This window comes from Bombina bombina, chromosome 9, assembly GCF_027579735.1.
Source record: "Bombina bombina isolate aBomBom1 chromosome 9, aBomBom1.pri, whole genome shotgun sequence".
In the NCBI taxonomy this organism is placed as follows: domain Eukaryota; kingdom Metazoa; phylum Chordata; class Amphibia; order Anura; family Bombinatoridae; genus Bombina; species Bombina bombina.
Window position 1 is genome coordinate 95,520,944 of NC_069507.1, and position 72,089 is coordinate 95,593,032.

General features: G+C 36.0%; 1 protein-coding gene across 1 annotated transcript; it reads left to right on the forward strand.

Moving 5' to 3' along the window:
- Positions 1 to 34,645: 34,645 nt before the first annotated feature.
- On the forward strand, positions 34,646 to 37,789 carry ADO (2-aminoethanethiol dioxygenase). The gene is given in 3 exon segments (XM_053692262.1): positions 34,646 to 35,060; positions 35,063 to 35,302; positions 35,305 to 37,789. Coding segments are annotated over 3 exon segments (801 nt in total). The 5' UTR covers positions 34,646 to 34,903; the 3' UTR covers positions 35,709 to 37,789.
- The last annotated feature ends 34,300 nt before the right edge of the window (positions 37,790 to 72,089 follow it).

A 72,089-nucleotide genomic window follows, 5' to 3' on the forward strand; every position in this document is an offset into this window, starting at 1 on the left:
AATTATTAAGCTTTGGCCTTTGTCTAATATTTGAACCACGTTACTGAAAGAGACTGGTAGTATTATTACTGTGATTTTAGGTTATTTTTTGCTAAATTGTATTCTGAGATTTAACTTGTTAGCTTGGCTTTTTCTTAAGATTTCTTAAGATTTCCCAAATATTATAATCTTAAGTGGTGGCAGCTTATTTAGTTTGGCTTAGTTTGGTTTAGGTGGCAGTAAAGGGGAGTTTTGGGCATTGTTCTAAGACTAGGACAGACTAGAGAGTGCTGTTAACCCTTGCACCCACTGAACTAAGTCACAGGCTTGCCTGGAGTGGCTGGACTGTGACAGATTAGTGAAAGTGGAAAGGGTTTGTTAACCCTTTATGTGCCAAACAAGTGACTGGCGCAGGGTTGGTTAACCCTGATCGTCACAGGGAACAGAAGTGAAAAGGCTAAGATATGCTAAAGCTCACAAAAATTATAATGAAGATTAGTGGAAAAGAGTATCAAATCCAAGTTTGAAATTTTTGGGTCCAATTGTCGACAATATGTGAGAAGAAGAGTTGGAGAGAGATGGAAGAATGAGTGCTTGCAGCCTTCAGTCAAACATTGTGGAGGGTCTGTCCTGGTTTGGGGCTGCATGTCTGCCAGTGGTGTTGGTGATGAAGTATAGACAGGTTTTAATTAATTATGCCATTCCTTTTGGAAAGCGCCTGATTGGGATTTGGTTTTATTTTTCAGCATGATAATGATCCCAAGCACACTGCTAATGAAGTTAAATCATATCAAAACAGCTGATAAAACACTGAGAGTCATGGACTGACATCTGACCTCCACAAAGTCCAGACCTGAATATTATAGAGGCAGTATGGGATCACCTAGACAGAGAAAGAAATAAAAGACAACCTACATCTAAAGAAGAACTCTGGGAAGTGTTTTAAGAAGCCTGGTATAATATACCAAAAGATTACTTCAGAAAACATTAGGACCGACTCCCCAAAAGAGTTCAAGATGTGTTTAGTGCCAAGGGAGGTCACACTAAATACTTATTTTTGCTTGAAGAAGCCATTTTGTTCAGAAAATTGTGTGGGTGTTATATTTTGTGTACATATTTCCTTTATTTTCTGTTTGTATCTTAATAAAGAAACCAAAAAATAAACATGGATGGTCATTAAAACTTTACTAAAACAACAAAATCTAATGGTGGCCTATGACTTTTCTCTCTAGACAGAGAGAGAGAGAGAGAGAGAGAGAGATATGGAAATATATATTTAAAAATACTAAGATCATTTTCTACTATGTGAAGAACATTAGAATATAAAATATTTACAGTACATACACAGTAAAACACATTTTAAAATATTAAGATTGAATAAAAATGATTCTTCATGTTTTAAGGTATTTGAGTGGAGAGGGCTCCAAAGTGTGTATATATATGTGTTTATATGTTATGTATATACATATACACACATATAAATAAAAACAAAATGTATATATATAGATATATATATATACATATACACATACACACAAATATATTCACACACCCAAACACATATTTAGTAGACATATATGTATAAAATATAGCCCTTTCCATTTAAATGCCATGTCATATACCATATACCTTTTCATCCTTAAAATAATTTATTATTATTATTATAATTTTATATTTGTGTTTGGTGCACTTTTGTTTTCACTTAGCCTTTATGCGAGGTCTTTAGTTGCGTTAACTTGACAAGCGCACATTTTTTTTCCCTTTGAGCAATTGCATTTACTTTCAACTTGTAATATGTGCGCCACTCGTAATCTAGCCCAGTATCTACTCATACCTATGATGCTAGGGGAGTATTGAGTGCTGCATATTATATGTTTGTTGCATCCCTTATCTACTTGCACACAACTAAGGGCCAGATTACAAGTGAAGCGTTATTTAACGCTCCTGCTCGAGCATTAGCTGTGCTAGAAGTAAGCTGTTTGAGCATGTTGTGTTGCGCTCCTATTACAAGTTGAAAGTAAAAAGTCCAAATTAGAATATCGTGTGGGCGTTCACGTATTCCGCCATAGAAGTCAATGGATCAAAAAAAGTTGATAAACAAAAACCTCCTACTTGCAATCAAACAAGATTGCATATTCTCAAATGCGCTAATTTCCCATTCCAATCTTCTTCACATAGCAGAATATATTCTATTTATTTCTGCATAAATCAAATTTTCTTTGGTACAATATATATCTACACCTATATATATATATATATATATATATATATATATATATATATATATATAATTATATATAGGTATAGATATATACAGATATATAGGAATATCTATTTATAAATACATAGAACATATTCTGCTATATGCAGAACATTGGAATGTGAAATATTTACAGTAAATACACAGTATAACACTTTATTAAATATAAATATTGCATAAATATGATTTTACATGTTTTAATCTACTTAATCAAAGGGCTTCAATGCACTTATATATATGTCTATATGTGTGTACATATATATTAATGTTTTTATATGTGTATATGTCTGTAAATACATATATACACATATAAATTCATAAAAATATGTGCACACACACACACACACACACACACACACACATATATATATATATATATATATATATATATATATATATATATATACAAACATACATATTTAGACATGCATGTGTATCTATGTTAAAGACCTTTGCCTGCTTTTTTTTTTCTAACACCTGAGAACTCATATCTTTGAGCCCTTATAACTTTTTTTTCTGCAAATATTTTTTTTATACATTTTATTAGATTTTGTTATTGTGAGTGCAACTATACTTTGTAATGTATTTTTTATGTGTTTTGTGCAACTTTTTTGTTTCGGGAAACAGTTAACCAGAGCTCAAAGGACACGGTAATCATTATAGCGTAAATAGCGATTGCGCTTAAATTATCACGTTCACTTTCACCTTGTAATGCAAGCGAAAAAACAGATGCGCGCAAACATCCGCAATAAACCCTATTATCGATTGGGCGTAACTATTAGCTCCACTCGTATCTGCCCAAAAATGTTTTTACAGTGGCATGTCAGCTTCTATTACCATTATTTACTGATATTATTTCTTATATTCCAAACTGTTCATTCACCTCTGTCTGTGGGGATGTGGAGCATTCAGTTTGTATATGTTTCAAAGTTAATTCTATTATTGATAATTTATTGGTATCTACCTCTGAAATATTGCTATAGTCTCCTCTTTCTTAAGTTATATCTTCATTGAAGTCTGATGCAGCCTCAATTGTTAGCCAGATCATAGGACTTTTGGCAATATGAAAAGCAGCGGTTTATTTTTCTAATTTATGCTATGACTATTTGTTTTCAGATACCACTTCATTCCATTTGTAGTTTATATCTTCAGATTTCATATGGCTGTTCTCCCATCAATTCCTTGCAAATGTTTAAATTATGAGCCAGTAGCTATATTTTCTAATCTACCTGATGTTAATATGTTTATAATTATAAATTGTTCTCATATATTTTATGGTTTGTTCTTTGATTCTGCTGGGTAATAATTTCCTATTTTGTGCAGATATGTAACAGCCTGGAAAGTTTTGTTTTTCTTTGTCTGAGTATGTACTTTTAAACCTCAATAAAAAAAACTGTAATATTGTTTAAAATTATGCAATATAGATAAAACTTGAATGTCCATTTAAAGGGATACTAAACCCAAATGTTTTATTTCATAATTCAGATGCATTCAAATTCAAGCAACTTTCTAATTTACTCCTACTATAAATTTTTCTTTGTTCTCTTGCTATCCTTATTTGAAATGCAGGAATCTAAGCTTAGGAGCCGGTGTTCTGTAATGTTCTCCGACCGCATTTTCCTACCAATGGCCATGCCTAAAAATTTTTTGCAAAGACAGTTGTGCACGTATGCGCTCACTGCCGCAGTCCGAAAATATTACAGAACACGCCTACAATAAACTTGCAAATTACACTTAAGAGCACGCATTCGCTCACCACCGCAGTCGGCAAATATTACAGAACCGGTACGTCCACAATTTTGGCACTAGCTGGGGACATCTAAATACCAGTGCCAAAAAAAAGCTTAATATTCAATATTATTGTACGGATTTGTTTGATTAAAAGATTGAACGTTTTTCATTAAATCAGACAATAATATAAATAGTTACAAACATTCCCTTTCATGATAGGGAATGTTTGTAACAATTTATATTATGTCTGTTTTAATGCAATACGTTCACTCATTTAATCATCAAACAAATCTGTACAATAATATTGAGTATTGAGTCTTTTCTTTGGCACTGGTATTTAGATGTCCCCAGCTAATGCCAAAATTGTGGACGTACTGGTTCTGTGATATTTACCGACTATGGCAGTGAGCGTATACGTGCTCTTTAGTGTAATTTGCAAGTTTATTGTAGGCGTGTTCAGTAATATTTTCCGACTGCGGCAGTGAGCACATGCTTGCAGAACTGTTTTAACAAGTTAATTGTAGGCATGGTCGTAAGCATTATGTAGGTAGGAAAACGTAACAAGGTCGTAAAAGATTACAGAAGACCGGCCCATTTTTGGTTCAGCACCTGGGTAGTGCTTGCTGATTGGTGGCTAAATGTAGCCACCAATCAGGAAGTGCTACCCAGCGTGCTGAACAAAAATGGGCTGACTCCTAATCTTAGATTCCTGCTTTTTCAATTAAAGATAGCAAGAGAACAAATAAAAATTAATAATAGGAGTAAATTATAAAGTGGCTTAAAATTGCATGCTCTATCTGAATCATGAAAGAAAAAAGTTGGGTTTAGTATCCCTTTAATATTGTTTTACCTGTTAATTTGACATAAGGTAGATTATGAAAGCTCAGAATGTACTTATCACAGTAGAATATTTTCTAGGTTAAAGGGATTTTAAAACAGTCTATTTAATTGTAATTTAAAAAAAAAAAAAAACACTAAGCAGTCGCTTATACTAAATAGTAAAAATTGCAATATGTATTATTAAAGGGACACTGAACCCAAATTTTTTCTTTTGTGATTCAGATAGAGCATGACATTTTAAGAAACTTTCTAATTTAATCCTATTATCAAATTTTCTTAATTCTCTTGCTTTCTTTATTTGAAATGCAAGAATGTAAGTTTAGATGCCGGCCCATTTTTGGTGAACAACCTGGGTTGTTCTTGCTGATTGGTGGAAAAATGTATCCAGCAATAAAAAAGTGCTGTCCAGAGTCCTGAACGACAAATAAGCTTAGATGCCTTCTTTTTCAAATAAAGATAGCAAGAGAACAAAGAAATATTGATAATAGGAGTCAATTAGAAATTTGTTTAAAATTGCGTGCTCTATCTGAATCACAAAAGAAAAAATTTGGGTTCAGTGTCCCTTTAACCTATTTAAATGGATTTGACTTTTTATTTATTTTTTACACTGTATTTGTCCTTCCTTTCAAAGCCCTACAAAGAGGATGAGGAGGCTTTTGCAGGAAGTTTTATCTTAGTCTGATGTCATAAATCTTCTAGGCTAGTGAATAAACTAGATAACAGGGAGTCAGATTTGCTCATGCCCAGAACTGACAGAAAAAAAACTTAAAATCCTGTGCTCTTAAAACACTGGGGCGGGGCTACACTGAGAAGTGATAAGTGCACATTTTGTATGAAAACAAATAAGTTATTTTCTTTTTATTACACAATCTTTTTCTTTTTATATTTGCTTTTATTTAACATATTTGTTTTTACCAAAGTTTAAGTACTGTTTAATATCCCTTTAAGGATCATATTTGCACAATTGTGGAGTTTTTGGCAGACTTGATTAGGAATAAATTACTTTAGCAAACACAAAAAAAAGTTTACATAGAAATATAAAATATTTGTGTGTTTGACATGAGATTACCTTAATGGAGACATACTCCCTTTTTTCAGATATAAGCTGCAGAGAATGGGTGTCTGGAAACCACTCACTCTGACCTAGTTAGATATTGGCTGTTTACATGTATTTGCTTTTTTCAATCTCCTTATACTCGTTTATGTTTCCTGTATGTACTTTTATTGTGGTACTGACTCACTCTGGAATGTTTTCATACCTCTTATCTTGAACATAAAAATAATAAAGTATTACAATCTCAATGTTCTTAATTGTCCCGGATATCTGAAAACTACAATAGCTTAATTGATATTGTTGGGTGTGATCTGCCTCCAGGTCATTAATTAAATGCACGCACAATGAATGACATAATTAGTAATTATCATAGAGTACACTTGTCTTTTGTAGTATTAAACTATAAGCTATGTCTATTGTTGCTCCAGTGAGTATTTATTTGTGTAATTAAATAGACATAATAGTGCAATTAAAATGCTCTAATGCACTACATAGCAATATTACTACGTATTTACTAATTATGCTATACTGTGTTTAGTGGTCCTTTAACTTAAATCCACACTTAGGGCTCGATTTATCAAGCCCTTCTCTCTCCTTCGACTGCAGGTGCGCGCAAACGAACCTGCAGTCAGGATTTATTATGCAGCGTTCATCAGAAAGCTGCTACGCTGCCCTGTTCTCCACCACTTATGGTGGAAAATTTCAATCATCCCTGTCTCTATCGACCGGGGAGATTGACAGTTCTTGCCTGTGTGTGATTGGCTGTGCAGGGGGCGGGGTTGCACAGGAGCACTCATGTGCAATGGTAAATGCGGGCAACGGATTGCTTCCTACCAGAGGAGAAGCCGGTTGGACAGGGGCGAATATATATGCCCCTGTCCGCCCATGGATGATAAATCGAGCCCTAGAACAGGAGTAAATACATTATAAAATGAAGGCAACAGAGCAAACCCAGCTGTACAATAGACCCAGGTGGGACCACAGGACCCAGGCAGCCTTTGGCAATGGTGATACATAGGGGAAGCATATTCTGGCTAATGGTGTTTTTTAAGAGAAGTTCTTCTCATATATTATCCATCAGCTGATTATCAGCATTCACTCATGTGAATATTTCAATCTCTTAAACTTGAGACAGTTGACTATGGTTGACTTTAGACTGCAGTGTATGAGGAGATGGGGCACTTTACTTAATTCTTGGACATAAGCAACACAATATTATGAGTTGACCCTTCAGTAAAAGATACATGTTTGCCCATATTTCCAACAACCACAAGGATAAGGACAGAAGCTACTTTTTGTATAATTTCAACATATTCGGCTAGATTACAAGTTTTGCGTTAAGGTAAAAAAGCAGCGTTAACAGGTCCTAACGCTGCTTTTTCACTACCGCTGCTATTATGAGTCTTGCAGGTTTAGGGGCCCGCACACTTTTTTGGCCTTACCGCAAACCGACTTACGTAAACTTCGTAAACCCTTTTTTTCTATGGGACTTCCATAGCGCCGGTATTACAAGTCTGTCCTGGGAGGCCAAAAAGTGAGCGGTACACCCTATACCAACAAGATCCATAACGCATTCTAAAGTCAGTAGTTATGAGTTTTACACTACAACACTGTAGCATAAAACTCATAACTAAAGTGCTACAAAGTACACTAACACCCATAAACTACCTATTAACCCCTAAACCGAGGCCCTCCCGCATCGCAAACACTATAATACAATTTTTAACCCCTAATCTGCCGCTCCGGACATCGATGCCACTATAATAAACATATTAACCTCTAAACCGCCACACTCCCGCCTCGCAAACACTAGTTAAATATTATTAACCCCTAATCTGCCACCCCTAACATCGCCGCCACCTACATTATACTTATTAACCCCTAATCTTCTGCTCCGGACATCGCCGCCACCTACATTATATTTATTAACCCCTAATCTGCCATCCCCCAACGTCGCCGCCACTATATTAAATTTATTAACCCCTAAACCTAAGTCTAACCCTAACCCTAACACCCCGTAATTGAAATATAATTTAAATTAATGTAAATAAAATTACTATCATTAACTACATTATTCCTATTTAAAACTAAATACTTACCTATAAAATAAACCCTAAGCTTGCTACAATATGACTAATAGTTACATTGTAGCTAGCTTAGGGTTTATTTTTATTTTACAGGCCAGTTTGTTTTTATTTTAACTAGGTAGAATAGTTACTAAATAGTTATTAACTATTTAATAACTACCTAGCTAAAATAAATACAAATTTACCTGTAAAATAAAACCTAACCTAAGTTACACTAACACCTAACAATACACTACAATTAAATAAATTACATAAATTAAATACAATTAAATAAATTAAATTAGCTAAATCACAAAAAAAACACTAAATTACAGAGAATAAAAAACAAATTACAGATCTTTAAACTAATTACACCTAATCTAAAAGCCCTATCAAAATAAAAAAGCCCCCCCAAAATAAAAAAAAACCCTAGCCTAAACTAAACTACCAATAGCACTTAAAAGGGCCTTTTGCGGGGCATTGCCTCAAAGAAATCAGCACTTTTTCCTGTAAAAAAAAAATACAAACACCCCCCAACAGTAAAACCCACCACCCACAAAACCAACCCCCCAAATAAAATACTAACTAAAAAAACCTAAGCTCCCCATTGCCCTGAAAAGGGCATTTGGATGGGCATTGCTCTTAAAAGGGCATTTAGCTCTATTGCAGGCCCCAAAGCCCTAACCTAAAAAATAAACCCACCCAATACACCCTTAAAAAAATCCTAACACTAACCCACGAAGATTCACTTACCGGGAGAAGTCTTCATCCAAGCAGCAAGATGTCCTCAACGAAGCCAGCAGAAGTGGTCCTCCAGACAGCATCTTCTATCTTCATCCTTCCGGCGCAGAGCGGGTCCATCTTCAAGACATCCGACGCGGAGCATCCTCTTCCAACGAAGTCTTCTTGCTGAATGAATATCTCTTTAAGTGACGTCATCCAAGATGGCGTCCCTTAGATTCCGATTGGCTAATAGAATTCTATCAGCCAATCGGAATTAAGGTAGAAAAAATCCTATTGGCTGATTGGATCAGCCAATAGGATTGAGCTTATATTCTATTGGCTGTTCCAATCAGCCAATGGAATGCGAGCTCAATCCTATTGGCTGATCCAATCAGCCAATAGGATTTTTTCTACCTTAATTCCGATTGGCTGATAGAATTCTATCAGCCAATCGGAATCTAAGGGACGTCATTTTGGATGACGTCACTTAAAGAGATATTCATTCAGCAAGAAGACTTTGTTGGAAGAGGATGCTCCGTGTCGGATGTCTTGAAGATGGACCCGCTCCATGCCGGAAGGATGAAGATAGAAGATGCCGTCTGGATGAAGACTTCTGCCCATCTGGAGGACCACTTCTGCCCGTCTGGAGGACCACTTCTGCTGGCTTCGTTGAGGACATCTTGCCGCTTGGATGAAGACTTCTCCTAGCAAGTGAATCTTCGTGGGTTAGTGTTAAGATTTTTTTAAGGGTGTATTGGGTGGGTTTATTTTTTAGGTTAGGGCTTTGGACCTGCAATAGAGCTAAATGCCCTTTTAAAGGGACATTAAACACTTTGAGATGGTAATATAAAATGATAAATTATATATAATAAAACAACTCTGCAATATACTTTCATTATTTATTTTGTCCTCTTTGCCTGCAATTCCATTCTGAAATTGTGAGCTTTTCAGTTCCTGTTACAAATGGAAGTGCAGAACACTGTTAAATCCAGCACAACCATTGGCTGCACACTCTAGTGCCCTATTTATAACTGACCCTAATTGGCCACAGCAGAGAAGGTAACACAAGTTACAACATGGCAGCTCCCAGTGTTTTATAGACACTAAAACTTTACACTTATTTTGTCACTTTTTAAACAACTAATGAAACTTTAAAAAATACATCTACATGTTAGTCATGGACTAATCTTTTCTTTGAATGCATCATTCTATCTAGCATGTATTTAGTGTTTAATGTCCCTTTAAGGGCAATGCCCATCCAAATGCCCTTTCAGGGCAATGGGGAGCTTAGGTTTTTTTAGTTAGTATTTTATTTGGGGGGTTGGTTGTGTGGGTAGTGGGTTTTACTGTTGGGGGGTGTTTGTATTTTCTTTTACAGGAAAAAGAGCTGATTTGTTTGGGGCAATGCCTCATAAAAGGCACTTTTAAGGGCTATTGGTAGTTTAGTTTAGGCTAGGGTTTTTTTATTTGGGGGGGGGGGGGGCTTTTTTATTTGGATAGGGCCATTAGATTAGGTGTAATTAGTTTAAAGATCTGTAATTTGTTTTTTATTTTCTGTAATTTAGTGTGTTTTTTTGTGATTTAGCTAATTTAATTTATTTAGTTGTAGTGTAGTGTTAGGTGTTAGTGTAACATAGGTTAGGTTTTATTTTACAGGTAAATTTGTATTTATTTTAGCTAGGTAGTTATTAAATAGCTAATAACTATTTAGTAACTATTCTACCTAGTTAAAATAAATACAAACTTGTCTGTAAAATAAAAATAAACCCTAAGCTAGCTACAATGTAACTATTACTTATATTATAGCTAGCTTAGGGTTTATTTTATAGGTATTTAGTTTTAAATATGAATAATGTAGTAAATGATAGTAATTTTATTTAGATTTATTTAAATTATATTTCAATTAGGGGGTGTTAGGGTTAGACTTAGGTTCAGGGGTTAATAAATTTAATATAGTGGCAGTGACGTTGGGGGCGGCAGATTAGGGGTTAATAAGTGTAGGGAGGTTGCAGCAACATTGGGGGCGGCAGATTAGGGGTTAATAAGTGTAAGATTAGGGGTGTTTAGACTCTGGGTTCATTTTAGGGTGTTAGGTGTAAACATAAAATGTGTTTCCCCATAGGAATCAATAGGGCTGTGTTACTGAGTTTTACGCTGCTTTTTTGCAGGTGTTAGACTTTTTCTCAGCCGGCTCTCCCCATTGATGTCTATTGGGAAATCGTGCACGAGTACGTACGACCAGCTCACCGCTGACTTAAGCAGCGCTGGTATTGGAGTGCGGTATGGAACTCAATTTTGCTCTACGCTCACTTCTTGCCTTTTAACGCCGGGTTTGTAAAAACTATAATACCAGCACTGTAGGTAATTGAGCGGTGAGAAAAAACTGCTTGTTAGCACCGCACAGCACCTAATGTAAAACTCGTAATCTCGCCGATTGGCTTCAGAAATGTATGTGCATATATCACCATGATATTTGTGCACATATTTTTAATCTCTGTCAAAAAGATTAAAGCTGAATTATGTGGCACAAAACTAAATATAGACATTATTCCAATTCATTCAAGCTTGCTGTGTGAAATTGTCATATGTAGCTTGGGAGTTTTTTGACCTCCCATTTATTCCATTATGATTCATTTAAAAAGCATCAATACGCAGGCAAAATTGCATATGCAATATAACATTGAATATCAACATAAACACGTGAAAAACTAAAACATGTGGTACTTCTCTGAATTTTCAATATTTTTGCAGGGTTTTTGCTTGGCTTTATTCTATGCAGCCAAATCATTGCGTTCACCTCTGTCTCTGCCCCATACCCCCTTTCCTAGACACACAGATATCCCCACCCACCATTTTTCCTCCTCCCTTCTTTTGTCCTTCTTACTTTCCTCTTCTTTTACTCCATCATTAACACTTCCTTTCCTGGCAATAATAGCCTGGCTGCGCAACGCTTCATCAATCAGACAATGATTACCTCTTGTTAATATAACTTTATTAAAGTGTTTAAGTTTTACAGTTAATGCTTTTACAACATTTTCAAAAACTAATGCAAATACAATATGACATAACTTCTGAAACTGCCTCCTAGGATGCACTTTTCTACCTTTTCCTTTCTTATTAGGAGATCTTGATGATGAATTTATTTGTATCTCATTGGAGACAGGCTTCCAATTTGCCATCTATATCTTCTTTATTGTTTATTCTTCTCCTTCATGACAAAAGCTGTACATTACAAACTCTAGATGCGTCATTGTTCGTTATGCTTTCTTTCATGTAATTGGCAAGAGTCCATGAGCTAGTGACGTATGGGATATACAATCCTTCCAGGAGGGGCAAAGTTTCCCAAACCTCAAAATGCCTATGAATACACCCCTCACCACACCCACAATTCAGTTTTACAAACTTTGCCTCCTATGGAGGTGGTGAAGTAAGTTTGTGCTAAGATTTCTATGTTGATATGCGCTTCTGAGCATTTTTGAAGCCCAATTCCTCTCAGGGTACAGTGAATGTCAGACGGATGTTAAGGGAGTATCACCTATTGAATGCAATGGTTTTCCTCATGGGGATCTATTTCATAGGTTCTCTGTTATCGGTCGGAGAGATTCATCTCCTACCTCCCTTTTCAGATTGACAATATACTCTCATATTCCATTACCTCTACTGTTTCAGTACTGGTTTGGCTATCTGCTATATGTGGATGGGTGTCTTCTTGTAAGTATCTTTTTATTACTTAAAGGGACACTGAACCCAAATTTTTTCTTTTGTAATTCAGAAAGAGCATGCAATTTTAAGCAACTTTCTAATTTACTCCTATTATCAATTTTTCTTCATTCTCTTGCTATCATTATTTGAAAAAGAAGGCATCTAAGCTTTTTTTTGGTTTCAGTACTCTGGACAGCACTTTTTTATTGGTGGATGAATTTATCCACCAATCAGCAAGGACAACCCAGGTTGTTCACCAAAAAATGGGCTGGCATCTAAACTTACATTCTTGCATTTCAAATAAAGATACCAAGAGAATGAAGAAAATTTGATAATAGGAGTAAATTAGAAAGTTGCTTAAAATGTCATGCTCAATCTGAATCACGAAAGAAAAATTTTAGGTACAGTGTCCCTTTAAGACACTCTCAGCTATGGTTTGGCACTTTATGCATTTATATAAAGTTCTAAATATATGTATTGTACTTATATTTGCCATGATTCAGGTTTCAGTATATTTCCTTTTGCAGACTGTCAGTTTCATATCTGGGAAATGCATTTTTTAGGAAAATTTATTTCTTACCTGGGGTATAGTCTTTTTTCAATTGACTGTCATTTTCAAATTCGCGGGCAGAATTAGTCTCACGAGGGCGCAAAATACTAAAGTTTATTGTGTCATTCTTGACGCAAGATTTTTTTGGTGCGAAGTTACGTTCGTTGACGCAAATTCATCCTTTCACAAGGTCGTTTCTGGACGTTTTTGGCGCCAAAAAATATTTTTTCTGTTTGTTGTGTGTCATACTTGGTGCCAAATATTTTCATTATTTAAGACCCCATTCTTTGTTGCCTTCTGCCTTTTTTCTATGTCAGAGGGCTATGCTGTTTGCATTTTTTCCCATTCCAGAAACTGCCATATAAGGAAATTGATCATTTTGCTTTATATGTTTTTTTTCTCTTACATTTGCAAGATGTCTCAATCTGATCCTGTCTCAGAAATCACTGTTGGAATCCTGCGGCCTGATAACAGTTCTACCAAAGCTAAGTGCATTTGTTGTAAACTTGTGGAGGTTATACCTCCAGCTGTGGTTTGTAATAGTTGTCATGATAAACTTTTATATGCAGAGAATGTATCCATCAGTAGTAGTTCATTACCTGTTGCTGTTCCCTCAACATATAATGCACAAGATATACCTGTAAATTTAAAAGAATTTATTTCTGATTCTATTCAGAAGGCTTTGTCTGCCATTCCGCCTTCTAATAAACGTAAAAGGTCTTTTAAAACTTCTCATAAGGTTGATGAAATTTCAAATGACCAGCAACATACTGAATTATCCTTCTCTGATGAGGATCTATCTGATTCAGAAGATCCTGCCTCAGATATTGACACTGACAAATCCTCTTATTTTTTTAAAATGGAGTATATTCGTTCTTTGTTAAAAGAAGTGTTGATTACATTAGATATGGAGGAAACTAGTCCTCTTGATATTAAAACTAGTAAACGTTTAAATTCTGTTTATAAACATCCTGTGGTTATTCCAGAGGTTTTTCCAGTTCCTGATGCTATTTCTGATATGATTTCTAAGGAATGGAATAGGCCTGGTACTTCTTTTATTCCTTCTTCAAGGTTTACAAAATTGTATCCTTTGCCAGCAGTTAGATTGGAGTTTTGGGAAAAGATCCCCAAAGTTGATGGGGCTATCTCTACTCTTGCTAACGTACTACTATTCCTACGGAAGATAGTACTTCTTTTAAAGATCCTTTAGATAGGAAACTTGAATCTTATCTAAGGAAAGCTTATTTATATTCATTCATCTTCTTAGGCCTGCAATTTCTTTGGCTGATGTTGCAGCTGCTTCAACTTTTTGGTTGAAAACTTTAGCGCAATAAGTATCGGATCATGATTTGTCTAGCATTGTTAAGTTGATTCAACATGCTAATAATTTAATTTGTGATGCCATTTTTGATATTATCAAAATTGATGTTAAATCTATGACTTTAGTTATTTTAGCTAGAAGAGCTTTGTGGCTCAAATCTTGGAATGCTGATATGACTTCTAAGTCTAGATTGCTATCTCTTTCTTTCCAAGGTAATAAATTATTTGGTTCTCAGTTGGATTCAATAATTTCAACTGTCACTGGGGGGAAGGGAGTTTTTTGCCTCAGGATAAAAGACCTAAGGGTAAATCTAAAGCTTCTAACCGTTTTATTCCAATTTGAAGAAGGCTTCCAATTGGAATAATTCCAAGCCATTTAAGAGATCAAAACCAGCCCCCAAGTCCGCATGAAGGTGCGGCCCTCATTCCAGCTCAGCTGGTAGGGGGCAGATTAAATTTTTCAAAGATGTTTGGATCAATTCGGTCCAAAATCATTGGATTCAGAGTATTGTCTATCAGGGGTACAGAATATGATTCAGAGTAAGACCGCCTGTGAGAAGATTTTTTCTCTCACGCATTCCGGAAAACCCAGTAAAGGCTCAGGCTTTCCTGAAGTGTGTTTCAGACCTGGAGTTATCAGGAGTAATCATGCCAGTTCCATTTCAGGAACAAGGTCTGTGGTTTTATTCAAATCTATTCATTGTCCCAAAGAAAGAAAATTCATTCAGACCAGTTTTGGATCTAAAGATCTTGAATCGATATGTAAGAGTACCAACTTTCAAAATGGTGACCATAAGGACTATTCTGCCTTTTGTTCAGCAAGGACATTATATGTCCACAATAGACTTACAGGATGCATATCTTCATATTCCGATTCATCCAGATCACTATCAGTTCTTGAGATTATCTTTTCTAGACAAACATTACCAATTTGTTGCTCTTCCTTTTGGCCTAGCGACAGCTCCAAGAATTTTTTTCAAAGGTTCTAGGTGCCCTACTCTCTGTAATCAGAGAGCGGGGTATTGCGGTATTTCCTTATTTGGATGATATCTTGGTAGAATCTCACACAAATCAATTAGTGTTGTTTCTTCGAAGACATGGTTGGAGGATCAATTTACCAAAAAGGTCTTTGATTCCTCAGACAAAGGTAACCTTTTTAGGTTTCCAGATAGATTCAGTGTCCATGACTTTGTCTCTAACAGACAAGAAACGTTTGAAATTGGTTGCAGCCTGTCGGAACCTTCAGTCTCAGTCATTCCCTTCAGTAGCTATGTGCATGGAAGTTTTAGGTCTCATGACTGCAGCATCGGACGCGATCCCCTTTGCTCGTTTTCATATGAGGCCTCTCCAGCTTTGTATGCTGAACCAATGGTGCAGGGATTATACAAGGATATCACAATTAATATCCTTAAACCCCCAATGTTCGATTTTCTCTGACTTGGTGGTTAGATCACCATTGTATAATTTTAGGGGCCTCTTTCGTTCGTCCAACCTGGACTGTGATCACAACAGATGCGAGTCTTTCAGGTTGGGGAGCTGTTTGGGGATCTCTGACAGCACAAGGGGTTTGGAAATCTCAAGAGGCGAGATTACCAATTAATATTTTGGAACTCTGTGCGATTCTCAGGGCTCTTCAGTTTTGGCCTCTGTTGAAGAGAGAACCATTCATTTTTTTTCAGACAGACAATATCATAACTGTGGCATATGTCAATCATCAGGGTGGGACTCACAGTCCTAAAGCTATGAAAGAAGTATCTCGGATACTTGTTTGGGTGGAATCCAGCTCCTGTCTAATTTCTACAGTTCATATCCCAGGTATAGACAATTGGGAAGCGGATTACCTCAGTCGTCAGACTTTACATCCAGGAGAATGGTCTCTCCACCCAGATGTGTTTTCTCAAATTGTTCAGATGTGGGGGCTTCCAGAAATAGAAGGGATCTTCAGACGGAAGCAGTGGATGCATTGACACTTCCTTGGTGTTATCAACCTGCTTATATTTTCCCGCCTCTAGTTCTTCTTCCAAGAGTGATCTCCAAAATCATCATGGAGCAATTGTCTGTGCTGCTGTTGGCTCCAGCATGGCCTCACAGGTTTTGGTATGCAGATCTTGTTCGGATGTCCAGTTGCCAACCTTGGCCACTACCATTAAGGCCAGACCTTCTATCTCAAGGTCCGTTTTTCCATCAGGATCTCAAATCATTAAATTTGAGGGTATGTAAATTGAACGCTTAGTGCTTAGTCATAGAGGTTTCTCTGACTCAGTGATTAATACTATGTTGCAGGCTCGTAAATCTGTTTCTAGAAAGATTTATTATCGAGTTTGGAAGACTTACATTTAATGGTGTTCTCATAAATTCGTTTGGCATTCTTTTAGAGTTCCTAGAATTTTACAGTTTCTTCAGGATGGTTTGGATAAAGGTTTGTCTGCAAGTTCCTTGAAAGGACAAATCTCTGCTCTTTCTGTTTTATTTCACAGAAAGATTGCTAAACTTTCTGATATTTATTGTTTTGTGCAGGCTTTGGTTTGTATCAAGCCTGTCATTAAATCAGTCTCTCCTCCTTGGAGTCTTAATTTAGTTTTGAAGGCTTTACATGCTCCTCTGTTTGAGCCTATGCATTCTTTGGACATTAAACTACTTTTTTGGAAAATGTTGTTTCTTTTGGCCGTCTCTTCTGCTAGAAGAGTTTCTGAATTATCCGCTCTCTCTTGTGAATCTCCTTTTCTGATTTTTCATCAGGATAAGGCGGTTTTGCAGACTTCATTTAAATTCTCACCTAAGGTTGTGAATTCTAACAACATTAATAGAGAAATTGTTGTCCCTTCCTTGTGTCCTAATCCTAAGAATTCTTTGGAGAGATCCTTACATTCTTTGGAGAACTTTGAAATATTATGTTGAAGCTACTAAAGATTTCAGGAAGACTTCTAGTCTATTTGTTATATTTTCTGGTTCTAGGAAAGGTCAGAAGGCTTCTGCTGTTTCCTTGGCTTCATGGTTAAAGCTTTTGATTTATCAAGCTTATTTGGAGTAGGGTCAAGCCCCGCCTCAGAGAATTACAGCTTATTCTACTAGATCAGTCTCCACTTCGTGGGCTTTTAAGAATGAAGCTTCAGTTGATCAGATTTGCAAAGCAGCAACTTGGTCTTCTTTGCATACATTTACTAAATTCTACCGTTTTTATGTATTTGCTTCTTCGGAAGCAGTTTTTGGTAGACAAGTTCTTCAGGCAGCTGTTTCAGTTTGATTCTTCAGCTTTTGATTTAGGTTTTTTCCTTTAATTTATGAGAACAAAATTATATATTGGGTTGTGGATTAATTTTTTCAGCGGAAAATGGCTGTTTTTATTTTTATCCCTCCCTCTCTAGTGACTCTTGCGTGGAGTTCCAAATCTTGGGTACTGCTATCCCATACGTTACTAGCTCATGGAGTCTTGCCAATTACATGAAAGAAAACATAATTTATGTAAGAACTTACCTGATAAATTCATTTCTTTCATATTGGCAAGAGTCCATGAGGCCCACCCTTTTTATGTTGGTTATGATTTTTTTGTATAAAGCACAATTATTTCCAAATTCCTTTGTTGATGCTTTTTACTCATTTCTTTATCACCCCACTACTTTGCTATTCATTAAACTGAATTGTGGGTGTGGTGAGGGGAGCGTATTTATAGGCATTTTGAGGTTTGGGAAACTTTGCCCCTCCTGGTAGGATTGTATATCCCATACGTCACTAGCTCATGGACTCTTGCCAATATGAAAGAAATGAATTTATCAGGTACGTTCTTACATAAATTATGTTTTCTAATGTACATGTAATTATCTCAATAAAACTTGCACAAAAAAATGAAAAAAAAATAAAATAAAGAACACCGTAGGAAATTAATTTCCATAAAAAGTGGCCACAATTTATCTAATCGTCTCTAAAACATGATTTAAACAGTTCTCGTGCTATAAACCGTGAATTGAAGGGACAAGGTTTAAAATATCAGCAAATGTTCCAAACTTCACTGTACAGAATAAGATTGGTCTTTCACAAATTTCTATAAAATGGCAATGCAAGGCTCTAGGTACTGTAAATCTTGTTGTTTTTTTTTCAAAACACAATTTTTCAGACTTCTGTTTATTTTAAAAATCCATGCAAAACATCTTGGCTGCCAAATAAACAAAACAAAACAGCAAACAGTTAAATACCAATCACAAATATGCAGATTCTGATAGAAATCCCATTTAAGAAGATGCAATTGCTGTATCTTAGAATCACGAAATTGTGAGTATGAAATAAAAACAAACATTTTAAGAGCGTGATTACTAAATGCCATTTTTAGATGTAGTCTTGATTTCAATTTTCTCGCATTTCCTGCAGATCATGTTAGCTGTAAGGTATATCATATATATGACTATTAAGTACATATACATATGTAACTGTCTGTCCTGCCCACTACCCAGGAACTATATAATAGTGATGAATATAGGTGTAATAAATCTCGACTATATATTCATAAATCCATCTAAAATGGTGTTGTGGCCATTTAAGAGTGTATTGTACATGCTCAAGATAAAATAATTATTCCAAATTGTCTTATAATTACACACGAACATGTTAAAAAGCCCACTTTTACACTTTATAAACAACCTTTGTATGTTGGCTTTTATATGTCCATTTTTTACTGAAATAAAGTGCACAACTTGTAGTTGGGTGGAATTGTGATCTTATGGGCCGTTGCTGTCCGTGAATCATATGGCTGATTTTTCATCTATCTGATTGGATCTGATCCAAACTTCTCTCTATAAGGAAATTATAAATATTCAGAACTGATCAGGAGCTGAATAACCACTGATAAACAGCATCAGAAAGATTGCAATTGATCCCATAGTTTGAAAATGCTAAAGCTTTATTTTCGATCATCAATATGTATTCTAAAAAGTATATGTTGTGTACATGGATAATATTATCATTAATTGTGTATTAAGGCTAAAAATTTTATCTAATTGACATATGTACCGAAAACAGTAAAGGTATGTTGCTTTAAAAGGCTCAAATGTGTTTTCAAGCGGTCAAGGTTATTGAAGCATAAAAGTCCAAAAAATATTTCATAGATTGGGATATGGTGTCAAATGTAGTGGGTTAACTAGGCATATAAGGAGCACACCACCCCACAACACAATGAAAAAGGTGCTTAACAACAGTTGATAACAAAATGTTCACCTTTTTGCTAACTCACACCTAGATTACAAGTTTTGCGCTATAGAGGGTGCGAAACGAATGCAACAAAAGTTGCGTAATTTCACCCTCCATATCGCTGCCATTACGAATTTTGAAAAAGCCGCTTTGTGCGTGCGATATGGTGGCATTGAGCTCCATACCGCACAAAATCCAAGCGCTGCTTTCACGTGCTCATGCTTTCCCCATAGACATCAATGGGAAGAAAGTGTTAGAAAAAAACCTAACACCTGCGATCACGGAATGAAAAGCTTTGTAACGCAACCCCATTGATATCTATGGGGAAAAAAAGTTACGTTTAAACCTAACACCCTAACATAAACCCCATGTCTGAATACCCCTAATCTGCTGCCCCCGACATCGCCAACACCTACATAAAGTTAACCCCTAATCTGCCGCTTCTGACATCGCTGCCACCAAAATAAATGTAGTAACCCCTAATCTGCTGCTTTTGATATCGCTGCCACTATAATAAAGTTATTAACCCCTATTCCCCCGCACTCCAACATAGCCCACACTATGAAAAAGTTACTAACCCCTATTCCTCCACTTCCCGACATTGCCGCCACTAAATAAAGTTATTATCTCCTAAACCTCTGGCCTCCCACATCACTGCCACTAAATAAACCTATTAACCCCTAAACCGACAGCCCACCACATCGCAAAAAACTAAATTAAACTATTAACCCCTAAACCTAACAACCCCCTAACTTTAAATTAAAATGACAAGATCCCTATCTTAAAATAAATAAAAACTTACCTGGGGAAAAAAATAAAAATAAATATCAATTAAATAAATTCAGTTACTCATTAAAAAACCTAACACTACTAACAAAAATTACATCTACAGTTACAAAAAATTAAAAATACTAAAAAAAAATAAAAAAAAAATACTAAATTACGAAAAATAACGTAATATTCAAATAAGCCAATAGAATTTCAGTAGCTCTCATCCTATTGGCTGATTTGAACAGCCAATAGGATTTCAGTAGCTCTCATCCTATTGGCTGATTTGAATTTCAAAAATCAAATCAGCCAATAGGAATGCAAAGGACGCCATTTTGAAAAGGCTCCCTTGCATTGAAGATTCAGTATACGGCGGCAACCGTATGAAGAGGATGCTCTTTTTTTTAAGGGCTATTGGTAGTTTATTGTAGGCTAGGGGTTTTTTTTATTCTGGGGGGCTTTTTTATTTTTATAGGGCTGCTAGATTAAGTGTAATTTTTTTTATTTTGGATCATTTCGTTTGTTATTTTTCGTAATTTAGTATTTTTTTAATTTTTGTACTTTAGTATTTTTTTAATTTTTGTAATTTAGTATTTTTAATTTTTTGTAACTATAGATTTAATTTTTTTTAGTAGTCTTAGTTTTTTTTTTAAATGAGTGATTTAATATTTAATTAATTGTTATTTTAATTTTAGTATAATAGTAATGTTAGTTTAATTTATAGTTTAAACTTAGGTTTTTTGAATTTACCAGGTAAGTATTTATTTATTTTAAGATAGGGATCTTGTAATTTTAATTTAAAGTTAGGTGGCATGATAAATTGTGCATGATAAATGCAAAATGTGCCATTTTTATTAAGTTTTCAGATTCAAACATAACTGTGAAAGGGCATTGTCTAGTTATTTTCAAATGCTACATAAAAATCCCCCTTATACTGTGCAAGGGGACAATTCAACACCAGTTTTCCAATCAATAAGAAAACACTTTTTTTGGCACTTTGTCAGCTAATTGTTGGACTTCTCAAATTAAACACCTTTGATTGGTTGAAAATACATTTTGCCTGTTTTGGGTTACATGTTTTGTCTTTTTTTTTCAGTGTTAAAGTTCTTCACATGAAAAAAATAGATACATTTCAATGTAATGAAAAATAAAAAATGAAGGTCAAGCACACTTTTAAACATGGACACAAATTAAATAAAATAAAAATCATAGTAGTCTGCCCACCACTAGAATTTTTTAATGTAAAATTGGAAATACCAATTTAGGTCTTATTTTGGATCCCAAAACTAGTATATATTTGACGCACAAATAAAATATAATTGTCTCAGTGTTTATTTTTATTGAAATTGGTTGGAGATTTAAACATGTTAATTATTAAATTAATTGAAACATTAAATTAATGATTGCATCTGTTTACGGTTCAATTTTTTGGCCTTTCTTCAGTGTTAAAGTTCTTGCGCTTTCACATTAATAAACCAAATAATTTTTGGTGTAATAAAAAGTTAAAAACTTGTATACTTGTACACAAATTAAATTAAATAAAAACCATGATAGTCTGCCTGCCACTTGACTTTGTGCATGTAAAATTGGAGATTAATTATTAATCAAAACTTTATGAAATTAATAATTGCATGTGTCATAAATTGATATTATTGGTCAAGTAAAAATAGTTGCATTAAAACGTATTTGGAAATCATCCACAGTATGGAAAAATGTATCTGTTTTGTATTAGTTTTTGCCTTGACCATGTATCTTTGCTTCCATAAAGGTCTTCATGCTAAAACCTATTTGTAATGTCTGTGACACCCTTGCTTCTTATAGTGTTTCATTATCTTGCGTGGGTAGAGCTAGATTTTGCTATTATATCTTTTTATAATTTAATATTCTTTTCTAATTTAAGTGACAATTCTTCTTATTAATTGAGATAGATTTGAAATTGATTAAAAAGGTAAATAAAATAAAATAAACTTGTTGCTATACAATATTTTGATTAATATTTAACACAAAAATTAATGTTGCATTTCTAATTTAATAAATTGGCTATGTATTTATTGATAAAGTTGTGGTGAATTTGCTCCCTAATCTTCTTAATATAATGGGGCCGATTTATCAAGGGCCGAATGGCCCCTGTTTCCGTGCGAGCCTTCAGGTTCGCCGGAAACAGCAGTTATGAAGCAATGGTCTTAAGACCGCTGCTCCTTAACTGGTCTGCCGCCTCTGAGGCTGCGGACATTAATTTGCCCGATCTCATACGATCGGGCTGATTGACACCCCCTGCTAGCGGCCAATTGGCCGCGAATTTACAGTGGTGGCAATGCACAAGCAGTTCACTAGAACTTCTTGTACAATGTTAAATGCCGACAGCGTATGCTGTCGGCATTTAGCGATGTCTGGCGGACATGATACACTACAGCGTATCATGTCCGCCAGACAATGATAATTCGACCCCAATGTCTCTGTGTTGTAATATATGTTGGGACATAATGAAAAATGATATATATATATATATATATATAGTAATAGAGGGATAATCACTGAATTTATTTCAAAATGTATTATATAAAGTGCATTGTGTAGATTTTAATTAGATTTCAAATTCAAAGCCATTCTAGCCCATTATTTTTATAGGAAAGATCTTTCACAAGTATGAGGGTACTTTTAGGAATGCATGTTGATGTAAAATACAAGGTAAATGCCCAGTTCCCAGATTGTAAAATTGACCCTAGTATTCTAATGCATTTGCCTCTCCCTTTCATCCAAAAATAAAGGGGATTTGTTTTATTAAGATATAATAAAACATGATCTTATGAGAGTCCTGTAAGGTACCTTGTAGAACTTGATGGATATTTTTAGATTATCTTGCAGAAGTGTTAAGCTTTAGAAAATTTACCTCACAGTGTTGTATAAAGTCCACTATCCAATCCATAATGGCAAAGCTGAAAATTAATTATAATAATTAGTTCATGAGGAAATAAAGCTAATATTCCATGTAATCAAACAGTCATAATACAAAAGTTGAATACTATTTATTTAATTAAACATCTAGAACTACACACGTATCACTATATGATGGCTAAAGTATATTATCTCTAATTGGAAAAACTCTTGATGTTATTACATTTTGTTTGTGGTTATGTGGGTTTGAGAATGAAATTGCTTTTCACAGTCTTGCGTTAAGAAAGCATTCTATGTAAACTCTGTTAGACAAGTTTCCAAGATATGATATAATTCTTGTAATTGATAACACACAAATCATCCAGCTAAATATATGTTTAAAAAATGTAGATATCTTTTATGGTCTAGCTAAAGAGTAAATACCGTTGGGCGTATGTATATTAATATCAGAAGTACTTTCTGGCAACAAATTGAAGGTGATTTCTGTAAATAATAGAAAAGCTGTAGGAAGAAATTCCATGAAACAGCAATAATACATGTCATAAACCTGGAACTCTACGTGCGTGTTTTTACTGTATGCGTAAACGAAGAAATGTAATACGTTGGATTATTGCATTTGTAAATAACAAAAATATCTTATTCAAATCAAGTAAAAGAGATAAATAAGATGACTTTTTAGATTACCTCAGCCTAAGAAAAAGTAAAATATTTAAAGTGACATTAAACAGTAAATAAATGTTAGATATAGTGATTTCTTAAAAAATTAACCTGAGAATAATATGCAGGTGTATTTGTTAAATATACACTGTATTACTTGTTTCAATATTAAAAAAATATGTGTAACGTTTTAGGCCTAGACTCAGTCTTGCACAATTAATAACGCTCCATCTAATATTACAAGTTGGTTAAAACGTTTGAAGCATTGCTGCCTGATACCTATATAGTGTGCCCTATACTTTCAATGGATAGTGCAGAGCAGTAACAGCGCGCTCATTGGGGTAGATTTACTAAAGGTCGAGCGGACTTTGCTCAACCTTGCGTTTGCTATCGGAATTTAACATTGCACAAGCATTTCTGGTGAAATACTTGTGCAATGCCGCCCCCTGCTCACTCGCGGCCATTCATCCACTAGCAGGGGCCGTCAATCATACTAATCAGATCAGGAGGATTTCAGTCTGCCACCTAAAAGGTGGCGGAGAAGAAACGATGGGGCGTCGATGCAGCATCCGTTGCTTAATAAATCAACCCCCATACAAGTCAGTATTACAAGTCATCAGATATGTTTTGCATTTGTGTGCAATCCGTTTTTATATAACGCTTTTAAAAATCTGGTATTAACTTTTAGAACTTGCTAATATGCATTCAAACGCACCTTACAATACTATAAAAATAAATGGAGAACTAAACTGCCTGCACAGTGGGCAACAGCAGTACCTAGTACTGCCATCAGGAGGTAAAAAACATTAATGGCTTCTCAAGTTCTTCCTGTGTCCAGTGTAATTAGTCCTAGTGAGGCACAGCTGCGTGGTACATTGTACTCAGTCTTGCACAATTAATAGCGCTCCATCTAATATTACAAGTTAGTTAAAATGTTTAACTGAAGCATTTTAGTGTGCCTGATACATATATAGTGTGTCCTATACTTTCAATGTATAGTACAAAGCAGTAGCAGCGCGCTCATTGTGGTAGATTTACTAAAGGTCGAGCGTACATAATTCGCTGTAGCAAATCATGTCCGCTCTACCTCGCTAAATGCCGACAGCATAAAACGGCTGGGAAAGGAAGTAGAGGACACTGCAAAAATGAAGTAAAAAAAAGATTTAAAGACAAAATGATGAATAATACATATTGCAATGATTTATATTAAGAAAAAGCCACTTATACTTAATAGTGGCTTATTTTTTTGCTACTACAATGAAACCGACTGTTTAACATCCCTTTAACTGGGTTTATAGTCCCTATAACATTGCTATATTGCAAAGCACATTATATACTGGCTTGTTTTAAAAATGTAAAATATCGTCATAACGAATCATAAATAAATTAAATGGCAAAAACTTACACTAATGTCATAATTTAAATCCAACTGAAAAAGCAGAGAAATTGACACTTTAAATAGTAATTTATTGGAAATTCTAAGCATAAATTCTGGGATCAAGACCCCGCCCCCCCCCCCCCCACACACACACAAGACACTGCATATTCCTACCAATCACTTTTTTATTTAAAATTAAAAGCTTTATAATTAAAATAGGGTGCATTGTTTAAAGTTGATAGTTTTAGTAAATGGGTACTGAAATATATATGTCCCTTGCATAAACTCTGATATTAAACTAGCATCTCTATTTTGTTTTAACAGGATATGATTTCAAAAAGTGAACAATTTCTAATTACATTTTTCTGTAGTCTTCCAATAGATTAACATATCATCAGTCTGAAAAATAGTAGAACAGGTTAACACCTTGTTTTTTGCAATTGTTTTCAAAGGTCACACTCTTCCAGGGAGACATATGTGGAAAAGTTAGGCTTTTGAACCCTGACTTAAGCTGTTTTAGTATTCAGAACTGGACAAAATAAATAATGAATAATAAATAAATAATGAAAGTAGTTTGCAAAGTTGTTTAACTATTTATATAAAGTATTTTATATTACAATCTCAAAGTGTTTACTAGCAGGAGTCAACAAATATGTTTCAAATTTAGGAGCCAATAAGAATATTTAGGAGCCAGACACACTTATAGAAGCCAGACAATGGTATTTGTATATATATGGAGAATTTTCTAAAATAATAACAATGTATTTAGTTGCCATTTTGATATTGAATAGATTATAAATTACAATTTTACATAATAATTAATATTAAAGGTAAAACAAAAGTAATCCAATCAGAAAACATTAGGCGAGTCATCATTAATATTGAATTAGCTGCCATGTTTTACTTTACTTTGGACTTATATCTTCTCATTAGAATGAAGGTCTGAGAAAATCCACTTGAATAGTTTTGCAAAATGGAAGCTGGTTCTAATATATAGGAAAGAGAAAAATAAGCACAAATAATCACCTAAGCTGCCTTGTTTTCTCACAGGAAATTTGATGGATTGTATGGTGCCAGTATCAGCAATATTGCTAAAAGTTTTTGTTCATTAATTTTGTTTTTGCACATCCGAACTTGCATTTATGACACAGATAGATGGTAACATACAAATGGAAAGTGACCAAATCCAGTGTGCACTAAATGATTTAAAGAGAAATGTGTACAATTTGCCAAACCACAAACAAGTTGTTGCAATGACTTGAAGAAAAAGTAAAGAGCTATAGGCAATGTAAGGGCGAAATACCAAAATTTATATAAAGAAAACTTGCAAGCTTAAAAACAATTATAGCACCTAGTATACCCGCCAAAAATACCTCTACAATAGATAGAGACTCAACTGGTAATACACTGAAAGGCTTTTATCATGTCCCAACATGCAAAGCCTGCAAACACAGCCAAAATCACAATACATTTCTCTCTCAGACCAACAAACAGTTCTTTAAATAAGAGAGACAATTTGTTGTCAAGAAAAAGGGGTTATATATTTAAGTGATGTGGTTGTGGGACTCCAGTATGTAGGGTCAAACCTACAAAAAAGTGAGAGATATGATTCGGGGAACATCTTCTCTAGATCAAATGGAGAAAAGATGACACTCCACTTTACAAACACTTTAAAGAATTAATACAATAGTGACAACAAAGTTTAAAATATAATGGGTATTGTAAACTCAACAAACATTGGAGAGGAGAATTTTGAAAGACAACTTTTTATTAATAAAATCAAGAATCAAAATGGATTTTTCTATTAGACTGTACCTATCCAAAGGGTCTTACAGCAATGATGATTTTTTTCATATGTTATAAACTGTCGATATGTTTTGTATTTTTTACAGGTTATGAATCTTCCATCTGTTATTAATAATATTATTATGAGCTTAACACATATGGTTTAGACCACCCACATTCGTTGGCATTTTTTATTTCCTTTGAGTCTAGACTAGTCCTATTAGTCTTGTATAAAACTAATTTTTGTTTTATGTCCAGAAAGAGAAGATCCTTTGAATATTTGTATCCCACTTATGTCATTTTCTATATTCAATTTTTATATAGTTTTTATAAATGTAAACTAATAATTAATTATAAGAATCTGAGACGCATGCTTTAATTACATTTTTAATATCAATTTTTAATATAAATGTATTAAATATAAAATTTGTTATAAACAACCTTTTAAATAAGCAGAAATGATAATGCCCTAATTGCAGAAATGCCAAATAGTTAATATGAAGTATGGCCCTAAACACCACTGTCCCATCGCACTACTGGAACCGGAAGTTATCTAGTCAGGTAATCTATAGCGTAACCAGAGTGGCGTAATTTTGAAAAGCGGAAGTGACATCCCCTTGTAGTCCGTCAGCGGGACCTGTAGTGGTTTGGTGGTTCTTTCAACTGCGCCAATCTTTACTGCATTATGATTGGATAAACTGAATGTATTTAAACCAAAACTAACTAATGAGCCAATATCAGTCCTTGATAAAGGCTCAGATTCTTATACCATGATATCTCCCAAATCTGATAAGCCTTATTTTTAGCAGTGGTCTTCAACCTTTTAAACGGTATTACACCGCTTTTATCTTTTACATGACATATATCCTTATAGGACTACCAGGAGATTTTGGAGCACTTCATGCTTCCTTCCGCAGACAAGCTCCTGATGGGGATGCTGACTCTCATTTTCCAGCAGGACTTAGCACCTGCCCACACTGGCAAAAGCATCAAAACCTGGTTCAATGGACCGTGGGATTACTGTGCTTGAGTTGGCCGATCAAACTCGCCTGACCCTGAACCCCATAGAGAATCTATGGGCATTGCAAGAGAAAGATGAAAGACATGAAGACTTGAACAATGCAGAAGAGCTGAAGGCCGCTATTGAAGCATCCTGGTCTTCCATAACAGCTCAGCAGTGTCACAGCTGATAGCTTCCATGCCACGCCGCATTGAGGCAGTAATTGCTGCAAAAGGGGGCCCCAAACCAAGTACTTGAGTACGTATGCTTATACTTTTCAGAGGTCCGTTGGACCTGGTCCGATATTGTTCTACAGGTATGTACAATCCTTGTTTTATTGATTGCATGTAATATTCTAATTTTCTGAGATTGTGGATTTGGGGTTTTCATGAGCTGTAAGTCATAATCATCACAATTGTGACAAATCCCGGCTTGAACTATCTTGCTTTGCAATGTAATGAGTCTATCTCATATATTAGTTTTAACTTTTAAGTTGCATACGTTGAAATAAATGAACTTTTGTACAATATTCTAATTTTTCGAGTTTCACCTGTATATCTAAAATAAAAATCTAATGATTATACACAGGTTCCACATAAAGAACAATTATTCAAAAACAAGGCAGCCATGGTAAGGACTCTACAGAAAGTCACCTTTCTTCTGATTCTTCTTTCTTTGATCTGTCTCTTCTAAAGGTATTTTATGTATTACACAAAGAATAGCACATTATACCCAATTTACCAAAAACTCATAGATTGCATAAGAAAGATTTGTTTTAAAAGAAATATTTACTGCTAGAAAAGCTATATTTTAGGCAAAGCATTACCTTCAGTTAAATAATAATTTAACTGCAAACAAAACTTAGATTGTAAGCTCATGGGACAATAAATAATTCAAGTAATAAAATCATAAACATTAAATCTATGAACTATATTTCTATGGTCACTTATGTGAAAATGCATTACTTGATGCAACATGAATTAATCACTTACGGTCTATCTTAATCTTTGTGATGCAGAACAAACCATCATTTGTCTCCCTATATGGTAATTTTACATACATGTGGATCATAATCACGTAGTTCCTCTTGTAGCCTTTAACCTTCCATTCTCCAGAAAGAATAAGCTTATTTTTCCATCCCTCGCTCAAGTCAACGATTTTCCACTACATAAACACACTTTGTTGTTCCTCGTTATTGCTTATTGAGCTACTCTTATAATTTCATAACTAGATTAATTTCAGCTATGTATGAAAAAATGGCTTTAAAATATTTATAGGCACAGATATGTTATGTCACAATCGATAACAAGATAAGTTCATTTATTAAAAAGGATATTTTTTCTCATTTTTGTTTTAATTTCTAAACAATATCAGAACCATTAAATGTCCAATTAGTTTTCACTCCTAAATGTTCCCAACTTAACATATTATATAAACACACTTAAAAACATCTTTCAAACATTGAAGATATTGTTTATATATGAATTCTGTAGCGAAAGGATGTTTCATGTAAATGCAGAATGTAGCTAGTAGTATATTCTAAACTAAAGCTTGATTTATGTCTGTATCAAAAGTAAATGTAACTATCTTAAGACCATGGTTTGTGAAAAACAACTGTTATAATAAAGTATATAACTATGAAGAAATTTAAAAAATGCCGAAAATACATATTTTTTTATGGATTATCTTAATAGTTGCATGTTTCATGTCATCAATTTGGCCTTAGAAAATAATTAGATAACACCACAAGGGGTGTAAGCACTTATTTAGAAATATTAAAAAAAATAGTAACTGGATTTATTGGAGGGATATTAAAGGGACACTGAACCCAAATTTTTTTCTTTCATGATTAAGATAGAGCATGCAATTTTAAGCAATTTTCTAATTTACTCCTATTAACAATTTTTTCTTCATTCTCTTGCTATCTTTATTTGAAAAAGAAGGCATCTAAGCTAAGGAGCCAGCAATTTTTTGGTTCAGAACCATGGACAGCACTTGTTTATTGGTGCTGTCCAATCAGCAAGGACAACCCCACGTTGTTCACCAAAAATGTGCCGGCATCTAAACTTACATTTCTTGCTTTTCAAATAAACATACCAAGAGAATGAAGAAAATTTGATAATAGGAGTAAATTAGAAAGTTGCTTAATAACTGCATTCTCTATCTGAATCACGAAAAAAATAATGTGGGTTCAGTTTCCCTTTAAAGTCATAATAAAACATGTATGATTCAGATATAAAACATGCCATTTTTAAACAACTTTCCAATTTACTTCTATTATCAAATCTGCTTTGTTCTTTTAATATACAATGTTGAAAAGTTTGTCTAGGTAGGCTCATTGCAAGTCCAGGAGTGTGTACAGTATGTGTTTAGAGCTCTTAAAGCCACAGCTTTTGCAACAATGTATAACACTGTTACACTATTGCTAAATACTGCTGTCATAGAGTACTAAAGATATGTGCATGCTCCGGATGACATATTACCCTGCTTAAACTTACTCTTCAACAAAGGACACTGTGAGAATAAAGCAGTTTTAATAATAAAAAAAAAAAAACAGGATAGTTGTTTAAAATTGTTCTACCTGGAATCATAAAAAACACTACCATTCAGAAAATAGGTGCTTGACAAATAACAACATGACAATGGTCCCTAATTCCATGCCAATAGTTTTCAGTGCAAAAACTTTATATTCAACTTGGGTAACTTTTGGGCTTCTTTTTCTCTATCATCCCAAACCATTAAAATATTATTTGATTAGGAAGCTCAGCTGCGGTAGTTAATAGGGAAACCTGATTAAATCTGAAACATGGAGCCTAACTGATGTATTATTAATGAGCCACACCTTAGGACCAGACTTCCAGTTCACAGAACTAAGGGATTGCCTGTGTTTCGCCCCCTGGAGACCTGAGGAAGGTGTCCCGAAGTTAATGGAAAGCGGATTACTGTTGTTGGTGAAAGTACAAGTAAAACAAGCACCTTAACTTCTGCTGAGCACCTTTATTTGAATTTTCCGTAATATCCTCTTGGGGATGACAGTAATTATTAAAAAACAATTCAAATTGTATTAATGGGCCCATGATACCAAAATGTTGAAACACATGAAAGTGATGCAGCATAGCTGCAAAATGCTGACTAGAAAATATCACCTGAATATCTCTATGTAAAAAAGAAAGATATTTTACCTCAAAATGTCCTAAGTATTCACAATCAGTATGCCTGTCCCGGGCCCTGCAAGGGAGCGTGCCTCATGCAAAATCAGTTATTTCCCTATTCAGTTTAAGGATGTTTACTATGAAATCTCATGAGAGTTAAGTAAAATCTCATGAGATCACAGTAAAAGAGTTCACGACTTCAGCACTGCTGATGCCGATTGGCTGCTGTTAATTTCTTCATTTTTCTTCTTTTTTTACCTGCAGCTGAACAGTAACTGAAGTACAGTAGACTCTCAGTTATCTGGAACTCAAGCAACCGGCACTCTCAAGCAACCGGAAAAAAAAAAACGAAAAATGTTAGAACATAAATGTGCTCTATAACAAACAAACAGTCCAGATCTTGTAGATAGACCAATAGACAGTCACAGTAATTGATGTTGCATGACTCTTTTCTGCTACACTAACCCACTTTTATGTATTTAAATATTAAATAACAGTATCAAGTAATATACAGTGTTTAAAGTAAAATGTGGGTTATAGAACTAGTTAGGCCCCATTTTTGAAAAGTAACTCTCAAGCAAACAGAAATACACTTATCCGGAATCTCTACCTATCCCAATGGGTGTCGTTAATTGAGAGTTGTACTGTATATCTTTTTACACAGCACTTACTCTGGTGAGTCTAAGGAACTTGTGAGGTAAAATATCTTCCTTTTTTACATAGAGATTCTCAGGTGATATTTTCCTGTCAGCTTTTTACAGATATGGTCAGCAATATATAGGGAGCAATCCGAACCATTGTCTGCTGTCTTTTCATGTGCTTTGATCCGTAATAAATTGTTTTGCAGCAACTTTTTCCTGGATTTTTTTATGTTTTACTTGGGGGATTCCAGTGGCTCCCCATTGTGGCTTGCATTAACGTTGAGTGTTGGACTGACTTCTGTGTTTACAGTTATGCTGTATCACTTTCAAGTGATTTAGCATATGAATATTATGTCCCTTTAAGATAGCCATCAAACTTGCATCCACAATACAGAGTGGCAACAACAACCATTTCACTTTTTTGTGCATACTTGATCCTTTCACCTCAAGGATGCCCAAACTTGGGTAAAGAATAATGTGGCCCTCTACCACTTTTCATCTGATATTCTTCATATTACATTACTTTTGTGTTTTAATTAACAAGAAATTTGAAGGCATCTCCACAAGAACTGTGTGCAGTCTGATTGTGTGTACAAATGGAACATGTTGTGTATAGTTATAGAACTTTTGTAAGTCCACAATACCCAGCATCCTTTAAAATCCCACATGACAAAGCTATACAGCTAATGTGAATTTGGGGATACCATTTGCAATTATTGTCTTCAAAATAGACCATATCTTGTGATCTTCCATCTTATTTCTAAAATTGGAAACCTGTACAAAGATTGTACTATACTGCTGGGCAATTAGTAGATAAATGTTTCTTCTTTTTATGGAGGTTAGTTGCATTCTGTGCTATAAACCCAACTAATGTCCTTACTTTTACTAAGAAATAAAACATGAGTACACCCATACATTTATTTTCAGTTCAAATGTATTTTATTTCATTTATGTAAATATACAAATGCAGACATGCCAAGTCTCCCTGATTGTAATAGCGGCTCCCTGATGCCAGCAAATGGAATGCAATCTCCCTGAAATTCCAAGTACCATGATCCAATGTGGCCCAAATCCGGAAAAGTGTTTCTTTAAGGAATGCTTTTAGTTGATGGGACGATATAGAACCCTTAAAGCATGCATCAGTACCAAAAAGCCCCCACCTGATTTTAATAAAATAAAAAACTACCTTATTTACTGCACGTAATTAAAATTTGTATTCTAAAATATTTGGGCATTCAACAAGCGTTGACGATCATAGGAAAATAGATTTGTTGTATGTGGTTGTGCAATAAAGCAACTTTTTTAATGTGACTTTAGTGGGAAGCTACTTTAATGACAAGTCTCTATCTTATTTAGGGTTTCAAGGTGTCCAACATATAACTAAACCACCTTCCTGAAATGAGCTTTTGCAGGTTGGATGTCTGCAAATATATATATATATATATATAATTATATATATTATATATATATATATGTGTGTGTGTGTGTGTGTATTTTTATTTTTTTGCTTGATTTTTAGCGCTACGGAAACCTGTTGGCGATCTACAAATACCCAGCCATCCCAACACTCCCTGAAGTTCTGGGAGTCTCCCTGATTGTAATAGCAGCTCCCTGATGCCAGCAAATGGAATGCAATCTCCCTGAAACTCCAAGTACCATGATCCAATGTGGCCCAAATCCGGAAAAGTGTTTCTTTAAGGAATGCCTTTAGTTGCGTGGGACGTTATAGAACCCTCAAAGCATCAGTAACCAAAAAGCCCCCACTGATTTTAATAAAATATAACACAAATACTACCTTATTTACTGCACGTAATTAAACTTTGTATTCTAAAATATTTAAGCATTCAACAAGCGTACGATCACTGAAAAATAGGTTTGTTGTATGTGGTGTGCAATAAAGCTACTTTTTTTTTTTTAAATGTCACTTTAGGTGGGAAAGCTACTTTAATGGATAAGTCTCTATCTTATTTAGGGTTTCAAGGTGTACAATATATAACTGGGAGGCGGGGGGTGGCGTCGTAGTAGCGGGTGAAGCCACCTCCCTGAAATTAGTTTTTGCAGGTTGGGATGTCTGAATACCTGATAATAATAGCAGAAAATTAATTTCAGTTCTGAAGACTAATTCATATTTGAAATAAATCAGATTAATACAGTGTATAAAATACCACTATAGTTCAGTAGTCAGGATTAAAAAAAAATTGTAGTCCAGAGGGGAAAAGGTATTATTATACATGTTCTGTGGCTTTCATATTGCCTATATAATCAGTCATATATCCGGTAATTAAGGCTGTTTTTATAAACTTTCACTAGTTCTGCTCATTCAGTAATCCTACAGATTACCCCCTAGTACATTCTATTTAGGGCAAAGCTCTAAAGACACATATTGGTAGTAAACTTCAATAGTAGTTTGCACTATATTCACAACTCAGCTTCCATGCTGCTTTTCTGAAATGACTCACAGCCAGCTACAGCACACATTGATAACAAATAGCAACGCATGTGAGCAACTCCAGCCGTGTTGTTTATTCTGGGTCTAAAAATGTTACTAGAATTTAATTTCAAGTTGTTTACTTCACCGAGTCCATACTAAACGTGACTTTGACCACAACTTTATTTTTTAATTTTTTAAAAGGAAATGTCACAGTTAATGGACTTCAGCACAAATCATTTGAACAACCCTCCCATTTTATTTCTTCTGAGAGGAACGCGCGCCTACTTTGCACACGGCTTGCTGGGAAATGCAGTTTCTGTACAGTGTAAAATAACGAACCGCATAGTCTGCTTGACATCAAAAGTAAATATTTTAAAAGTACGTTATCAATTTTTTCGTGTATCAATGCGATTTAGATACACCCCAGTATATATCGGGGTTTATGTTACGGTTAAACGCGGATGAAAAAATGTTGTATGGACTACAAGTCCCATGATGCCTAGCGTAAGTGTGAGAATATTGTTGAGGGGTACGTGTAGGTCACATTTACATGAATGGGTGGTGAATCCCGTGCTGTTTCCTAGCGGAAAGGGCGCTGAAGTTGCTGGGAAAAAATAGATATATTTGGTCTTTTTTTAAGGCGTAAACATACGCGCGGGATGATTTTGCTCCAAGGACTAAAAGTCCGGAGAGTCACAGAGGACTAAACCCACTGCCAAGATCGACCGAACTGGGTTCCGAACAGTCTGTTAACGTTGAGGGGAGTGCAACAGAAGCACGGGGGTGCCTGGCAATGCCTGGAGACGGCATGAACTCTCTGATCCAGAAAATAGCTCGTCAAGCCGTAGTCACTTTCCGTAAAAATGGCGGCATAGGGTCGTCAGACGGAAAAGGCTTCTCGGAGAACATAAACCAGCTAAAGAAACTGGTGAGCGAGATCCGAGCCGATGATTAAAGATCAGCCCTCAAAAAATCAACCAAGGGCCTATCTCTTTCCTGCACAACCCGCCTGTCACCTACATGCACATCTGCGAGAATGACTGCTTCAGCATGGGTGTATTTCTCCTCAAGGGCGGCTCTAGCATCCCACTGCACGATCACCCGGGGATGCACGGGATGCTGAAGGTGCTGTACGGCAAGGTCCGCATTAGTGGCTTTGACAAGCTGGACTCCAATCATCATCATCCACCAAGGATCCGCCTGTGCATCAGTTTAACCCCCCGCTGTCATCTTACCAAAAACCTTCCCTGCGCCGGGCAGCGCTGCGCTCCGTGGGGGAGTTCAGTGATGCCAGTGGGCCCTGCCTCCTCGGACCTCACCTAGATAACTTACATCAGATAACCGCATTAGACGGGCCTGCGGCTTTCCTGGATATCCTGGCTCCACCTTATGACCCTGATGATGGGCGAGACTGTCACTACTATAAATTACTACAGCAGACATCGGGCGAGCCAGGAGGGAAAGCAGAGGGAGATGGTCCTGTGTCTGCAGCTGGTGCTGGAGCCCCCCCTATGGAGGTGTGGCTGCTGGAAATCCCACAACCTGCTGACTTCTGGTGTGGGGGTGAACCATACCCTGGGCCTCAAGTGTCTATCTGATTCTTTATGGATTCTATCCCCTGCAATAGCTTTTCATATTTCCATTATGTCTTAGATCCCTTTAACCTCTTGGCAGCCAAAGGGAGCTGTAAGGTATTACCTACTAGCAATCCTTGGTGGCAGCTAGGTGGTTAAGGGAATCTCAGCAGAACACTAAAGATGGGCAGTCACCTGGACATCAGATTTTTGTATCAAAAATATCAGAGCTATGTCAGTAGCTGTATTTTACTTAATGAAAATAACATATCTTTTGTTGTGGGTGTACTCCACACATGATCAGCAACCTCATATGTTCCTTTCATTCATGTCTTATATTTTTAGGAGTGGAAAAAGGTTGGAGCCTCCTTAAAATGTACCTAAACAAAATTTATAATATATTTCTATGTAAGCACTCACTTCATGGCTCTTAAATCTTTGTATATTGTCCACTCTATATCTTGGTTATTATTTTTATCCAGTGGGTGTGAGCAATGCATTACATTCTAATTGGAAAAAAATAACCACATTGTAGTTAACTTATTGAAAGCACACTTGTGCTCAATGTAATTGTTTTCACATTTTTCAATTATGACTGAAAAAGTTTGTTCTTGTGGTAAACCTACATAATTTTTTTTTTCCTTTCTTGTTTTGAATCTAATTAAATTTATAGGTAATTTCAAAATCATTTGTTACTGACCGGAACCACGTTGTCTGTCTACACTTTTTCTTTTTTTTTTCTTTTAGTGCTCTTTGATTAAAAAAAAAATTCTCTTAAATTTAGTATTTTAAAGAAAAGTTAATACTTATATTCATAAATACATAATGAAGTTTGAAAGCTATTTTAACATGTATAATTTTTGTGTCTAGATTCCATATATATTTTGTAATAAACTGCATCAGTTCTGTTTTATGTTTGTGCCAAACATAAACGACCACAAGTGTGTAAGGAGAAAAATCTTCTTACACATTTGTAATAGAAACAGGAATAAAAATTGAACAGCTTAAAGGGACACTGAACCCAAATTTTTACTTTTGTAATTCAGAAAGAGCATGCAATTTTAAGCAACTTTCTAATTTGCTCCTATTATCAATTTTTCTTTATTCTCTTGCTATCTTTATTTGAAAAAGAAAGCATCTAAGCTTTTTTGGTTTCAGTACTCTGGACAGCACTTTTATATTGGTGGATGAATTTATCCACCAATCAGCAAGGACAACCCAGGTTGTTCACCAAAAATGGGCTGGCATCTAAACTTACATTTGTACATTTCAAATAAAGATACCAAGAGAATTAAGAACATTTGATAATAGGAGTAAATTAGAAAGTTGCTTAAAATGTCATGTTCTATCTGAATCACGGAAGAAAAAAATTGGGTACAGTGTCCCTTTAAGTGATATTTTTGTAGTTTTATAAGATCTCTTTAAAAACATGACTACTCATTTTCCACAAAAGTATTAGGTGGCAAGTTAAAAACCCTTTAAAATGGGGCTGTTTTATATACAGCATTATTTGTTTTGTAATCTGTCAGAAGTTTCCATGGCAACCTCAAAGATAAGGAGGCTCTGGGATGATACTTATCATGTACTCATGTTTATACCACTTCTGTATTCTGATGGTTTACATTCAACATTTCTATTTACAGTAGTACAATAGTTCTTTTGTTAATAGTACACTGTTCAGTGTGTATTGCTGCATAATGATTATTGTATAGACTGACAGGTCTTGCTATTAATCAACATTAGATTGTAGCTCAGGCACTATCTTCCCCCTTCACACCACTGTGTATGACAATATTGAGGACGTGCATGAGCGGAGTTTGGGAGGGGTCTTCTTTCTAACCAAAAATAGATCAAAACACTTCTGAATGTATATTACACATTTTTATTTTAGTTAGCATTAAATTTATTTTAAAATGTCGTCATTGATTAAGAATTAAAGGTAAAACTGAATTCATAGATAACTATCGTAAATAATGCATTCATTTATTGGCCATCTGTTAAATGATAATAATTGTAAATATATGGAGCACATAGTATGGGTTTGAATCTGTACCTGCTGTCTGTTTGCACACTGTAAATATAATCTTTTTTCATCTTTTCTCTCACTTATTGCTTTATCGTTGAACTTTATTTTTTAAGGTGTCTGAAAAGTATGCATAATGCAATATTTCAGTTTTTTTAATAGTATTTAAAGGTATAGGAAAATCAAAATTAAACGTGCATGCAATTTTAAGACACTTTTAAATTCCACTTCTATTTTTCAAATGTGCTTTGTTCTGCTGGTATCCGTTCTTGAAAAAGAGCAAGCACATATCCTACACTAGTGGGAACTAGCTGCTGATTGGTGACTGCACACATTTGTCTCTAGTGATTGGCTATCTAGATGTGTTCAGATTGCTGCCAGTAGTGAAATGCTGTTTCTTCAGCAATGGATAAGAAGAGAATGAAGCAAATTTGATAATAGAAGTAAATTGGAAAGTTGTTTAAAATTGTGTTCTATCTGAACCATAAAAGGAAAATTTGGGGGTTTCCTGTCCCTTTAAGAGTGTTATCTGTTCAAGATGTTACAGCAGAACTGAGTAATTGAACAAGTTTACCAGGGCTTGTTAAAGGGACAGTAAAGTCCAAATTTAACTAATGATTCAGACAGAGCATACAATTTTAAACAACTTAACAATTTACTTCTGTTATCAAATTTTGATTTGTTCTTTTTGTATCCTCTCTTGAAGACTAAACCTAGGTATGTTGATAGGAGCTAAGAAGTGTGCATGTTTCTATGGCAGTAGTGTTTGCTACTATGTTTAACATTGCTATAAACAATGTTGCAAACATTTCTACCAGATGGCTAAAGACACGTGCACAATTATTATTATTGGTTATTTGTAGAGCGCCAACAGATTCCGCAGCGCTATAAACATAGGCTGTATACAAGGTAACATTTATAGGGATCAAATGGTATCTCACCTAGGATTACTCTTTTACAAGGAATGCAAAGAGAACAAAGCATAATTGCTAATAGTAAATTAAAAAGTTGTTTTATAACTGCACATTTTTATTCATTCAATTTAAAAGGATCTGAAACCCAATTTGTGTTTTCTTTAATGATTCAGAGCATGCAATTTTAAGCAGCTTTCTAACTAACTCCTATTAAATTTTCTTCACTCTCTTGGTATCTTTATTTGAAAAGCAGTAATGTAAGCGTAGGAGCCCAGCCCATTTGTGGTTCAGCACCTGGGTAGTGCTTGCTGATTGGTGGCCAATTATAGTTTAATTTGGACTTTACTGTCCCTTTAAAGCTATTGTAAGGCACCTGCCAGAAAATTGGGCAATGCAATTGTTGGTAACCATTCATGACTTTTCTGTTTCTTTAAAGGTAATTAAAACTAAACGTTGACATACACATAAATGCATTTCAGTTTTTGAAATCAAGATTTTTGCAGTACACATATTGGCAAAAATGCTTCTAGTAAAAGTTACGACTGTTTAAGCGATAGCTTTGACTGCATGGAGTATGTGCTCAGAGACTATATATTGCGTTGCCGATGACTCCTCACTGACACACATGACGGCACTATGAGCAGGCATGGTGTTTGAATGTTGATGTAAGAGGCATATGTGCATGCTCTGTTTACTGTAAAAACTACAACTTAAGGGATCATTGTGTAAATTGTGCTTTGTTCCACACTACTTAAATAGGCAAAAAAGCTAAATCTGTAACTTAAGGGACACTGAACCCAAATTGTTTTCTTTTGTGATTCAGATAGAGCCTTACATTTTAAGCAACTTTCTAATTTACTCCTATTATCAAATTTTCTTCATTCTTTTGGTATCTTTATTTGAAAAGCAAGAATATAAGTTTAAATGCCGGCCCATTTTTGGTGAACAACCTGGGTTGTTCTTGCTGATTGGTGGATAAATTCATCCACCAATAGAAAAGTGCTGTCCAACCAAAAAAAAAGCTTAGATGCATTCTTTTTCAAATAAAGATAGCAAGAGAACAAAGAAAAATTGATAATAGGAGTAAATTAGAAAGTTGCTTAAAATTGTATGCTCTATCTGAATCATGAAAGAAAAAAATTGGGTTCAGTGTCCCTTTAGTTTTTTTAAATGTTGCAATTTTTTTTTTGTTCAGCACCCTGGGTAGCGCTTGCTGATTGGTGGCTACATTTAGTCACCAATCAGCACGCGCTACCCAGGTGCTTAGCCAAAAATGGTCCAGCTCCTAAGCTTACATTTTTGCTTTTTCATATAAATATACCAAGAGAACAAAGAAAATTGATAATAGGAGTAAATTAGAAAGTTGCTTAAAATTGCATGCTGTATCTGAATCATGAAAGAAAAAATTTGGGTTTAGTTTCCCTTTTAAATCTTGGACGGAACATTGCTTTTGTCATATGATGTTGATCACTCATGAACTACAACTACCAAGCACATTTAAAATTGTTTTGTTTGTGTTTATATAATCCTACTTTTATGAGTGCTCCAAATAAAGATATTCTGGGATAATTGATGCACTGTAAAAACAATGTTACCAGTTACAAAAACAAGTTTCTTTATTTTTTTTTTTTGTATGTTTAGTTGCAAAGTAAATTGTTATAGTTCATAAAATGAACACGCACAATTATATGTAATTAGTAAGGAGCGGAAATATTTTTCTCTTGGGAATGTGTATATATCACTGAAAAGGGATTCTACTTCTTGGGAACTAGTGTGATATTTATGTGCTAAAGTGTCTAATAATAGGATTGTTGAAAACATATAGGAGTTTTAAAAGCTTCCGTTAAAAGGGACAGTCTAGTCCAAAATAAACTTTCATGATTCAGATAGGGCATGTAATTTAGACAACTTTCCAATTTACTTTTATCATCAACTTTGCTTTTTCTTGGTATTCTTAGGTAAAAGCTAAACCTAGGTAGGCTTATAAGCTAATTTTTTAGCCCTTAAAGGCCGCCTCTTATTTGAATGCATTTTGACTATTTTTTTCATAACTGGAGGGCGTTAGTTCATGTTTGCCATATAGATAACATTGTGCTCATGCACATGGAGTTACGCAGAAGTCCGCACTGATTGGTTAAAATGCAAGTCTATCTAAAGAATTGAAATAAGTGTGCAGTCTGCAGAGGCTTAGATACAAGGTAATCGCAGAGTTTAAAAGTATTAATATAACAGTGTTGGTTATGCAAAACTGGCGAATGGGTAATAAATAGATTATCTTTTTAAACAATAACGTTCTGGTGTAGGCTGTCCCTTTTTAATCAGATAACTGCAAAACAATCAATTTTATAATAACTTTATACTCCTTTTTTTTTTTTTTTTGTGGACTAAAGTTAGCCCTTTTCTCTACATTTAATCTGTGACATGTGCATATGTTTGCATAGCAGCATAGATCATCGCTTCTTGTTGAAGAGATTGCATAATAAAAAAAAAAAAAACCTTAAAGGGACACGAAACCCAAATTTTTTTTTCTTTCATGATTTAGAAAGAGCATGCACTTTTAAACCACTTTCTAATTTACTTCTGTTGTCTATTTTGTGTCATTCTCTTGATATCCTTTGCTGAAAAACATATCTAGATAGGCTCAGTAACTGCTGATTGGTGGCTGCACATAGATGCCCTATGTGATTGGCTCACCAATGTGCATTACTATTTCTTCAGCAAAGGATATCTAAAGAATGAAGCAAATTAGATAATAGAAGTAAATTGGAATGTTGTTTAAAATTGTATTCTCTATCTGAATCAAGAAAGAAAACTTTTGGGTTTAGTGTCCCTTTAAATATTTTCCGATAAAAATAAAACTAATTGGTAGAATTATGTCCCTTTTTTAATTCCCTCAAAATCTATTGCTTTATTTGGAGACTCACACCACAAGTGTTTGCGTAAGCTATTTAAGCAAAGTTTTACTGTATTCTATTGTATTAATACATTCATTATTTGAGCATGTAGAATATTAGTAATTGTATTTGGAAAGCGATTAATTTGTGTAAGAATTGCTCAGGAATACTGCAAGTAAATTAGTAGCTTGAATTTGTATAGCCACATCATTTTAACGAGCTTTCCAATATAAATCTATTTAAAAAAAACATTCACCTGCTTTGTAATGTACAGACTGCATTTATAAGTTCCAGAACATACATATGGGAAGATTTATCTATTTGAGAGCGGGCAGGATTCACAGGTAGTGAACATGTCTACATCTTATTGCAAATTGTGGGGCGAATGTGTATCCCTCATTTATTTATATTATTTAATTTGTATCATTCTTTGTGTATCTTTTGTTGAAATGCATGGCTCAAAAGCTGCTGATTGGTGACTACACATATATGCCTCCTGTCGGCTTTTAGCTAGCTCCCAGTCATGTATTATTGCTCCTTCAACAAAGGATACCAAGCGAATGAAGCATGTTAGAAGAACATTGGAAAGTTGATTTAAAGGACCAGTCGATACATTAGATTTGCATAATCAACAAATGCATGATAAGAAGACAATGCAATAGCACTTAGTCTGAACTTCAAATGAGTAGTAGATTGTTGTTAAATAAATTGCAAAGTTATGTCGATTTCCACTCCCCCTTTATCATGTGACAGCCATCAGCCAATTACAAATGCATATATGTATATGCTGTGAATTCTTGCACATGCTCAGTAGGAGTTGGTGACTCAAAAAGTGTAAATATAAAAAGAATGTGCACATTTTGTTAATGGAAGTAAATTGGAAAGTTGTTTAAATTTGCATCCTGTATTTGAATCTTGAAGTTTAATTTTGACTTGAGTGTCCCTTTAAAATTGATCTAAATCATCACAGAAAAAAATTGAGTTTTCATGTCTCTTTAAAGACAGCAGAATTGCATAACTATCGAGTATGTAATAAATAGAATGCAACAGCCTTTACACTGAAATTTACTGGTCTCCTACATCATGTGACAGCAATCAGTCAATAACAAACTTATACATATACAGTGTGAACTCTTGCACATGCTCAGAACTGGCAAATATAATAATGTGCAGGTTTTAAAAATGGAGGTAAATTACAAAGTCTCTTAAAACTGCATGCTCTATATGAATCACAAAAGTTTGACTTAAGTTTACCAACAATGCTGGAGGCTGTAAAACGCACACGTTACTTGTATGTGCCCTTTAAACAGTGAGGCATACTGACTGGCTCATTATTTTGCACCAAAGCTGAATAAGATCTTCAGTCCCTATATTCAGTTTCACGTATGATGATTTATTAGCTGCATATATATCCTGGACTTGTTCTATGCATATCATTTTATTAAAAGAGCCTATGTCAGAAATCTGTGTATAAAAAATGCACACAAAGCAAGAACAATGTAGCAGCAGACTTGCGACGGTAGTGTACAGCAAAGTTTACATTAAAAAGAATAAAAATAGCACACAGTCCACGGGAACACAATGTGTAACAGAGATGGTGACAGAGGAATGCACGCAACAGGAAGTGCCAAAAAAAATCACTTTTATCTGTAAGAAAAAAAAAAAATTTTAGATAAAGAACCTGGCATTTCTTGACTAAAACTTCAATAAGACATTTACTTGTTTACTTATATAATCTGCACATCAATAAAAGTTTAAATAAACTGAAAATTGAATAAAATGCTGGATTATGCATAATTAAAACCAAACCAAACTGTGTTGCACTTATTTTGCCCACTTGTACTGTAATTTAGCTCTGGAAACTAGTGTTTCTGTTTCCCCTAGAGCCCGGAGTGTATTCCATGAAATGCAAAGCACTGACACTGCAACAAGCTGCACAGTGATTGGCTTATATGTACAGGTGCTTGTTTATATAATCTGTCTCTGGCCACAACAAAGAGCCAACTTCAAGAGGCTTTTCAATGAGTATTCCATGGGTCAGCTTGCAAAAAATGCATTTTTTTTTCTATCGAAGTAACAGTTTTTAAAGCTTTTAAAATTTATTTTTCATGCAAATGTTTTGCACTTTCTGATGTATAATTTTTTTGAAAATGACTAATGTCCCTTCAATCACATTGAAATTAGTAACACAATTTTATATGGGGTTTTTATTGGTACTGTGTGCTATAGCCATACTATTTAATAGTATTTTCAAATCAGACAATTTTTAACTGGATGGAGCACGGGTGAAATAATTACTAAGGGGGTGATTTATCAAGCTGAGGCCAACAGGGGCGTACATACGTGAATGAATTCAGCATTTTACACGAGCGCTATTTTGCATTTGTGCGCAATCCCGCGCACAGCCATTCAAGCACGGACAAGAGCTGTAAATCTTCAGCGGTTGGTCTAGACCGGGGAGATTGAAATACGCCACCTGCTGCTTGTTAAATACGGTGTGGAGGTTCTCTTGTGAGAACCTGCAGTCGTAAGCAGGCAAAAACCTGCCAAGGAGCTTGATATATCGCCCCCTAAACATGGTTATCTTAGCGGCTCTCACCCAAGGTAATACTGAAAATCTAGCCTGTTGGGGAGGCCTCAGGACAGGTTTCAAAACCAGTTGTAAAGCATGAAAACTTAACTTAGATATAAGTGGTACAGCATCAAAACTGTTGTTCTATACTTAAAGGGCATATTACTTCTGACTTCTATGTTTAATAATTTCCTACATATAGGCATACCTCGTTTTATTGCTCTTCGCAGATATTGCTCTCTTTACAGATTGAAGGTTTGTGGCAACTCTATCGAGCAATTCTATTGGTGCCATTTTTCCAGCATAAATACACATGTAAACAAATAAATACACTTATATATGCATACATATATGTACACACCACCAGCAAAAAGATTACGACTCATTGAAGGCTCAGATGATGATTAGCATTTTTTTTTAGCAATAAAGTATTTTTTAATTAAGGTATGTACATTGTTTGTTTGTTTATTAGACATAATGCTATTTCACACGTAATAGACCACAGTATAGTGTAAATATAACTTTTATATGCACTTTGAAACAAAATAATTAGCCTGACTTGCTTTATTGATATATTCGCATTATTGTAGTGGTCTGGAACCAAACCTGCATTATTTGCGAGGTACACCTGTATCTATAAAACTCCCTTGCCTGGTTTCTGGTTGAAAAATATTGCTTCTACAAAAAAATGTTAGGACTCTCCTTTGAGAATTATAGGTGTGATTTTTTTTTTTTTAAAAAGATTGACCTTTCCCTAAACGACAGAAACGTTGACTCGTTTTCCTTTGAAGGTGTTAAATAGTGTAGTGTTGTAATAGAGCATCTCAACGAGATGCATGCTGTTATTAGGTCAAAAACCCAAGGACAAGCAATGTGTAGGGTGTGTCTGGTTGTTAAGGGGTTACACAATTGGGATTAAACAATTAGTTTAGTGTCTCAAATGAGTATCTTCCCTATTCTGATTAGTAATTAAAATATTCTAGTAATTCCAAATCTTAAATAATCAGCAATACTGTGATATAGAGCATGCTAACCCTTTCATGACCGGGCTAATTTGTCTACATTGGAACAACGTTCCGATGTAAACAAATTGAAATCATGCAATTGTGAATGCGATCGCAAGATTTCAATGATGGAATCGGGTCAGGAGGGCGTCCCTATGACGCTAGGCACGCCCTCCAGACCACGATCCCATTCTCAAAGCACTGTTGGCTTCAGTGCATCCAAACGGCTAGGACGTTTCAGGCTGTCCTAACGGTGCTAAAGCCCAGCGCAGTTAGGATGGCATGGAATGTCAGGAATAGGTTAATAGTGTGTGAAATATACACAACAGTATATATACACATATATATATATATATATATATAACATTTAACAGTCCAAAACATCAATCCCATCTGCACTTCACACCTAGGAAGAGCGCCTTATTCCTTTCTTTACTCATTTTTTCCTTTTTTAAAAAGTGATTTTAAAATGTAGTATATATAAAACGTGATTCCAAAAAACTCATAATTTAAAGTGTCATACATTTTATAAAGCAAAAGCTCAAACGTTATAGACCATGTTGCTTTTATATAACTATATAAAAGGGACATGAAACCCAAACTTTCATGATTCAGATAGGGCATGTATAATTTTAAACAACTTTCAAATTTACTTCTGATATCAAATTTGCTTTGTTCTCTTTATATCCTTTGTTAAAGGAGCAGCACTGTGCTACTAGGAGATAACTGAACACATGGCTTGAGCCTAAAACGCTAATTAAAGGGGTAGTAAAGTCCAATATAAACTTTTATGATTCAGATAGCGCATGCAATTTTAAACAACTTTCTAATTTACTTTTATTATAAAATTAGCTTTGTTCTCTTGTTATTTTTTAGATCATAGCTAAACCTAGGTAGGCTCATATGCCCTTGACGGCAGCCTCTTATCTGAAAGCATTTGACAGTTTTTCACAGCTAGAGGGCGTTGGTTCATGTGTTTCATATAGATAACGTGCTCACGCATGGGAAGTTATTCAAGAGTCGGCACTAATTGCCTGAAATGCAAGTCTGTCTAAAGATCTGCGATTAGGAGGCAGTCAGCAGAAGCTTAGATACAAGGTAATTACAGAGGTAAAAAGTATATTTCAATAACAGTGTTGGTTATACAAAACAAAAGATACAGACAAAACAAAGCAAATTAGATAACAAGTAAATTGGACCCCACATCCCATTAAGATGGGCTGGTATCTCTCCTATCCCACACTGGCAGTCTAATTTCTTCTTCTGGATTATAGAATTCTTAATGGTGTGCAAATTGCCCCTTGCACTATCACCTATCTGCTCCCAAAGACAGATATATAATGGAAAGATACAAGAAATATATAAATTGGTGAGAGTGCGCTAGCAGCAGCAGGGGATGTGTCACTGGTATAGGCAAATATATAAAATCAATAAAGCAAATAAGTGATAAAATACAAACACATTTATATCAATAAACATAAGTAAAATCTTGAATTGGTTCGATTGTGCTAAACAGCAGCAGGGAATGTGTCACTGATATAGGCAAATGTTTGAATATATTATGAAATCAATAAAGCAAATTTGTTATAAAATACAAACACATTTATTAAAATAAACACATAGGTAAAATCCTAATTTTATGACCGGTCTTAAATATTTAAGAACTTAAAGAGTAAAGGCAAGTATTTCAATAATTTAAAAATGCTATTGCATAGAGTTAAAAGAAAATTGGGGATTTACATATACAACTTGTTTGCAAGTTTAGAAATATAGTGGTGCACCACTCTTTATGTTGTGGTAGTAGCTGAATAGCTGATGTATAACCAATCCACCTTATTATTTTGGTACAAAAGGTTTGACTGCACACAAAACAAAGTAAAGTCACACTTTGAGAAGAAAAGTAAAAAATATGTGTATATATATGAATCGTTTCAATAAACGACTAGTGCCAATTGTATTTTCCTTTAAATATACGTTCCTTGTGCCTGTATAATTTCTTAGTTCTGAAGTTTATAAAGTGCCCAGTTTCATTTTGATGTAATAGTTCGTAGTTGGATTGTGTGTGTAATTGGCAATATCGGCTACTTTACCTCTGCATGCCTTTCGGTCTCTTTGCGGGTATGTCTCCTCCACTCACCTTCTGGCATAGGTAACGCTGCAGCCTTGCTGATAGTCGTTTGATGTCACACACCAATTTTTTCTCCTGAAAGTAGATCCGGCTTCCACTCTGCGCAGAGAGTATCTGTAGTTTTGGATGAAGAAAAATAGTGCCAATGCAATCCTTTGCAATCCTTGGTCACTATGTATTGCTTTTGTTGGGCAAAGTTAGATTCCTGTAGGCAGTAGGACCATCAACGCGTTTCACCACTTGCTGTGGCTTTCTCAAGATCCTGAGAAAGCTACAGCAAGTGGTGAAACGTGTTGATGGTCCTACTGCCTACAGGAATCTAACTTTGCCCAACAAAAGGAATACATAGTGACAAAGTATTGCATTGGCACTATTTTTCTTCATCCAAAACTACAGATACTCTCTGCGCAGAGTGGAAGCCGGATCTACTTTCAGGAGAAAAAAATGGTGTGTGACATCAAACGACTATCAGCAAGGCTGCAGCGTTACCTATGCCAGAAGGTGAGTGGAGGAGACATACCCGCAAAGAGACCGAAAGGCATGTAGAGGTAAAGTAGCCGATATTGCCAATTACACACACGATCCAACTACGAACTATTACATCAAAATTAAACTGGGCACTTTATAAACTTCAGAACTAAGAAATTATACAGGCACAAGGAACATATATTTAAAGGAAAATACAATTGAGACTAGTCGTTTATTGAAACGATTCATATATATACACATATTTTTTACTTTTCTTCTCAAAGTGTGACTTTACTTTGTTTTGTGTGCAAACAGTCAAACCTTTTGTACCAAAATAATAAGGTGGATTGGTGATATATCAGCTATTCAGCTACTACCGCAACATAAAGAGTGGTGCACCACTATATTTCTAAACTTGCAAACAAGTTGTATATGTAAATCCCCAATTTTCTTTTAACTCTATGCAATAGCATTTTTAAATTATTGAAATACTTGCCATTACTCTTTAAGTTCTTAAATATTTAAGACCGGTCATAAAATTAGGATTTTACCTATGTGTTTATTTTAATAAATGTGTTTGTATTTTATAACAAATTTGCTTTATTGATTTCATAATATATTCAAACATTTGCCTATATCAGTGACACATTCCCTGCTGCTGTTTAGCACAATCGAACCATTCAGGATTTTACCTATGTGTTTATTGATATAAATGTGTTTGTATTTTATCACTTATTTGCTTTATTGATTTTATATATTTGCCTATACCAGTGACACATCCCCTGCTGCTGCTAGCGCACTCTCACCAATTTATATAATTTCTTCTGACTGCTTGCATAGCTTTCCTATAGCTAATACTTTGGTATTTCAATTTTCAGTATAGTTGTGGATACTACAGTCAAAATCAGCAATCTCAAATATCAAAATAAAGGTAAATGAGCTATTTCTAAACAATGTAATACACTGCAACAGGTAATTGGATAATTAGGAACATATTAAAGGAGAGGACATTTTTTTTTTTATAGAGCACTGTCCTTTTATATAGGTTGCACCTAGAAATGTTTGTATTCTAAATATAGACTTGCCTCTAATGAACAGTTGCTTTTATATTTAGAAGTGTGCAAGGGAATAGTTATACAAAGGTAATACGTGGGCTGTTTGTAACCTTTCAACAAGGAGAAGATAGTTATGTGAAATGTTAAAATAATCATCTTTGCACTACACTTGTGTATATACTAGTAGAAGCTATCTCTGTTTCAGTGACTTGTATATGCCCTGTGAAGCCTCTATTAAACCCTGTACCTGATCAGAGATCTAGTGGAGTCAAGTGATGTCTTAATTTGCATCATACAAGGAACAGCTGACTCGCTGAGCAGGAGCAATGTTTAAGAGGACATTAAAGGGACATTAAACACCTTTTAACCCTTCCCAATCTTATGACGAGAATGGGTCATCATGCAAATCTCTGCCTGTCAGCACGACAACGCGTTCTCTTCATACAGGGGGAACTCTGATCTTATGCTGTTGTCGGCAGTCCCTCTCACTACAGGCCATGATTGTTGGTGGACCGATCGGCACTCCCAAAGCTGCATATTCATTTTGATGATGTCACCAGGTGTGGTGACATCACAGAGGGTGCGAAACCAGGAAGTGAGAGGCAGTATAGGATGGGGTTGAGGTTGTTCAAATCCCTTGATCGTAGCTCCCTTACTAATCACAGATCTTCAAGACTCCTCATTTGAAAGAGGATCGCTTGCTCTTTCAATTGGTCTCGGTCTTGGAAAGCTTCAAGCCCCCAAATATTAGTAAAAGTAAAAACATCATATGGGGTTAATTACAATTACAAGACATATATTTTGTCTATAGAATAATGTATCAACCATGTCTAAGTATTTTTAAAACACATTAACATCTTGTGCCGCTAATTGCAGCTGCGCACCACACTTATATTATTCCCGGCAGTGAAGATGTAAAATAGGTATCTTAAAAGCTTACTTTATTTTAGTGTAGAGATTATCCTCCCATCTGACACTTCTGTAGTGTAGCTGACCCATCCCTCCCTGTACCTTTGTGTGTGTGGGGGAGGGGGGTTTCTGAAGCGTAAAGCCCTCCCACCTCAGCTGCTGAGCAGCCCACACCTCCCACCGGCACCAACAGAAGATCGTTACAGACAGTGACACACAGTGTCACCATCTGCAACGATGAGGCATCTACCCTCATATATATATGTCTTGCAGTACGATAGGCAAATTACTGCAAGACGTATATATATGGGTGAAGGGGTTAAAAATATGTTCTGTCTGAATCTCAAAATAAAACATTGGGTATCATGTCCCTTTAAGACCGCAGTTGACAAGGCTAGCCACAGTCATTATGTTAGTATAAACTACATTGTTTTGCAGTAATTATTTGCCAAAGTCAATAAGAAAAATATATATACTGTATATCTGGATTAGCCGTGAGAAATCTGCAGTGTGCATTTCCATCTCTGAGATTTAAAAATCCACAGTTTTTAGTACTAAATTACATGACAAAATAGATCATGAAGGTACATTGCAAAGTTGCTGTAAATAATCTGAATGAACCTCTCTGCAGCATGGGGCAAGCACAATTTTACAGCAAAATGAAACAAAATAAATTATGAGTATAAATTGAAAAGTAGTTTTATTTCCACTATTTAAATTATTTAATTAATCGGCTGTTAAATGTATGGTTGTCCCTTTAAATATGGTTACATTTTTAATAGTTAAAAAAATAGTACTATATGACCCCATGATTTTGAGATAGCACTCTTCAATAAAACTTATTTTTTTCCAACTTGTTCTTAAACCTTTGTCTATTTTTTAATAAAACATGTTAATACATATAAAATGCATTAAAGGGACATGATACCCAATGTTGAAGCCCTTAAAAGTGATACAATGACCTTTCAACACACGCGCACAACCCGACGTGCACAGAAACGTTACTACTAGTGAAGTTTACACTCGAGTGAAACAGCTAAATAACATGGCATTTATAATCTTGTTTTTTTGTATAGCAATGCATTTCAATCCTCACATTTGAAAGGAAATGAAGAGAGTTTTAATTGTAATAATATGAAAACTATAGTTTTCAAAGCATTCTCAAGGCTGGACCTGTCAATTCCAGATGTAATCCAGACTTGTATTGCCACAGGAAACTCTTCTAATGCCAAACAAGAACACTGTAGTAATGAAAAAGAAAAGAAGGCGCTCCAATGGCACAATATCGCTTGTATCAAATGCCCCGCATAATTGTGTCCCACTCACAAAATAAATGCACTTATCTCAAATATATGGCAATCTGGGTCATTAAAGAGCTCCCCAGCTAGCTCTCCTTCAGGCTTAAACGATTCCAAAAAGATGAGACCGATACACTGCTAGCACTGTGTCCCCAATGATAAATGCAACAAAGGAATTCACCATCCAAGATTTAGATGATTAAATGAAAAACTCAAAGCCTCCTTGGAGATATTTTAATAATCAATGCTGAACGCGTTTCGCAGACACTCTTGCTTCCTCAAGCAGTTTATGAAGCAAGAGTGTATTGCAAAACTGGTTCAGCATTGATTTTAATTGTGTATTATACACTTTTATTAAAATATCTCCAAGGAAGCTTGGAGTTGTTTTATTTAATCATCTGAGTCCTGGATGGTGATTTCTGTGTTGCGTTTATGCTAGCAGTGTATCTGTCGCATCTCTTTGGAATCGTTTAAGCCGGAAGGGGAGCTCTTTAATGAACCAGATTGCCATATTTGCACTTTCATTTTGTGAGTATCCTTCATGAGGGGGACACGTATTATCTTAATGCTTTCCTGATCGGGATGACATATAATGAGGCGTGTTGCTCAAGCACTAATGACTCTACATTTGAGAAACAGCCCAAGTCTTCTAAAGAAATTTTTACTCTGTCTCAACTTAGCATTTTGTATGCTAAGGAAGACACATTATCATATTCCCCACTCATATAATTGAGAATGACAAGAGCATAAACTCTCTAAGAAAGATGCAGAGATCCTTCCTCATTCTTTCGCCCCTGGTACCTGTATGTTGTGTGATTTAATTGTGCAGTATTAGATTAAAATAAGAAATTTTCCAGAAAGACGTACTCGGCCTTTGGATTCTTTGGAAGGGTGTTAGATATGTACAGGTCAAAAAATGTCAAGCCAGACTGAATTTTCTTTTCGGATATTCGAGGAAATTTGTTTCCCCAAATATTCGTTGTCTACACTATTCAGTTTTCGTTTTATTTAAAACGAAAAAGAAATCGAATTTTCATTAAACTTTTACATTCATTTTCGTTAAACAAATGTATATATTTCAAAGCTACAGGTGAAAAGTTGACCTTTAGCTACAAATACCTTAATGCGCTCTGGAGAGAGCGCTAACCCCACCCTCTTTTTGCCATAGCCCCGGCCTCGCTAACACCAGGCTTAAGCTCTCGGTTCCCAGGACCTTCACTAACTTTAGTGCAGTGCCAAGCGTGCTAATCCTCCTGTTAGCACAGTCGGGGCTCTGGCAAGAAGAGGATCCGGTTAGAGCGCTCTTAAGCGCATTACGGAAAGTATTTAACCCTTAAAAAACTTAAAGAAAACAAATGAATACTGACAATTTTCGTCACTATTTTTAGTTTTCTTTCATTTTCGTATGTGCATTCATACAGAAAACGAATGCACATCGCTAGTGTTTATTTAATTGAAATGTTCATCAGAAAAAAATGATAGCTTTGCATTAGAAAACAATGAGTGTGGATTCTTACTATGTTTGTTGATCAGTTTTTGGTTTGTTTCACCTAAATGGTTGCTATTTGATTGCTGAGAGTTTGTATTCCATATATATCTAAAAATAGTGGTATAGAAGTTATCTTTGCTCAAGGTTTAGTAGACCTTGTACAAGTCACCACCTCCAGAAGTGGCATAAGTATCCCAACCACCTGAATATTTCATCCACCATATTTTATTGTAGGTTCTAAACACTGTGATGTTAGCCTCCTAATGCTTTGTCTCTTCACATTAAACTCTGCAAATGCAACCAAAAATGTCAGGTTTTTGATTTACCAGACAAACAGTACATTCTTCCACTCACACTGGGAAATATACTATACTCTCTCTAGAGAGAGAGAGAGAGAGAGATTAAGTGTGTAAATAAAGATAATGTAATAAACTGCTTTAAAGGACTTAACTATACAAAACAAAGTGTAATAAAAATGTGCACCAAACACAACATAAATACATTAGATAAATTGTTATACTCAATTTATACACTATCTGATAAAAATTATTCACATAAATATTTTTTTTTATAAGAGTTTAAAAGATATATGGTTTATGACAGGGTATCTGACCGGAAAGGGCTATAGTGTATATATGTATATGTCTAAAATATCGTGCGCATATACTGTACATCATGAGTATTGCCATATGTATACTATATATTTATATACATATATACTATATATATCTATATATATATATATATATATATATATATATACTATATATATATATATATTACTATATATTTATATATAAATAAACACACGCACCAATAATACTATATATACTATAAATCTATAAATGTGTGTGTATATATATATATATATATATACTATATATATATATATATATATATATATATACACACATATATATATATATATATAATATACACACACACACACACACTTTGGAGTCCTTCTCAGACAAATACCTTTAAACATGAAAGTCTAATATTTATTCAATTTTAATATTTTGTATTATGTTATTACTATGTTTCTTCTTTCCCTCTGCACCACAGGCAACAAATTTCATGCCAACCCAACCTCTGGAGCAGCAAATGGCAACCCCAAGAAGATTAGTTTCGGCCTCCTATGGGCCTCGTCAGTGAGGTGCAGCCACATTCCTATACGCACACTGGGCAAGGAGTCACGTCTAGTTTCCCCTATCACCCATAGGGAGACTTCCCCAGGGATCATATTAATTTGCATACGAAGAGAGAAGCGCTCTACCAGTAATGAACAACAACTCATCAGCTAGATATATGGCCGATTTACCACCCCAAAGCAGCCTCTTTTAGACCAGTGTGCTTTTCACAGAGGAAAAACTTTCTCTGAAGTATATCAGTCTGATCCCTCCAAGGTAAGGTCAGTCCAGCCCCGAAATACAGGCAATTCTCCTCCCTGACAAGGAACATGACAACCCCATACAATTGTTTCGAGTCTCCTTTGGGCCTTGTCAGTGAGGTGCAGCCACATTCCTCTAAGCAGACTGGGCAAGGAGTCCACCGTCTGGTTCCCCCCATCCCCCATAAGGAGACTCTCTCCAGGGTCATATTAATTTGCCTACGAAGAGAGAAGCACACTACCAGGAACGAACACAGCTCATCAGCTAGTTCTATGGTGATTTACCACCCCGAAGCAGCCTCTTTTAGACCCAGTGTGCCTTTCACAGAGTAAAACTTTCCTGAATTATATCAGTCTGATGCTGCCAAGTTAATTTGCATACGAAGAGAGAAGCGCTCTACCAGTAATGAACAACAATTCATCAGCTAGTTCTAAGGTGATTTACCACCCTGAAGCAGCCTCTTTTGGACCAGTGTGCTTTTCACAGAGGAAAACTTTCTTGAAGTATATCAGTCTGATCCCTCCAAGTAAGGTCAGTCCAGCCCCGAAATACCAGGCAATTCTCCTCTGAACAAGGAACATGACAACCCCATACAATCGTTTCGTAATTCTTTTATTAGAAAAATAATCATATATGCATATATACAAAAATAAAATCATAATAACAAATGCAAACAAAATATCTCTTGTTACAAAACTGAAATATTGACCCAAATTTTTGTCATCAGAAAAAACAAAAAACAAAATGCAAACATTAAACTTAAATAATCACACAAAATAAAATTAAACATATTTCAAATACAGACAAAAACAAACTGGAGGAAAAAAAAAAAAATTAAATAATCCAATCCTTTCACTTCTTTGTCTTCCAGATGCCTTCCGAATCTAATTCCCCATATCGCCTCCTATCAAAAGAAAAATACAAAAACAACTTCCCACGGATCATACCCACACAATTACCTACAGTAACTACCTTTTTCTTAAAAATCAAAATATTACGCACATCCCACAAAACCTCCTTCACACAACATGCCAACAACCATATCAATCTTGCTTTCTCCTTTTCCACACCACTTCCACACAAAACCATACATCATCATATTAAAAGTAAAAAACTGCACTCCAGTCAAACCCTTAATCATCCTTTTCAAACTTCTCCAAACATTCCCTAGCATACTCACAATTCCAAAACAAATGAATAACACTCTCGCTTTGAAAACAACCATCTCTAGGACACACTTCTGAAGCCACTAAACGACGCATTCTCTGAAAATCCCTTGTTGGCAAACACTTATGCACACTCATCCAACTAATATCTTTCTGCCTATTCATCAAATACTTATTACACACATTTTTCCATACCAACACACATTCATTTTCATTCAAACCCCCAATCAACTCAAGACCTTCCTTCTTCTCCAACATTTTCAACACCATTCTGTTTGCACACCACATCTCCCTACTAACATTCTCCAAACCATATTTTTTAATCCAACATTCCACCCTTACATAAAACCACGGAACAGCAAAACATACCGGTTTCTTTCTATCAATCTCAAATAAACCATATCGTCTTAAAACATTTCCACAAGCATACTTTACCATACAACCAGCCATGCTATCCTTACCACTCAGAACCACACACCTACTAACATATTTCACAGCCAAAAATCTCTCCACATTTGGAAAACCCTTACCACCAACATTCTTACTCTTAACCAACAACATCTCTTTTCAAACGCTCCATACCAGAACTCAGAAAAAGAAAACAACACTCTCAAAATTTCTCCCGAAAATCCTCTCAGGTGGCGGAAAAACCTAACGCCAAATATAACATAATAGGGATCAAAATCCGATTTAATAACTAAACATTTTCCCTTTCAAAGACTAAAGTCCTTAAAGACCAAAACTGAAGTTTTCTACTCACTTTATCAAAAACATTCTCCCAACTTTCCAAGCTTTTAAATCCACATCAAATTTCACACCCAACACCTCAATTGCACCTTCAGTCACAGGCCATCCACAAGAATCAATCTCCCTATCATTACCAAAAACTTTAACTTTACACTTATTCCAATTAACTCTGAAACCACTTGCCATACAAAAACATTCAACTAAAGTTTTCACCCTCCTCAAACCAGCCTGAGTCTCACATACCACACTCACATCATCCATATACCCAATCACTTTTAAACACCTTCCATTACTACCAGGAACACTCACACCTCTAACTAATTTATCCTTCCTCAAACTAGTTAATAATGGCTCAATGACACATACAAATAACACAGGAGACAAAGGACATCCTTGACGCACTCCAGATTTAACACAAAATTCCTCAGTCAAAAAACCATTCACCTGAACTTGACTCACAATATCACTATACAAACATTTAAACCATCCAATAATCTTACCAGAAAAACCTAAACGTTCTAAAACATGAAACATAAAATCATGCACTACCCTATCATACGCTTTTTCAAAATCCACAATAGCAACAGCAACAGACCTCATCCTCTCCCTCACATACCACAGTACATCACGTAGTAACAACAAACTTTCAGAAATCTGACGCCCAGGAACAGCACACACTTGCTCTTCACCCACAACCTTACCAATCACTCCACGCATTCTATTTGCCAACACCTTTGCAATAACCTTATAGTCAACATTCAACAACGTAATCGGCCTCCAATTCCTCAAATCTCTATTATCACCCTTTTTAAATAACAAAACAATCAAACCTTTCCTCATTGAAACAGGCAAAACATTCATTCTAAAAACAAACTTACAAACATCCAACATATCAACCCCAATCAAATTCCAAAAACAAGTATAAAATTCAACAGGCAAACCATCACAACCAGGTACCTTCCCATTCTTAAAACTCCTAACAACCTCTGCAATCTCATCCAAACTTAGATCCCTTTCTAACAAATCGTTATCATATTTTTCCAACTTAATCTCAATGTTTTCCAACAACTCATTTTCCAATAAAACATCTCTTGTTTTTTCTTTATACAGCTCACTGTAAAACTCATGAACTTCGCGCAAAACACCATCCGTACCATTAACTTCACACTCAACCTTATCAAAAACACGAACAAAACCAGTCTTTCCTTCAAAAGCTTTCTTAAAAAAATATTTACTACAAGACTCATCCTTTTCCATTTTCTCCAATCTTGCCATAAAAACAATTTTCTTTCCTTTTTCATGCATACACTTTTTAATTATCTTTCTTGCTTCAGCAATTTGCTCATGCACATCAATACCACAATTTCTCAATTCATACAAATACAACAACCTCAGATACCATTTATCATACAACTCCCTTTCCATTCTAGCTTTCTCACAGCCTTTCTTAATAAAAAACCTCTTTATTTCCACCTTCAACCATTCCCACCACATAAGCACATTACTAAAATCACATTTTCTTTCACGCCACCTTTCATACATCCAAACAAACTGACGCTTAAACTTCTCATCTTCTAACAAATCCACATTCAGTTTCCAAACACCCTTACCATACTTGATCTTCAAATCACAATTCACCTTACACATCAAAAGGGCATGATCCGTAAAGGGCATCCGCTTTAAAGAAAAATTATCAACACATAAAAATTTAGATAAAAAACCAAATCAATTCGAGATTTTATCCACCACTATAACTAAAGAAAGTAAAACCCTCCCCTGAAAAAGAAACAGACCCGAAGGGCATCCTTCAAACCGAAAGATTTAAGGCAAATCAAGTAAAAACTTCCCTGAGCTATCCACCCTACAATCACTCCCACCCTCCTCTGTCCCCATTCTTAATATACAATTAAAATCCCCAACCAAAAAAGTTGGCTCTCGACCTGGCAGAAAAAAACTTTTAAAAGTTTCAAAATTAAGCAAACGTTCTACCCTATTTGGAGAAGCATATACATTAAACAAACGAAAAACAGTCCACAAAAACTAAAACTAACCAAAGACGTACCCGACCTGGGACAATATGAACTACATTAAGTATAGAAAAAACTAAACCCCTTAAACAAAACTCCCCACCCCCCCATTCCTATCAGAAGAACAAGACCATACTTTAGGACCAAATTCCCAGTCAGCACATTTAGGGATGTTCAGAGAGACCACATTCCTGCAAACAAAAAATATAGCAGAACATACAGATAATAATTTAAAAATTGCAGCTCTCCTGCTATAGTTGTCATACACTTGACATTAAGGGAAGAAATGGTCAGAAACATCACAAAAATAAATTAAAGAAAACAAAAAAATAAATAACCTCAGGACTTCTTCTTTCCTTTCTTTTTCTTAGGACTCAAAGGAGATCCTTTAAATCTGCCTCTGTGGACGTTCCGACCTCCTAGGCTCCCCCTTGGCCAGCCTCATAACCATTAACTTCAGCAAGTTGGTTCACATCTCTTTTATCTAGATAACCAACAGAAGAGGCATCAGAAAAGTCACCTATACACTGGCTTGAGTCAGAAGAACATCTTTAGTAGAGACTGAAGGAAACTCTGAAATTAAAGAGTCAGCATCACTTGGTAGTATCTGGATCTGCACCCTTAACTACTGGAAGATTCAAATCAGACTCTCCATCCATCAGAAATCCGCATCTATTTTTCGCTTGGAGGCAGATTTTTTCCCTTCAGTGTCCATATCCTCTCAGAACTAGAGGGACACAACAGGCAGACCAATCAATGTTCTCCCTTCACCAAGAACAGCATCAGGAGCAGCATCACAAGATGACTCAGTGAAGGACAAATTCTCTGTCCCAGGAACAGCAACAGTATCATCCACAGAATTGGGCAACAGGGCTTCAAGAACATCTGAGAGCAGCTATCATAGTAGATGTAGCAAGATCCACCTCCTGAAGATGAGATTGGCTTCCTCTACCTTCTCAGCCACAGGAGACCACCACAGGAGCATCAGACACCTCTCCGACAGGGACCCCAACTGCAGATTCTTACACAAAAGAGGTAATATAGAGTTCAATGCCTCATCAGAGACCTCCTCCTCATTCACAAGATGGCTCAACTGCAACTGAAGATGTTTTTTTTTGCAACATCAGCAAGGAAGGCTTCACTCTATCAAGCCCCCTGAAACATCATCAAAGGACACATCCTGCACAGATGACTTGAAGAACCACACAGATCACAGGTCGGCCGTTTACTACAGTGGGCAACAAGATGATCCTCCTCACCGCAATTTCGACATCTGGCACCTGGGCAATTTTTCAGCAATGTGACCAAACAGGTTGCAACTACGGCAAAAAAGAGGCATGTCATCATAGTATAGGAAACCTCTATTTCCACCAATGGCGAAAGTCTGTGGAGGGTGTTCTTTCCACCAATACCTAATTCATCTGGCACAAACACCGCACCAGAACCTGCGCTTTCCATTGAAAGTCCCAAACTGATTTCTTCAGCTTGCTACCTCCTTGAACATCATCAAAGTAGCGACAAAGAAACAGCCGAATTTCAACATCAGTGACCCAAGGGTTGTACATATGTACTGTCACCGGGATTTCTTCTTTCCCTCTGCACACAGGCAACAATTTCATGCCAACCAACTCTGGAGCAGCAGCCATATCAATAGTCTGTTGATAGCAGGTCTGTAAATAATGCTCATTGGTGAAAGCCACATCAAAATCCCTCTTAAAGGGAATGACTGAACACAATGCAAGCTTGCTCTTGGCATCTTCAAAAACACCCTCCAAAACACCTGCTGGACATGAGCCAAACCAATCTTCTCTCAAAAGTCCTCAGAAATCAACACCCGAAGTGTATGGGGAACATTTGGGCACATTGGTAGCCATATTTGCCCTATTGCCTCTTTAGGGCTGATTTCAGAGCGCCCCCCCAAAAGCAGCATGTGGCTTGAAGTCCAGGGACGATTCCACAAGCCAAGGGGAACGGCCCTACTACCCAGTTGCTGTACGCCTAAGGAGTAGCCACCCCCCCAATAGCAGCAGGAGCCCAAACCCCAAAGGGAAAGGGACCCCAGGCCGAAGGAGCAGGTCTCCAGGCAGCAAACCAAGACCAAGACCAAGTACAGAAAACTGCACTTGATCCAAGCCAAAGGCCCGAGAAGCAACCTCAGCTGATCATTTCCGGCCTATTGTGGGCCTCGTCAGTGAGGTGCAGCCACATTCCTCTAAGCAGACTGGGCAAGGAGTCCACGTCTGGTTCCCCCCATCACCCATAAGGAGACTTCTCCAGGGTCATATTAATTTGCTTACGAAGAGAGAAGCACTCTTACCAGGAACGAACAACAGCTCATCAGCTAGTTCTATGGTGATTTACCACCCGAAGCAGCCTCTTTTAGACCAGTGTGCCTTTCACAGAGTAAAACTTTCCTGAATTATATCAGTCTGATGCTGCCAAGTAATTTGTATACGAAGAGAGAAGCGCTCTACCAGTAATGAACAACAATTCATCAGCTAGTTCTAAGGTGATTTACCACCCCGAAGCAGCCTCTTTTGGACCAGTGTGCTTTTCACAGAGGAAAACTTTCTTGAAGTATATCAGTCTGATCCCTCCAAGTAAGGTCAGTCCAGCCCCGAAATACCAGGCAATTCTCCTCTGAACAAGGAACATGACAACCCCATACAATCGTTTCGGACTCCTATGGGCCTTGTCAGTGAGGTGCAGCCACATTCCTCTAAGCACACTGATCAATTTCCCCCATCATCCATAGGGAGACCTCCCCAGGGTCATATTAATTTGCATACAAAGAGAGAAGCGCTCTACTAGGAACGAACAACAACTCATTAGCTAGTTCTATGGCGATTTACCACCCAGAAGCAGCCTCTTTTAGACCAGTGTGCCTTTCACAGAGTAAAACTTTTCTGAATTATATCAGTCTGATGCCGCCAAGTAAGGTCAGTCCAGCCCCGAAATACCAAGCAGTTCTCCTCTGAACAAGGAACATGGCAACCCAAGAAGATTGTTTCGGCCTCCTATGGGCCTCGTCAGTGAGGTGCAGCCACATTCCTCTAAGCACATTGGGCAAGGAGTCCACGTCTAGTTTCCCCCATCACCCATAGGGAGACTTCCCCAGGGTCATATTAATTTGCATATGAAGAATCAATCTGATCCCGCCAAGTAAATTCAGTCCAGCCCCGAAATACCAGGCAATTCTCCTCTGAAAAAGGAACATGACAACCCCAGCCATAGAACTAGCTGATGAGCTGTTGTTCGTTCCTGGTAGAGCGATTCTCTGTGTGTATATATATATATATATATATATATATATATATATATTAATTTAGAGAGAAAAAAATTCTTCTATGTGAACATTGGAATGTAAAATATTCATAACTACCTTCAGGTTTAGCACTGTAGGTCCAGAGTAAGAAAGAAGTTTGAAGCGGAGCACAAAATATATGTCCCATACATACAGTGGGGCAAAAAAGTATTTAGTCAGCCACCAATTGTGCAAGTTCATTAAACCCCACACAGTTTTCAAGGTTTGATATTAAGTTGTCCCTTTTTCTTTTTTTTTCTCTCCCTCTCTCCTCTCTTCCTCTCCCCCCCCCCCTCCCTTCCTTGTGGTATATATTCCTAAGGATAAGAGATAGATAATAAAGGTTCTCTCTTGGAATGTGGGAGGAATCCACTCCCCAGTTAAAAGGAAGGCTGTCCTGAATTTCTTGAATAAAAGGGCTCTTGATATAGTCTGCCTCCAAGAGACGCATCTTTCCGACTTTGAGCATAGTAAAATCAAACCTAGGGGGTTTGGGCATTCATTTTTTTCCCTCATATAAGAAAGCAGCAAGAGGGGTAATGATTCTGATCCATAAAAACCTTGGGTATAAAGTCAATAAAGTCATAAAAGATAAAGAGGGCAGGTACCTGCTTGTGAGACTTAGGATCCAAAACCAAAACTACTTAATATTAAATGTTTACGGCCCTAATGTTCCTAATGAAATGTTTTGGAACCACTTGCTTAAGAGAATACTTAAATTCTCAAAGGATAAGATAATATTAACGGGTGATTTTAATATTACCCCTAACTCTTACTTAGGTGTAAATTAGGAGAGCAAGGTGCAAAAATTAATTACACAAGATATCACCTAAATTATGAAAAGAAAACATTTAAGTTATTTTCTCAGGCTATAGATCTTGTGGATATATGGAGAATGCTAAACCCTAATAACCAAGAGTTCACATGCTGTTACAAATCTCACAACACTCTCTCGAGATTGGATCTATTTCTTATCTCAGAAGCTCTCGCACCTAGGGTGTCAAATTGTGTCATTCTCGAGTTTACTTTATCGGACCATGCTCCGGTATTATTAACAGTTCAAACTAAGAAAGTATTTACATTCAACTCATTTTTTTTCCTACGTATCTATTAAACTCTGCGAAATTTAAAGCTTTTTTGATCAAAGCATGGGAAGATTTTGGCCTTTTTAATAGCCACTGTAGAAAGGCAGAGATTGTCACTTATATGACTAGGAAAAAGAAAGAGCAACTGTGTAAGTTCAATGACCTATCAAATAAAGTAAAAGATGCTTATGCCCTTTATTTAAGAAATCCTGGCAGGTTAAATAGAGACACGTACTTTGCATGTAAGAAGGAAAGAGACCTTTTTCTTCTGGAAGAAGCAGAAGACTCATTGTACAAAAGAGCAGCTAAATTTTCAAGATATGGAAACAAAGCGGGTACATTTTTGGCCTCAATCTTTAAGAGACAAACCCAGAGGAAACCTATAATGGCTATTAGAAAAGATAATATTACTACTTTGGATCAAGATCATATAGCCCTTCTATTTCAGAATTATTATACTAACTTATACACCTCTCAAAATCTTCTTCCTGAAGATATTAATAACTTTCTTGCAACTATTGATTTTCCTTCAGTCTCAGAATTAGATCTTGAGATCTTGAATAGACCAATTCTTGAAGAAGAAATATACAAAATCATTAGCTCAATGACTAGAGGGAAGACCCCAGGCCCAGATAATTTGCCGCTGGAGTTTTACTTGATGCTTTCGGATAGGATTATTCCGGTCTTAAAGGATTTGTATAAAACCTATTTTGAGGATAATCTTAAGGCTTCTGAGAACTTTAAAAGGGCTAATATCATTCTGATTCCTAAAACCAATAAAGATCCACTAGAATTAATGGTGTATAGACCAATTTCTCTGCTTAACCTCGATTATAAGATCCTGATGAAGGTTTTGGCAGAGAGGATGAAACTAATTCTGCCTAATGTTATTCATCCCGACCAAGTAGGTTTTGTGAGCGGGAGGACTTCAGAGAATAATATAAGGAGAATTCTTCATGCAATTTGTTTATACAATGGCGACAATTCTGCTCTGCCGGAGGCCTTCCTGCTATCTTTGGATGCAGAGAAGGCCTTCGACAGAGTAGAGTGGCCATTTTTGATTGAGGCTCTAAAAAGATATGGTTTTAGAGGCAACTTTGTTGATTTTATTGGGAACATATATTCTGATACTAAGGCATCCCTGTTCATTAACAACGGTATCACTCAATCCTTTGAACTTTCAAGGGGAACCCGTCAAGGTTGTCCCCTATCCCCACTCTTATTTGATTTAATTTTAGAACCCTTGGCTATCAAATTGAGAGAAATTCTATCAGGAATTAGCATAGGTAAGTTGTCATTAAAAATCTTGTTGTTTGCTGATGACCTTCTCCTCTTTGTCACTAACTCTAAAGACTCTATTAACTCTGAATCTTTTGGATAGGTATGGGGCTGTCTCTGGTTATAAGACTAACCTTTCGAAATCCAAAACAATCTGGCTAAAAAAACGGAATAATTCTTATCCGCATCAATTTATTCAAATAAATGTCTTGGAGTATCTGGGGTTAAAACTTTCTGCTAATCCTGTAGATTGGTATCGGCACAATATTTCCCCAATCCTTCAAGAGAGTAAAGATAAGATGAAGAGTTGGGCATCGCTTCCTGTTTCGATCTCGGGTAAAATTAACCTCTAAATGATGTTTATAGTCCCTAAAATTTTATACGTACTTAGGATGCTTCCCCTCTTGATTAAGAAACTTGATTTATGGCGTTTCAATCAAGCGTTGAGATACTTTTTATGGAGTGGGAGGAAAGCTAGAATACAACTCGAGACTTTATATCAAACCTACCCCAGAGGGGGATTGGCTTTACCAAATTTAGAATGGTACAATTTTGCAACTATTTTACGACTCCCAATTGACTGGTTATTACAGTCGTTTAAATTTTCTAACAAATTCTTAGAAGAACAGGTTTGCTTTCCATACTCTTTAGGGTTCGTGGTACACGCATCAAATAAAGTCTTAGGAAATACAATCTCTAACCATCCGTTATATAAAGATATTTTAGTGGTATGGAGGAAAGCCATGAAGCTTCTTGGCTATCCATCTACCGTCTCTAAATGGTTACCAGTACAAGGGAACTGTTACTTCCCTCTAGGGAATACAGTTAACATCTTTAATATCTGGTCACTCACCTATTAAATCTCTAAGTATTAAAGATCTTTTCGATCAAGATTCTAAAAAGCTGTACAATTTTTCTAAATTTCAAGATAAATTCACTACAGTTCAAACTAAACATAAATTCAACTTTTTACAATTAAAAAACTATATTTGTAAACTATTAAAAATCTTCCCCCAACTATGGCTAGACCATCCCTTACTAGATTCTATTAAGCCTGAAAAATTGTCCTTATCTACTATCTATAAATCTTTAAGAGCAGTAGAGGGGGGAGATTGTACATTAGAACTAATTTCTTACTGGGCGAACATGCTGGATATGCCTGATCTATCCAACCATTTTTTTAGAAGCCTTAAAAAAACACAATCACTTTGTCACTCAGCACATTTGAGGGAAACTCAGTTTAGATTACTGAATAGGGACTACCTTACACCATGTCGAGTAGCTAAGTGGAATAATAAAGTTAAAAATCAATGTCTTAAATCCTCTCAAAGTGACCCAAATTTAGGTAATTTTTTATGGGAGTGCCCAAAAGTGAAACAATTTTGGTTAAAAGTAGCGTATATTCTCTCCCAAGTAATACAAGTTAGAGTAATTCTATCAATGGAATCTATAATTCTATTGTCTGCTCGAGCCATATGGGGGAATAAAAGTAACTTTATCCTAACAGCTATAATAATTCTTAGGAAATTACTGTTTAGGAACTGGATTAGTCCTAGAGCTCCCTCTATTAATGAGGCAAATAAATTATTAATGAACGCGGCAATAACAGCGGCTTATGATTATAGATCAGAGAGAAAAAAAGACCATTCCTTTGGAAAGATCTGGAGGGATTTTACCATCTATCAAGACATGAGTTTCATAAAGCGAATAGAAGCAATTATTAATACTCAATTGCAGTAGGGGTGGGGGAGGAGAGGGGGGATAGTGAGAGGCTTTTCTCCCTTTTTTTTTTTCTCCTCTTTCCTTCCATGAAGATTAATGCCTTCCAGGCCTAATATAATAGGCTGAGTATTCACTGTTTACTGGACCTAGCTATTTTTTTTATTTTTTATTATATGTTCTGTTTTATCTTTCTTCTTTCGATATTATGTATATTTATATGGAATAAATAAAGAAATTATAATAAAAAAAATAAAATAAAAATGAAAATAATTGTTTAAATTGTGCAAGTTCTCTCACTTAAGAAGATGTGAGAGGCCTGTCATTTTCATCATAGGTATACCTCAACTATGAGAGACAAAATGTGGAAACAAATCCAGACAATCACATTGTCTGATTTGGAAAGAATTTATTTGCAAATTATGGTGGAAAATAAGTATTTGGTCAATATCAAAAGTTCATCTCAATACTTTGTTATATATCCTTTGTTGGCAATGACAGAGTTCAAACGTTTTCTGTAAGTCTTCACAAGGTTGTCACACACTGTTGCTGGTATGTTGGCCCATTCCTGCATGCAGATCTCCTCTAGAGCAGTGATGTTTTGGGGCTGTCACTGGGCAACACAGACTTTCAACTCCCTCCAAAGGTTTTCTATGGGGTTGAGATCTGGAGACCGGCTAAGCCACTCCAGGACCTTGAAATGCTTCTTACGAAGCCACTCCTTCGTTGCCCGGGCGGTGTGTTTGGGATCATTGTCATGCTGAAAAACCCAGCAACGTTTCATCTTCAATGCCCTTGCTGATGGAAGGAGGTTTGCACTCAAAATCTCACGATACATGGCCCCATTCATTCTTTCATGTACACGGATCAGTCATCCTGTTCCCTTTGCAGAGAAACAGCCCCAAAGCATGATGTTGCCACCCCCATGCTTCACAGTAGGTATGGTGTTCTTTGGTTGCAACTCAGCATTCTCTCTCCTCCAAACACGACGAGTTGTGTTTCTACCAAACAGTTCTACTTTGGTTTCATCTGACCATATGACATTCTCCCAATCCGCTTCTGGATCATCCAAATGCTCTCTAGCATACTTCAGACGGGCCCGGACATGTACTGGCTTAAGCAGGGGGACACGTCTGGCACTGCAGGATCTGAGTCCCTGGCGGCGTAGTGTGTTACTGATGGTAGCCTTTGTTATGTTGGTCCCAGCTCTCTGCAGGTCATTCACTAGGTCCCCCCGTGTGGTTCTGGGATGTTTGCTCACCGTTCTTGTGAACATTTTGACCCCACGGGGTGAGATCTTGCATGGAGCCCCAGATCGAGGGAGATTATCAGTGGTCTTGTAGGTCTTCCATTTTCTAATTTTTTCTCCCACAGTTGATTTCTTCACACCAAGCTGCTTGCCTATTGCAGATTCAGTCTTCCAAGCCTGGTGCAGGTCTACAATTTTGTTTCTGGTGCCCTTCGACAGCTCTTTTGTCTTCACCATAGTGGAGTTTGGAGTGTGACTGTTTGAGGTTGTGGACAGGTGTCTTTTATACTGATAACAAGTTCAAACAGGTGCCATTAATACAGGTAATGAGTGGAGGACAGAGGAGCCTCTTAAAGAAGAAGATACAGGTCTGTGAGAGCCAGAAATCTTGCTTGTTTGTAGGTGACCAAATATTTATTTTCCACCATAATATGCAAATAAATTCTTTCCAAATCAGACAATGTGATTGTCTGGATTTGTTTCCACATTTTGTCTCTCATAGTTGAGGTATACCTATGGTGAAAATTACAGGCCTCTCTCATCTTCTTAAGTGGGAGAACTTGCACAATTGGTGGCTGACTAAATACTTTTTTGCCCCACTGTATATTTTGTGCTCCGCTTCCAACTTCTTTCTTACTCTGGACATTCACTGAGTGCCCAATCTCTGAGATGTCTAGGAGCTACAGAGTGGATGCCTGGCAAGACGCTGTAATACTGAGACCTATTGCCCCAATTAAGGCTTAAGTTGGGAACTCTGTTCACGTCCCGTAAGTCATCCGAAGAGGGAGCCTGAGGAGTACCTGTGTTGTTCAGTTTTTCCGTAGGATAATGGATGTCCACTTGCACGGAATGGATCACCAGTGAGGCGGTCTCCTCTTCCCCAGGACCGAATGGCTATTCCTTTTTGAGGACGGTTTGAGAGCAGCTGCCCCAGACACAACTGCACTGGATACAGAGCAAGCACGAGTACGCATCACCAGTGACGTCAGAAGAGGGAGGACACTAGAGGAACACGCTTGATTCCTGGAACCCAGCACATTTGTTTGTTTGGCAATAACCAAGAGGATCGCTAGCAAATATATCCCTCCTCCCGTGGACCAGACGCACAAGCTTCTCAGTGGTTGGGGGTAAGCTGATTTACTCACCTACTTATCTCCCAGTGTCTTTGGACAATATTGATCTCATTAACGGCTCACTGTGACATTTGATTTTTATCATTTACAACTGTGATCATTATATCTATACTGGGCACCCTCCTTATAGGCACATTTGGGTATACTAGGATATATAACCCTTTACGGAGACATTGTGATACAAGAGGATTTTGCTTTATTGTTTAGCACTGTTGGTGTAACGTATTGTCATTAACTTCTTACTTTCAACTTGTATTACGAGCGCAAACCTAGCCATACTAAAATATTACTTTGAGCACAGGTAGCACGCAAGTGAAAAATGGCAAATGGCAAGAGACAAGTCTGTAACCACCAATCCACCAGAGGATATGTACATATGCTTCTCAACAAAAAATATTAAGAGAACAAAATAAATTTGATAATAGAAGTAAATTTAAAATTGTTTTAAAATTTCATCCACTATCTGAATCATGAACGTTTAATTTTGAGATTCCTATCTATTTAAGTTTAATTTATTTTATTTCCTGAAGGATAAACAAAGTAAAGTGTCTACATTTAGTGACAACTGACTTTGTCATGGTAAAGTAACACGTAAGCTAATAATTTTATTCAACATAGCAACATACTATATGTTAATTATTTGAATTCTAATTAAGCATCTGTATAGGCCAAGTAAAGGTTTTTAGATAATGTGAAGGCACACAGAATAAGTCCTTTCATAAAGAAATTAAAGAAAAAAAGATGTCACCCAGTAAATCAATCACTGACCTGTGCTTCTCTCTGAACTGAATTTTGGATGAGTTGTGACTCAATAAATCACTGTTTTAACTGTATATGCCGCATATTGAAGATACAGTTCATGTGTTTTTTTGTTACAAAATGATTTACATGGAAAATTACATCTGCAAGGACTTTGCTATTCAACACTATAGCATTATGGTAATGAGACTTCTTGGCTCTGACTTAAATGTCATCCATACTTTCATAAAGAATTCATTGTATTTAGCAGTTGTCTATTCAGTTAAGATGCTAGTGATGTTTTAGTGTCAACTCTGTATTTGGTGAGGGACTCTAATTAATCATTTTATTCATTTATGTAACAGTCCCTATAGTAATGTAGGTTACCATCTGCCCTTCTGGGTAATACTATTTAAAACCATGAGAAGTGATAGTATTTTATCATAAAATAAAGAAATAAAAATTGAGAAATATTCTCCAAAAAACTAGTATCGATCTTCTCTCTGTAGAACACCATCAGTAAAGTATCAATTTATCTGACTGTGTGTTTCATTTTAACTACATAAAGTTAAAAAAAAACAAAAAACTTTACATCTTTTTCTTGGTCTCATTAGTTAAAAGTTAACTCTAGACAATGTAGATGCAGTCTCTACAGGTGTATAACATCGCTAAAAACACTTGTCATATAGTGGTCACTGCATGTGCACTCTTCTGAACCTACCTTAATATGTAGCAAAAGCAAAAAAAGGAGCTACGTTTCAACAGAGAATACCAAAATAAAGAGGTAAATATGAAAATTGGAAAGTTTTTTTATGTTCGATCTGGAAAATTAAATATTAAATATCCCTTTAAATATCAAAATATTTACATCAGTGATTATCAATAAAAGTTGTTTGGACACAGCTCCAGCAAGTATGTCAAGTGATGAGGTATAAAGAAGAGAAGAAGAGAAGAAGGTGAGCATAAGTGTGTAAGGTGGCTGTTAATTTTCTTTTTATTTTAATATATATATTTCTATATATATCCAATAGTTTTTTGTTTGTTTTTAAAGATCTATACATATATATATTTATTTATTGTATATACAGATATATATATATTATTCTTTTATTTATTTTTTAATAAAAAGAACATTTTTTTATGTTAAGAACATTGGATTTTTAAAAACACATTTAATCACATTATAAAGTAATACCAATTATACAGGGTATTGTTGTGTTTAAACACAATACTTTAAAGCAAAAAGTGTGAGATATTGTATATCTAATTTGCATATCTCACCCAGGGCCCGATCCGATATACGGCGTAGTTTTCGGCGCAGAGCGAGGTAACCCACACCGCCCGTTAGTTTTCACCTCGCACATCGGGGTATCCAATATACCCCGTCGGCAGTTGCTAAAGTGCCGTAAGTCGGGACATAACCAGCGTTGTCCAGAATTAAGAGCGTAAGTACAAATTTCTGGAGTCGCCATGATTTTATGGCACTTTAGAAACTGCCTGCGCTAAAAAAACTTACTAAAGTATAAAATCTCCCGTAACTGTCTAACACGCCTCCCAAACATCATCCCGACACGTATACCCCTATATCCGCAATCCCCCCTCTCACTCCTAATAATAAATGTATAATCCCAAACCGCCGCTCCCGGACCCCGCCGCCACTAATTAAAGGGATTTTAACCCCTAAACCGTCGCTCCCGGACCCCGCCGCCACCTACAGTTAAATGTTTTACCCACTAATCTGATCCCCCTACACCGCCGCTAACCTACAGTAAATATATTACCCTCTAATCTGACCCCCCTACACCGCCGCCACCTACAGTAAATATATTACACTCTAATCTGACCCCCCTACACCTCCGCCACCTACAGTAAATATATTACCCCTAATCTGACCCCCCTACACCGCTGCCAGCTACATGAAATATATTACCCCCTAATCTGATCCCCCTACCCCCGCCGCAGCTACATTAAATATATTACCCCCTAATCTGATCCCCCTACACCGCCGCCAGCTACATTAAAGTATATTTACCCCTAATCTATCCCCTACAACACCAGCCGCCAGCTACATTAAATGTATTACCCCCTAATCTGATCCCCCTACACCGCCGCCAGCTACATTAAATATATTACCCCCTAATCTGATCCCCCTACACCGCAGCCAGCTACATTAAATATATTACCCCTAATCTGATCCCCCTACAACACCGCCGCCAGCTACATTAAAGTATTACCCCCCTAATCTGATCCCCCTACACCTACAGCCATCTACATTAAAATATATTACCCCCTAATCTGATCCCCCGACACTTGCCACCAGCTACATTAAATTTATACCCCCAAACCTAAGTCTAACCCTCAACACCCCCTAGCTTAATATTCTTAAATAAATCTAAATAATATTAATATTATTAACTAAAGTTATTCCTATTTAAAACTACATACTTACCTATAAAAATAAACCCTAGGATACTGCTACAATATATTAATAATTACATTTTGTAGATATTTTAGGATTTATATTTATTTTACAGGTAACTTTGTATTTATTTAACTAGTACAATAGCTATTAAATAGTTAATAACTATTTATAGCTACCTAGTTAAAATAATTACAAAATTACTTGTAAAATAAATCCTAACCTAAGTTACAAATACACCTAACACTACACTATCAATAAATTAATTAAATAAATTAACTATAATTATCTAATATAGAAATACAATTAAATAAACTAAACTATATTACAAAAACAAACACAAAATTACAAAACATAAAAAAATATTACAAGAATTTTAATCTAATTACACCTAATCTAAGCCCCCTAATAAAATAAAAAAGCCCCCAAAATAATAAAATTTCCCTACCCTAAACTAAATTACAAATAACCAGCTCTTTTACCAGCCCTTAAAAGGGCTTTTTGCGGGGCATTGACCCCAAAGTAATCACTCTTTTACCTGTAAAAAAGAAGAAATATCAATACCCCCCCAACATTACAACCCACACACCCCTACTCTAAAACCCACCCGATCCCCCCTTAAATAAACCTAACACTACCCCATTGAAGATCACCCTACCTTGAGCCAGTCTTCACCCAACCGGGCCGAACTCTTCATCTGATGCGGTCACAAGGTGTCCTCAAGCCGGGCAGAAGTCTTCATCCGATCGGTGGCAGAAGAGGTCCTCCATCCGGCAGAAGTCTTCAAGCCAAGGCGGGGCAGAAGAGGTCCTCCATCCGGCAGAAGTCTTCATCCATCCGCGGTCTCCATCTTCAAGACCTCCGACGCGGAACATCCTCCTCGCCGACGGACTAACGACGAAGTGAAGGTTCCTTAAATGACGTCATCCAAGATGGCGTCCCTCGAATTCCGATTTGGCTGATAGGATTCTATAAGCCAATCGGAATTAAGGTAGGAAAAAATCAGATTGGTTGATTGAATCAGCCAATCGGATTGAAGTTCAATCCATTGGGCTGATTGGATCAGCCAATAGAATGTCAATGAAGGCCTGCTACGGGTGCATTTTATGGCGAGGTGAAAATGGAGTAAGTTTTCTCATTTTCGCCACGTAAGGCCTTGCGCTGGATATTGGATACCAAATTGCGCGGTTTTATATGTTAGCCTATGGGAGTACAATTTGGTGGCGACGGGTTGAAATATACGGGCGTAAGTTGTATGCTATGCCGTATATGTGATACCAATCCAGCGCAAAATTTGGTGTCGCCGCCTTTTGTGGGCGACGCTGCATATCGGATCGGGCCCCCAGAGTTCTCTGGATCATTGGTAACAATGTATACAGAGTATTCTAAGTTTAA